The following is a 70,055-nucleotide window of genomic DNA, read 5'->3' as shown; positions in this document are numbered from 1 at the left end:
GAGGGCAGGAAGGGTCAAGTGTCACCCAGATAAAGAAGGAGCCCCAGCCCCAGCAATAGCTCCTCACTTTCCAGCAGGGCATGTCTTGCAGAGACTCTGTCCAGGTTCATCCTGATACTGCCCTGGGGGGCAGAGCTGGGGTTCCAGGCTGCCTGGGGGACACGAGCACCCAATGGGGCAGAGAGTGCCTAGAAAAGCCATGGGACACAATTATTTCCTCTTGGGAGACTCCCCATCTCCTTCCAGCCAGAGCCCACAACAGTTCTTACTCCCTCCATGTGAGTGTGGTTGACGGGGTGGGGTATGTGATTCATGGTGCTTCTGAGGTATCACACTCCTGGGTCTGGTCCCTTCCACCTCAGTCCTACAGATGCCTAGAGGGGACGCTCCAGCTGAAAACAGCCCTGTGGAAGGTCCAAGGAGGAACCTCCTGGTGGTCACTTGTGGGAAGGAGCCAGATGTGGAGTGACAGGGCTGAGAGGGATGAAGGACAGTGCTCTCCACAAGCTGGGTGTTGAAACTGGGAACCTCACAAGCTACCTGAGGCAGCCCCAGGCTCCCAGGTCAGAACATCTCTCACCCACAGGGTTCCCTGGGGTCCTAGTCCTATGAAATGTTCCTCAAAACGTAGCCTTTTGGGGCATGTAAGTTTGGGAAATGCTGTGTCAACGAAGTCCCCTGGAGACCCCTGCGCTCTTCATCATATGGAACACGAGCAAGCAGTAGGAAGCCTGACCCTGCTCGTGATCTGGGTTTTCCACGGGTCTTGGCTTAATGAAGGCACGAGAGGCGGGTTGCAAGGGACCTAATTTGGAAGACAGACCACAGGAAGAGATGGAGCAGGATCAGAAACCTGTACTCTTTAGGATGAAGAGTTGAAACGGTTTTTATTCTTTTATATATCGACTTTTTAAATTTCCTGGGATATTTGATGCATTTTTTTGGAGATGTGGTCCTAAATAGGTTGTGCTCTGGGGTGGGGCTGTGTCCACACTGAGGCCAGATCTCCCAGGTGGGGACAGCGTGGGGGGATCCCTCCTGAGAGCTGCAGTATCAGAGGGAGCCTCCCTGTTTGGTGAGGAGCCCCTTCCCACTGACGGGCTATCGGGTTGTAAGCTTGGTGAGAGCAGGGCCCTTGAGCCTCTTGGTTCTCTACAGACAGCGCCTGACACACAGGTGCTTCTCAGGGACTGTCGGTTGGAAGACGGCCTTAGAACGGAGAGCACAGGCCAAGTGGTCTACAAGCTGGGTCTGACTGCAGAGGAGCTTTGCTTGGCCTGCACAGAGATCTAATCTTTTAAACTTAGTTGCCTAGATTTGCAGCTTTCCTTGAGCCCTAATATGCACTGCGGTCCCTTCATGCATTTGCATTCACAGCTGGCCTGGGCCCTGCAGGTGTGATCCCTACTCCTAGGAGGGGTTCCTTTATGCCCTGCCAATCTCTTTGATTGCTATCCCAGTGGCAATCTGTGTGGGTCTGCAAAGATCGTGTCCTGGCCAGGCCCTTTTTTTTTTCATTCACTTGCTGACCTTCCCTTGCACAGCACACTCGCTAAAGGTTCTCAGGGCCAGGCACAATTCCAAGGAATTAGCAGCGACTTCGCCCTGCTTTCCTTTGTTGCAGGAAAGAGGGTCAGAATGCAACAGAGTAATGCAGTCATAGAGCCAACTTTCAATACATTCTGATTTCAAAAAAGGAACCTGCTTTAAACTGCTAGTGTAATTTACTTATATCTCAAAACTGATTATAACCAACCTGTTCTTGGTTCTCAGCTGAGAACAGAGGCCCCAGAAGACAGAACCGTGCCCCCTCTGCTAAGCCTTGTGCTTGGGCTCTGAGCTTCTACCCCTTCTCTGCTGGACCCCAGGGAGCACATGAGGGGTGAAGGCCCTTCCTGCCCCCTCACTAGAGTGTCCTATATAGCCTTCCCCCAACGCATGGGATTCTCCATTTTGACGGATTTTTAAAAAAGTGCTTCTTGTTCCTTCCTTTTCTCTACCATTCATCCCACACATCTCCCATCTCCCTCTCTGCGCTCTTGGCACGTGAGGAGCCACATGCTAATACTCGGGGTTTTCAGCCCCTTCCATGGAAGCTTCTAGGTCTGAGACCTGTCTCACTGCAGTTGGGCCTCAGGAGCCTGAATACAGAGGGAGGGCCCACAACAATGTCTTCCTTCCAGGCCAGCCCACTGAGGGTCCCACAGCACCCTACCCCTACCCAAATGCCGAGGAGGTCCGCCCTTACCTGGACTGTGCCCAGAGACAGAGGCTCTGGGGCAGAACCAGCCTCCTTTCGCATGAGGCCTCTGGGGAGCTCAGGCCGGCCCTGGAGCAGAACCAGCCAGCTGGGCATGGCCGGCAGTCCTCCCGAGACGTGGCCCCAGGGGTGGGCAGGAGGGAGCCTGCAGGGATACACTCTGTAGCTACCTTCAGGGGGCTCCGCTCCCAGAGGGAGGCCCAAGGTAGTGCCTCTCAGCTTGCAGAGCCGTGGTCCTGCTCTGCCTGCTGCGCCTCACGGACCAGTGGCTGAAGGCCTGCCTCACTCCTATTGTCTGGGCCCTGGCACAGCTGAGATTCATCTCATCGCCCCATCTTAGCTGCAAGGCCTCACTCACTTCCTTCTGTGCCTCTGCCATACACCCCTCTGGCTTCAAGCCTCCTGCAGAGAGCCTGGGCCCAAGCTCTCTGTCACCTCATTCATCATTCCACCCCCAAGCCCCAGGCTATGTGGGTGCAGGATGGACATTGCTCTTTAAGTACAGTTTGGGGGTTTCTTCTGTGCCCTTCCCAAGATGTCTCCCCAAGGCTGGACCTCCACTCCTTTCTCTTCTCAAGGGCCCAGAGCACACCCTTGCCCTGCTGGTGCCCTGCCCCCACATCGGTAACTCGCCTGGGGGGCATGGAGTGGGCCTGGGGCTGCCCTTGGGACAAAAATGGCCTGGAGGACAGAGGTCTCCTGTGATCCCATCAGTGGGGTTTGGGACAGCTGCTGCTTGAGTGCAGTGGAAACCTGCCCTGCAAGGCCCAGACACGGCCACCAGCCCAGGCAGGAGGCAGTAGTAGGAGCCTGTAGGAGAGAGGGAAAGACAGGATCCCCAGTCATGGAGAGGGGAGAGATTGGGGCACCCCCCACCCCAGCCAGCAGATGTGCATTGCGGTCTACCGCCAAAGCATCCCCATCCCAGCCAGGCCTGAGTCCTCCCTCCTTGGTCACGGAGGGTGTGGCCTACTAGGGCTCGGGTGGGGGTATGTCCCTGTCCCCTTACCTGGCTCACAGAGCATGCAGTCTGACTGCTGGACACCCCCTCTCTGTGGCTTGTAGGTGCCTCTGGGGCAGGGGAACTGAGAAGCAAAGGATGTGGAAGCAGGGCAGTAATGGCATGCAGGACACTCGTTCCCTACCACAGAGGCGGTGTTTGCCAGGCAGAAGAAACTACAGAAAAGACAAGCGGGGAGGAGTTAGCTCACAGGGCTCTGTGGCCCCAGCAGCATGGAGTGGGGCCGATATGGCTGCCTGGGTCTACCCTTCATCGCTGGCCTCAGGAGTTATTGGCCCACTGGGGACATAGCTCTGCTACAGCTCAAGGTCCCGGGGCAGGCACGGGGCGGGGGTGGGGTGGGGGGTGGGGACACTTAAATGGCTTAAATTAGAGCCCAAGAGACCCAGGTTTGAAATTAGGAATGACTCAGCGATACCCAATAGAGAGATCAAGAGACATAAGAAAGGTGGCTAGAAGGTGTGGCAGTTCTTCAGTGACTGTTTTTTAAAGTGAAAGGGGTCTTAGCGAGCATCTGGTCCAGCCACTTCCCATAGCAGGAATGCACACCCTGCCCAGCTGGACACGTGAGCCCCCAGGATGGCCTCTCAGCACTCACCCCTCAGGACAAGACTCACAGTGGCCCTGGGCAGCCAGGCTGTTGTAGGTGCCTGCTGGGCATGGCCTGGGGGTAACAGTGCCTGGGGGGCAAAAGGGCCCTGGAAGGGAAACAGATCCGACAGGTCAGGTCCACAGGAAACCCCACTCCCTGGCTCTCAGGGTGTTCCCATCCTAAACCCAGTTCCTATATGGCCCAGGGGACCCTTGGCCCCTGTCTGAGTGGCGGCCTTGGAGCTTGCTCCCTTCCCACCTCCCCGGGCTCCTCCTCAGACCAGCCCCCAGAAGTACCTGCAGGGCAAGGGCCACTGGCCCCATCTCCCAGGGAGCCGTTGGGAACGAGGGCCCCATGGCGGCAGAAGAAGCCTGTGCGGCAGGGCCCAGAAGGGCTGGTGAGACCCGCGGAGCCACAGTACTGGCCAGGCGGGCCCAGGGAGCAGGCAGCCTGCAGGAGATGCCAACCCCCAGCTCTGTCCAGGGCAGGGAAGCAGGGACCACACCAGGAGGCCCGAAGGGGGCCTCCGGTCCGAGAACATCTTGTCCTGGCTCCCCTTCCTCCGTCGACCACACCCCTGATGGGCACTGGCTGCCCTCGGCTTGCCCATTCTCCAGGTGGGGCACAAAGGCTTAAGGCCCCAAACTACTCTATCTGAGGGTTGTTCTGCTTGCTTCCTTTGTTTCTCTTTCCCTCCATGTCCTTTTGTAGTTTGACTAATCACACCAGGGGAAGCCTCTCCTTCTTGATCGACCTCCAGGGGAGCCCTTTCTGCTCATCTGAGTGTGGAGGACCGAGCACTCCAGAGCACTGGGGTTTCGGGGGCTTTTGACAAGCCAGGTATATTCCTCTAACCACAGGAGGGCCTCTGAAGAGTGAACCGCAAACCATGATTTGGAGGCGCTTGTGACTAGAACCAGATATTAAAGTTGCTTTTGGAAACTGGCCATTTAAATAGAATTTTGTGCATCCTCTGGTGGCCCTTTATAAGTTATGTATTGCTCTATGTTATAAAGTAATGTCTCCTGTCACTCCTCTGCTCCAACCCTACTTGGGCCTGTCTCACTCAGGCGGCAGTCCTCAAGGTGAGCATAAGGTGCTGCGTAGCTGCAGCCGCCCTCCAGCCCGCCCTCCCCGGGCACCCTCCCTGTGCTCCCTGCAGCCCCCACCATGCACCTGCCGCACGGTGGGGGCGGGTTGCTGCTCCCTCGGAGTTTCCAAAGTCATACGTGCAGCCAACAGGGACGTGCTGGGAGCCGGCCGTGTGCCAGGCACCATTCCGACTCAGAGGAGTGAGCGAAAGACAGAACTCCCTGGCTTGGTGGTGCTTATATTTTAGTGGGGAATACAGAAAATAAATAAGGCCAGCAAGTAAAATACTATGGTAGACTATGATATGCGCTACGGAGAGCCAGGGAAGACCTCCCTGGGAAAATGACTACAGTCCCCAAGGTAGGAGGAGCTAGCCAGGTGGCCCTGTTCTCCAATCCCCATTTGACCTCAAGGGCAGTATGCTTGCCTAGATCCAAACGGGGCCCTTCCCACACCCAGCCTCCTCCCGGGCTGGGGTCTCCCTACCTCTGAGCTGAGCTTGATGCGTGCGCTGAAGGTGCCAGGTGGGCAGGGTTGGGGCACGGCTGAACCCCTGGGGCAGTAGTGTCCCTGAGGACACGGGCCAGCCTCCTCTGGAACCAAGAAACAAGTTAGCCTGGCCCCTGGGAAGCGTGGGGCGAGGAGCGGGGGTGTCGTGAAGAACTCCCTCTGCGTCCCCGGTACAGGCTCTGGGCCCTGAGATGGCACTGCGGGTCTCTCCTGCGGGTCACACCCTCCGCACCTGGTTACTCCACCATAGCCCTGGGGTGCTGTTACAGAAGGGAAGAGACCGGGCAAGCTGTTCCTGACATGGGGTGGTGGCGTCTGGAAGGCGCTCTTGAAGGAGGCAGGGCACCTGAGGGAGGCAGGGCCTCTCTGGAAGGCTCAAGGCCCGGGGTCTAGGGGGTGGACAGACAGCGTTTCAGACTGAGGCAGGCTTTCCATCACCATCCCAGCTCTTGCTGTAGACGCCTTTGCAGACCTTCCCATGCTGGTTGGTATTTTTACGTTTTTCCTAGTTTCTGGAGATGCCTAGCTGGGTCTTCTCTCCTCTCTCTCCCTCGACCCCCATGGGCCCTGTTCCAAGAGGCCTGCCACCAGGGCTGCTTGGTGACTGAGGATGGGAAGCAGCCAGTTCTGGGTTGTTGCTGCACAGGCAGGCAGGTCAGGAACTGGAGGGATGAGCTGTGCATCAGACAGTGTCCTCACCAGTGTCCAGGCCTCCCTGAGGATGCTATGACCCTCAGGGCCCAAGGACAGCTGCAGAATGGCAGAAAGCTGGACTGGGGTCAGTGGGCCCGGGCGCTCAAATTGGCTGCTGACTGTGTGCCTTAGGCAAAGCACACTGTCTTTCTGAGCCTCGGTTTCCCTTCTGACAGAGACAGGGATTGTACTGGATCATGGGATTTTGCCCCATGGTCCCTGAATTCCAAAGAGGACTTGAGCCCCAGAAGATTAAAACCACTGGAACGATCCCTCAGCTATACAATGAGAACTACTTGGGAGGGTTCACATATTGACCATACCTGGGCTGGGCCCCACCCTCAGTACTCTGATCTGATGGCCTGGCCCTCCCACCACCCCCATATCAGTTTGTGCCAAGTGACTCAAATGCATGGCTCAGCTGAAGAGTACTTTTCAATGACCCTTAAGGTGAGTTTCCTCAGGTCTGCCTTGTGGGCCCTCAGCCTGGCTTGTGTGGGATATAGGAGTTCTTGGGGTGTCCCGCCCAGAAGGGATAGTAGGTAGTGGAGACAAATGCCAGAGCACTGTTCATGCTGGGCACCAGTGTCTTGCTCTCCCATGAATGAGAGCCCAGGAACACAGGTGGCCCAGGTCAGGTACCCCAGTTCTCTTGGACAGAATAGACTCATCAGTCTCTCTGGTTGACAGAGTGGATGGAAGGCTCTGAATCTGTCCCCTACCTCCCAGTTGGGGGGCTTAGGAAACAGAGCAGGGGATCAGTGTCCAGCAGGGAGGGCCTCGTACCTTCAGTACCGGCCTCTGGGTTGGGCCGGGTGGACCCTCTGGAGCAGAAGAGTCCTTCCCAGCACTGTCCACCGGCCTCTGTAGCATTGGCCCTGGGGCAGAACCTGCCCCTATCACAGGCTTGACATCCTGGCAGGCTACTCAGTCCCAGCACGGGGCCATAGGTGCCTGGGGGGCAGGGCTGCCAGTCAAGCCCTGTCCCTTCAGGGCAGTAGAAACCTGTGAAGGGATCAGGGCTGAGATTAGAACCGGAGGAAGCAGGGGATGGGGAGGAAGGTGGCAGAGGGCAGGCTCTGGGCGCTGGGCTAGAGTCCAGCATGGAGGCCTGGCATCGCTGCCGTGGGGCTCCTGCCCAGGAAATAGAAATGCCCTGCAAATCCGGAATTACCGCCTTATTATCCGAATACCTAGCCCAGGCCTTTGAGGGAAGTGGGGGCAGATAACAGGCATGTTAACTGCTCTGCCCACCCCTCCCTTTTGCTTTGGACGCTTTGCTTAGTCAGCCAGGCCACTGGCAGGACACTGACCTCTTGGACACAGCTGCGGCCTCAGCCCTGGAACACAGTAGTGGCCACCGGGACAGACGTAACATCTTGTTGTGTGGGTGCCGGAGGTGTAAGAGCCAGGAGGGCAGGGAGTGGGGTCAGCCATTTCCAGAGGACAGAAGTGCCCAGGGGGACGGACAGGAGCTCCCAGAGAGCCCCTCCATGGCGGTGCTACGTAGGGACAGTTCCTCGAGTGCAGGAAACACTGGAAAAAGGTGGGGGAAGTCGCTGAGGAGCACACAGCCATGGAGTGTGGGTGGACTTTAAGCATGGGCCTGGCACCCTTCCTAGCCGGTTCCTTCTTGAATCCTGGCATGACTTAACCTCTGCCTGTCTGCCAAGTGGCCCAAGGCCCCACAGGCCAGTGGGGGTGGCACCTTGCTGACTATAGGGATTTCTTCCCCTTGTTCTCTGGCTGGGTCTGGATCCTGGAGTGGAACCAAATCCTCACTCTGCGGACCCTGTTCCCTCAACTCCATGTGGGTGTGTTTGCCCACCCTGGGTAGCAGGGTGCTGGCCAGACTGGCAGGTGGCCGCCAGAGCAGAGTCTCCCTCCAGAGCAATCTTGACATCCTTCTGGGGTTCTGTTCCCTTCCTCAGACCAGGTACCGGGTGGGCATTGGGTGGGGACAGGAGCTCCTGCAGAAGTCAGAGCAACAGAAGGAAGAGGCCCCGGGGGGAGACATTGGACTGAATTAGGCTCCTATCCCTTGGAACTTCCCTCTGGGCAGACCAGTATGGAAATGCCTCCCCCTCTCTGCTTCCAGAGGACAGGGACCAGTTCAGCTTTGGAGTCCTTGAGTCCACATCACTGAATGAAAGGAAGACACTTGCCATTCTGCAAGAGTACCCAGGTGGAGGAATGACCCGGCCCTGAAAGCATCCTCAGGGTAAAGGAGGAAGGTCAGTCGCTCAAGCGAGGTTTCCTGAGGCCTAGGTGGGGGGAGGGTTCCAGGGAGGGGAAGGGTGAAGACTGTTGAGCAGAGTGGGGAGGGCATGTGGGGGAGAAGAGTCCTGTGCTCGGCCCTGCACAGCTTAGCACCGCCCTCCATTTTGGGCTATGGCTCATGTGTTGGGAGAAGGGCTTAAAACCAGTAGAGACCCGCCCTCAACAGTGGAGGGCTGGAAGGGACTTGACCTCCCTGTGCCCTGTCAAGGTAGGAGTGGCCCCAGAGGCAGTGAGGTACCCTCGAGGCAGTAGTGCCCAGCGGGGCAGAGGAGGCCCCAGGCCCCGTCGGTGGGGTCCTGGCTGGTGGCTCCTCCCTTGCACCAGTGCCCTGCCGCACAGTCTCCTAGAGGAAAGGACACCTTGTCGGCCCTTCCCACTGCACCCCTTGCTGGAGAACCCAGCACAAGGCCCAGGGCTGCTCATGCTGCCCCATGCCCTCCCCCACTAGGGCCACAGACTGCAGGAGTTCCTGACACAAAACCAGCCCGAGCGGCCCGGGCCCTGGGATGAGCAGGATCCCGAATCTCCTCCAGGTGTAGTCGGTACCAAGTTTCCAGGTCAAAGTGGCTGTGGGGTCTGAGCCAGGCTGAGATTTGCCCTCAGAGCCTGCCAACTGCCAGGCCTGGATTTTCCTTAGGGGTCAAAACATTTCCAGCCATTTCACAGGGAAGCCAGCCAACACCCAAGAAAGTGCCACCCTCCTTCTTCCCCCTGCCCAAATCAGCTAACGGGGCGGGCTAGGGGCAGAGATGCTAAAGACCCTCTACAAGAACCCCTGCACACGGTGCTGGTGGGGCCTCCGTGCTGACTTTGGGCAGCTGGGGTGTGGTTCTACTTTGAGACGAGCATACCGTGATGAAGGGACTCCCGATTCGTGGTGATAGCCGATCACCTGGAAAGCTTTTTAAAACTAGACACCGAGGCCCAACCCTACACCTCTTGACTTTCTGGGGTGGGGTGGGGTGGGGTGGGGTGGGAGAGGCAGGGGAACCTTTGCCCAACAAACCCTGCTGCTCTGCCCCCATGTTTACCAGAGATCCAGGTCCATGTAGTTTCTCCCCAACACATCTCCTCCTCAGCCTGCTCTGGGACCCACCAATCAGGCCCACCCCCTGCCTGAGTCCCTTCCTGTCCTCCAGGACGTACCTGTTGGTGCCGTGAGCCCTGCCAGTGCACAGAACCTCCCAGCGGGACACAGCTGACATTCTGTGATGCTCCTCAGTCCCCTCCGAGGGCCGTAAGTACCCACTGGGCACCTGTGGAGTGTGGCCACGGCTGTGCCCAGGGGGCAGTAATAGCCTTGAGGACAAGGATACAGGCTGAAGTCCTGGATGGGCCCAGCGCTAGAGTCGCAGTAATAACCTGGCCAGGAGTGAGGGACACTCAGGAGGACGATCCCCTCCCTGAAGGCATTGAGTCCTAGCAGGTCTCCTGCCACGGGGGCCCTCAAGGACCATGCCGTGGAGCCCGGGACCCAGACAGCTGCCCTTGTGGAGCTCCCCCTCCTGGCCTTGTCCCCTTTGCCTGCACCTGAAGATCTTGCTGCCTCTCACCTGCTGGCCACTGCCCGCTGGGGGCCTGGAGACCAGCCTCCTTGCAGTAGAAGCTTCGTGGGCAGACCTGGCACGCCGAGGGCGTGGTCTCCTCCGGGAGGTGGGAGAAGGTGCCAGCAGGACATGGTGTTGGCCTGGGTGATGCTGCAGCTGAGGACACGGGGAGGCAGCATGGCCTGGCTGAGGGGAGGCCAGAGGTCCAGGGGGGCGGGTCCTCAAGGGCGGCAAGCATGGGCCCAGCCCCAGAGATGGGGCAGAGCCCATCATGGATGGTGTGGACTGTAAGATCCACCTCTGCCAACATCCCTGAAGCCCGGCTCCCTCGCCCCTCCGCAACACACAGAGACCCCCAGCCCTTCACCTGTAGCCTGAAGAGCATCATCAGGGCTCCTACCATGACAGCTATTGAGACTCCTGGTGTGACAAGGTCACTGCCATCAGTTCTCAGCTGCCCATACCACACAACTCAAACCACGGCAAACACCCCAAGTGTATTTTAACCATGCCCCTCCGCGACACTCCTTGGCCTTGGGCTGAACCGTCTATGGCACCCCTTTTCCCTCTGGCCTCTTCCCAAGTGCCCCAGGGTCCAGACGATAACTGAGGAATAGGATCTGTTAGCAGCCCCCTGGACGGGAGGGCGCATCAGGCTGAGAGTGGGGCCCCTGGAGACACTCACGGCAGAGGGTTCCTGGAGGGCAGGGGGCCCCTGTCAGCCCGTCCTCTGGAGCTGGGGACACTGCTCCTTCAGCACAGAAGTAGCCAGCCTGGCAGGGCCCACTGGGAGTGGACAGTCCTGGAAGTGAGAGGGGGGTGCCAGGCTGGGGCTGAGTGGACTCGTTATGCAGACAGACGGGGGGTCCTCCTGCAGGGTCAGGCCCCAGAGGACTGAGAGTCACACCAATGGCTGAGCCTATGTGGGGTGCTCCATCTCTTTCTCTCCTCTGCCCAACCTTGTGATGCAGGTACAACTCTCATCTCACGCAAGGCCCGAGGCATTACCAGTCATAGCGGAGCTGAGATCTGAGCATAGGCTGGGGTCTTGGCCTCACTGTGCTCTACCATCTGAGGGTGGTTGGGAGCTGGGGCAGGAAGAGTCTAGTTCACCTCTGTGTCCCCAGTGACTGATAGCATTTGGTCATAGTAGGTGCTCAGGAAGTCACTCTGACATGGGGAACGGTGAGAGGGCTTGAGCGAGGGGCCACCAAGCCCCTCCCTCTGCAGAGAGGCCCGCCCTCCCGATGCTATTGTGTGATGACCCACCTGTGCGCCCTCAACCAGGACGGCAGCAAGTTTATGGTAGCCCAGACTAGCCTGTAAGCATGCCAAAGCACACCATCCCACGAGGCAGGTGCAGACAGGGGGAAATAGTGGTTCATGCCTGCACTCACATGGCCGGTGAGAAGGCTGGGGTTCCCACCAGTTCTCTCGCCTTCTGCCTGCCTGGGTCACAGCACAGAGGCCAGAGAGGGCTCCTGGGTCCTTACCAGAGGTGGCACAGAAAGAACCTGGTGGGCAGGGTATGGGCTCTGGGCTGCCCTCGGGGCAGAAGGATCCAGCTGGGCACTTCCCCCCTGTGGCCGTGGCTGGGCACAGGCAATTGGTGCTGGTACAGTTGTCTGGGTCAAAGGGGCGGGCGGTCCAGGCTGCCGACACGCAGAACCAGCCTGGGGTGGAGACCAGCACAGAAAGGTAGGCAGTGGGGCAGGAGGGTTGGTAGTGACTGGGCAGTCGTGGTGGGGGGGGGGGGATGGGGGGATGGATTCAAAGGCCGAGTTCACCCAGACTGTAGGCCTACCCCTCCCAGTAGCTGTTCCAGGAGACAGTCCGGGTCACCCCAGGTCCAGGGACAGAAGTAGGAAGCACAGGGATAGGTGGGAGCCTCTTAGGGTGCTTTGGGAAACACACCTGCATCACAGGGCCCAGAGGCCTGGGTCAGATTCTCCTGCCCACAGTAGTGGCCCGGGGGACAAGGCAGGCAGCTGTCCAGGCTCTGGGCCAGTGGGTCTGGGTTGTAGTAGCCCCGAGGGCAGGGGACCTGGGTGGCGTCTTTGGTGCCTAAAAAGCAAAGTTCAGAGGAGGGAGTCCAGCTGGGCCCAAGGCTGGGGAGGGAGGCCCTGCTACTTGCTACCCCTGGAGGTCTTTGGCAGGGCCTGTTGTGGCAACTTCTGGCCTGAGCCACAGGAGCCCCTCCCTCACCAGTTGCTTACATTGGGCTTCCCAGGCTGTGTGTTCCCAGGCCCAGGGTCCACAAAGCCATAGAATATGCAGGACTCATCTTCCTGATGGTCAACTCTATTGAAAAGCATGTGGCCCAAACTTTGTAACGTTGGTAAAGTAATTTTAAATCTGTATTTTTTAGCCAACGGATTATGTTATGGAACAGAAAGTAAAACTCTCATAATTTTAAAGGTTAAGCTAAAGACATGAAATTGGCCCCTCAAGGTCAGCTGCTTTGGGCTCAGCCTCTGTGAAGGGTCCAGTCCTTCGCTGGCCTTTGGGACAGGTGGTAGGAATGTCTCAGAAGCAGAGAACATCTGCGTGATCCTTAGTTGCTGCTGCAGCGAGACCCCCGTCCCAGCCACCTGTACCAGCCCCCTGCTACTCAGCCTTGCCTCTGGCAGCTGGTGGCCCAGGCACTCACCTCTGGGGCAGGAGAAGCCGGCGGGGCAGGGGCGCTCGCTGTAGGTGCTGATGTTCTCAGGGCAGGAGTAGCCGGCGGGGCAGGGGAAGCAGGAGGCTTGGCCAGTCAGGTTGTTGTAGGAGCCAGCAGGGCAAGGCTGGGGGTGGCTGGTTCCACTGGGGCAGAAGTGGCCCCGGGGACAGGGCCCCCCGTGCTCTGAATGGCCTGCGGAAAGGAAGGAAGCTGGGTGAAGCGTGCAGGCCCACTCACCACTGAGCATACTGGAGCCTGGGGCGACTGGTGCAGTGCCAGCCACTGGGACTAAATGTGGACTTGGGTTTGGGGCAGAGGCTCGAGGGTTTTGGAAAGAAAGAATGCCGATAATAACATTTGTATAGCACCTTCCAAATCAAAGAGCATGTGCTTAATACATGTGTTATATTGTTTGAGCCTCAGAAAATCCCTCTTTCGTAGGTGGGCAGGACTACCAGGGATGGCGTCCTGGGATGGTGATTGATGTGTGTGACCAGCGTCTCTCTGTGCTTTGCCCAGACTCAAAGGCCACTTTTTGGCATTCCCCCTTGTGTCCTTTTGAGGATACACAATGTGATTGTTTATTTTTTAAAATGGATTTAGAAAGCATTGCTTTCATGTGTAGTTGTAATAAACCAGGATGGCGGGTTCTCTTTTTGGTGAATTATCCTGGCTGAGCAGCCCCCTGTGCCTCCTATAACCCCCACCAAGTCCCTGCTTTCTTACTGCCCACCCAACTCCCCAGATCCTAACCTTCCATCTGGGAGCTGGATTTTTGCCTCAAATGTTTTTTGGACAGATGCAAGTGCTTGAGAAGAGGGATTTTAAGGGCGCTGGCCCAGGTTCAGTGGCCTTCACCAAAGCTGCAGCTCAGTGCTGCCCTCCCTCCCCCTTCAGATGTTCCCAAGGAATAAAGAGCATCCTCTGAGAACATGGGTGGAGAGAGTCTTCCCTGTGAGCTCGCCTTGCTCCCCACCTCCGCACAAGGTGCTGTCTCCAGCCCCCATGAGGGATGAGGTTCACACTCAGCTCACCGCTCGATGCCCCACAGGGCACCCTTCTGGAACCTGCTGGCTGGTCTCTGGAAGCCCCCAGGTTCCCCTGCTCACATCCCTGAAAATCTATGACGTTTCCATCTTTGGGTCGGTGGGGCTCTGATTTAGGAGGTTGGGTTGGACTGAGATGGGCTTGGAGACACAGATGTGACGAGAGCCCAATGACCACAGTCCAGAGGCAGTGAGCCAACTGTGGGATATGCTGCTGCAGGCACAAGGACAGGAGGCCAACAGGTCCAGGAATAGTGGTCAGACCTCAAAACACTCTGGCTGAGGATCATTTCCAGGCCCCGCTTGCTCCATACCCTTCCCCTCTGCCCTCAAACTGCCCCATGACCAGTCACCTCCCATAATCAGAGGGCCCATCTACCTCTGGGCGTCGGGCCAGTGCAGGGCCCACACCTGTCCTGAGAGAACCTGTACCTGCTGGGGTGGGGGAGGAGACTCCTTCCAGACAGAAGTAGCCAGGGGAACAGGGTCCAGAGGGAGCAGTGAGGCCAGATGCACCACAGAAATGGCCAGAGGGGCAGGACAGGCACTCTGAGGCCATGGAGAGAAACATCCTAGGGAGACAGAGAGAACCCTAGGCATCAGTGGGACCAGGAGGCTTTAAGGGTGGTGCAGTCACATCCTGCCAAGGGCCATGCATTTCTGGGGCTGCCTTTTCATCTCCTCTTTTAGGTTCCCTGGGATTCTTCCTGCTTGCAAGCATCCACGGCATCATTCTGACAGATGCCTGAAGGAGAGTGTGACAGGTCTCTCTCTTTCTCCCCCTGCCACTCCCCAACATAAGCACCTGGGTATAGTTGTCCTTTTCCATCCCTTTTTTTTTTTTTTTTTTAAGATTTTATTTATTTGAGAGAGAGAGAGCAAGCCAGATAGAGAGAGCACAAGCCGGGGGAGGGGCAGAGGGAGAGAGAGAAGGAGACTCCCTGCTGAGAAGGGAGCTCAAGGGGCTCCATCCAGGGATCCCAGGATCATTACCAGAGCTGAAGGCAGATGCTTAACCGACTGAGCCACCCAGGCACCCCTGTCCTTTTCCATCTTAATCCCAATTCAAACTCAGGCTGTGCAGGGCCACAGACCCTTTGGTCTGGCAGCAATAAGCAAAACATCCAACAGCCCTTCAGCCACTGGTTCCACAGCTGTCCCCTTGCTCTGGGTACCTTCTCTTGGGGGCTGGGAGGTTCCGAAAGGTGGGAGGTGGGACTCTACTCTCAAATGAGACTCAAGCAGATGCACAGGATTCTTAATGGCTTTTCTTTCTTGGGCATGAATGTTCTCAAGCTCCCAGCAGCCCATGTCACCTGCTCTCGTTTGGGCCAGCAACCTCTCTCTCCCTCCTCTGCTGGTCCCAGGCCAGGGGGACGTCCTGCTCTGTAAGGCCTTCTGTACCTCTGCGGTGGACGGGTGCTGCTAGGGAGATGGTCGGTGTAGAAGGAAGACCAGGAGGAAGACAGGTCTGGGCTCACCCCCATGGGCCTGGACGCAGTGGTACTCACCGATCTGAGAAGGTGCCCACAGAGCAGGGCAGGGCAGGGGCACCCCTGTGCCCACTGGACAGAAGTGGCCTGGAGGGCAGGGACCCCCTGCCATGGCATGGATGCATCTCTCCAGGTGGGTGACTTCAGCTCCTGCCCAAAGCAGCCGCTCCCCAGCCCAAAGCCAATTGCTCAGCAATCCCCACCTTGCCCACCCTTTGAAGAGGACATTTCCTGAAATAAAGCAGCAGAGATGAAAAGATGGAGTGACATCACCCTCGATTGCCCAGGCAGCTCACGTCCAGGGTTCTGCCCAGTCCTGGCTCCCTGCCGGGACCGTGGGTGGAGTCCCAGGTGGGGGGTTGGAGTCCTGAGATGTGACCCCTTCCAAATTAATCAGAAGTTATCTAGGCAGACCCCAAAGTTGGGGAGAAAGTACAGGGGTGCCAGCATTTGGCCTATCCTGGAAAAAGATGGGCACAGGACAGATGGGAAAACTGGGGGCTTCATACCCAGCTTGAGAAGGAGAGCCTGGGCCATTGAACGCAGGCCTCTGTGACATTTGTTTGGGAAACCTGTTCCCATCTTGGCCAAGTTTGTCATTTCTATTTGCAGCATTATGTCCCCTTACGGTTAGCTCATGGAGCCCATCAAATGCTGATGATAAACTCTAAGAAGAAGAGGCCCCTGTATAGTTAGGAGAAGAGAAAAGAAATTCGTTTTTGATGCCATTTGTGTAACTGCCCACAAGCTGGCGGATTTGCCTGTGGAAGCATGTGTGCGCGCGTATGTATGTGTGTGCGCGCGTATGTACGCGTGTGCTCGTATGTATGTACGCGTGCGCGCGCGTGTGTACATGTGTGCACGCGTAGGAAACGTGGAGTGCCGCACAGAGGCGTGTCCTACTTCCGAAACAGGGAGCCTCCGGTGGGGCGGAAGGCAGAGGAACAGAGTTTTAAATATCTGTGTTCTTACAGCTGTGTGAGCGTGGTCTCCACAACCCTGAGGACACTGATGTAGCAAGGGGAGGATGAACAGTGGAGGCACTTTGATGGGCCTTCTTGGGACAAGGGAGGCCTGGGGCTGGGGGATGGCCCTGTCAGCCTCTGGACCCCGTGATCTCATCCCCGGTGCACCCCTGGGCCCACAGGTGAGGTCGAGGTGCCACCCAGCAGGGACTACTGGGCTGGTGCTCGCCCACAGCACAGTCCTGGAGTGATGCCCTGGCCGTAGAGACCCCGCATGGGTAACACCGAGGTCACGATGGCAGGGCCTTGGGAGACACCAGCCCTCAGCAGGCCTTGGTTGGGTACCTCCACCAGCCAGGCCCAATCTCGTCATTGGAAGAAGGACATGGAGGGCAGTCCTGTTCCCTGAGGCTCCTCCAGCCCAAAGGTTCCACGACTTGTGATCTTATGGTTGTCCTTACTTAGCTCCCCATGTAACTTAGCCCCCAGAAGGTCTCCTTATGCTGCCCTAGGGAGTCAAGCACGACCACTATCGGACCTCCAATACTCCCACCCTTTGAAGAGGGGTGCCAAATGGAGTCCCTGCTCAGCCTGCCCTGTAGGAAGCCCAGTCCCATCCTGTCATTTCTATGCCAATGACATGAGTGTTACCGAGTGTACGTCCTCGCCTGCCCAGGTCCATGCCAAGCCCCTTGTCTCCTCCACAGAATCTGCTCTTCTGTGTTATGGCCACTTCTTAGCCTCAGTCAAGGTAAGCATTTATTTACTGTCCTTCCCATGCTCTGTCTTATTTACTTTTTACCTCAATATTACAAATTCCTATACTCCGTATTCCTATTGGGCACATGAAGAAACTGAGTTAAGTGATTTCCCACAGCAGGGAGGGTGCCGCTTGGTTTCTGCCCAGCCCATAGGCCCTGTCCTTGACCACTGTTCACAGGGCCTGCTGTATTGTAGGCCACCAGGAAGAGGTTTCCAGTGACCTGTTGCTCCTCGGGCCCCCAAACACAGCTTTTACCTGTCTCCCCAGGAGAGACCCCAACTGCCCCCTTCTGTCTCCTCACCTGCCAAACATGGCCAGCAGCCCTGGGCTGGCTTTGACCCTGCCATGGACTGGGCATGTCCTGGGGGCAGGGCAAGGGGAAGTGGCCAATGCCCTGGGAGCAGTAATGACCGGGGGAGCAGGTCCTCTCCTGGTGGCTCTCTTGGCCGAGAAAGTAAAGCAGTTGTGTCATCTTGTGGTCCTGCCCACCCTGTGCTGTGGTCTGCTGTCTGAGCCAGCCCAAGTACCTGATCCATTGCTGTGCTGCCCATCTGGCTGGGCTGTGGTCCCCAGTGAGCCTTCTGGGCAGATGCGGCCCACAGGGCCAAGGTCTCCCCATGGGCCACTGAGAGGTCTCGGGGTCCACGCCCCTCCTGGGCAATAATATCCTGGAAGCAGAAAAAGCATGCAGCCTGGTCTGTTTTTTGGTGCTGGAGCCCAGCTTCTTGCCCTCCCATCCATGACGGTCCTGCCGCACTAATAACGGCTTTGAAGGGAACAGGCTCTGTGGATGTCCCTGATGAGCTATTCATTTAGGTCCCTTTGAATGCACATCTTCAAATCCGTGTCCACCATTTAGTCAAAGGGAGGCTGACGGAGGTGGCAAGATGGCAGAGCCGAGTGCTTGCATCTCATCTATCTGGGCCTAAACTTTACTCCCCAGTGAGCCCATGGATATTCTGTTGTACATGGAACCCCCAACCCGGAGGCCCTTGGGGCGAGGTCAAAGTTTTGTCTCAATCACAGATGAGCTGATGGGCCTTCCTAAAGACTGTCTCCGGGCCTTCCCTGGCTAAGCAAACGGGAGTCTCTTCCTCAGCCTCTGGACTACTGCTGCCCTCCCCTGGACAATACCCTTTTTTCCTTCTCCTTCCCTCTCATGTAAGCCTTAGGGGCTGGAACAATCCAAAAGACTTGTGCATTCCCACGCATTTAGAAGCTCCCCACCCCCCCCGCCCCAGTAGCTTCCAGCCTGCCTCCCTCCTATTTTGGCCAAGCCCAGCCTCACTGACCTGGGCACACTTCCCCTAGGCTCTCTCTAACATGTCTCTGCCTCAGGAGCTGAGGGTCCCAGGGCCAGAGCCCAGGTGGCAGGCCTGACCACCCTCCGCTTGGTGCTCTTCCTGCCAGGCCATCAGGGGAGATGTGGGCACCCTCACCTGGTGCACATGGGCCCCTGGGGGCAGCCTGGCCCGCTGCAGCACAGAAAAGCCCAGGCGGGCAGGGCAGACACCAGCTCATGTCCCGTGCCCCTCTCTCTGCATTCCAGGTGCCAACTGGGCAGGGTCTCTGCCTGGCGTCCTTGGTGCCAGCAGGGCAGAGATGGCCAGCAGGGCAGAGGTTGCCAAAGGGGAGTCCCTCCTGGAGGAACAGGGTCCTGTTGAGGCTTAAAAGTTGAGAACGAGGGGGTTCTCTCCACCGGGCTCCCTCCTAGTCATTTTGAACCCCTCTCTGAGGAAGCCGGCCACTCTGGCTCATCTATGCACAGCTACCTGAACTTACAGCTCCCTCCGGGAAGTGCTTTCAGAGAAATGAAACGAATTTTAATGTTCAATAGCCTAAATAATCCCGCTTCTCTGCCTATTTGCTCAAAGTGCTGCTACATAGCTTTACTTGTCTGTCTTCTCTCACTCTCCTCTCTCAGTCGTCTGTATATCAACAGTATACTATCCTTGTCATTATTAATAGTTACCTAGTATCCCACTGGGCTGATATGTCACGTCTGTGCCTAGATCTTTCCTTTGGGCTGTATTGTGTTTTCTTTTTGCTATTAAAATGTGTGGTGTTTTACACACGTTTAGCATCTTTAAATACATGACATTTTTTCCTTTCATGTTCTTTGCCATGTGGAAGCTATTGGATCAAAGGTTATGAACCGCCTTGAGGCTCTTGTTACTTATTGCATGATTGTTGTCCAGCAGCCCGGGCCCAGGTGCAGCCCCCTGGGAATGGACTCTATCCCTTAGCAGGGCCTTCTTAGGGCTTTGCAGTTGTGTTTCCTTCTGATGACGAAGAGGTGCATATTGTATAGAAATGGCTTTGCTTCATGTGTCTTAATTATCAGTCCTGCTCTGTGCCTTTTCCTAGCTGATGACTTATTTGTATCTGGTGCCTTTTTAGGAGGAAGCCGGAAACTGACATAAATACTTGGGCCCTTTCTCATCTTTATCGGCCAGATTTAATGGTTGTGGTTTCTCCCAGCTCTGTTTCTAGAGTGGTTTCCTCCCATCTTCCTGGGGGTATTCTGTCACCCCACTAGGCAGTGGGTCCAGAGGTAGATGCTGGTGTCCTCCGAACCTGGCCCAGGCCTCTGAGCTTAGGCCAGTCTTGCCTCTGTGAGGCGCAGGAGGGTCTGCACTCACCGGAGAGGAGGTGTTGGAACCAGGACCACAGTGATGTCCAGGACTGCACAGCCCCTGGGGCTTGGCCAGGCCTGTTCTGCGACAGAAGGTCCCAGGGAGGCATGGCTGGCAATGTGGCAGACGGGATACCCCCGGGGCCTCTCAGAAAGTGCCCTGGGCAGAGAGGAGGATGCTACTGAGGTCCTGGAGGCCAGAATGGGGCTCCTGGGCCAGACAGGCTAGCCGCTCTGCCAGGGAGGGAGCAGAGCAGGGCCCCCTCCACCCTCACCCTGGACAGACAGGGCTGGGAAGGAGGAGATGGCCTGCTTAAAGGACCAAGCCTCCGAGACACTCATAAGAATGAGTGGGAATTACTTTTTGATAGACCAAAATGTTTGATGGCAAGACACCCACCCAGCGAAGAATGTTGTAAATTCACAGCAGATTTCGATAGCAGGCAGGAAGAGAAAATAGAGGACACCAGGTCATCTGAAGAGGGGTGTGTATCTTGGGGAGAAGAAGCCATGGCTGCAGTAGCGGGTGGGGTAATTGGAGGGTGGAGGCTGGAGAAAGAAGGCTGGCTCCACCCAGCCCCACCCCTGCTGGGAGCTCCACCTGAGCCTCAGTCTCCCAGCTCCCCAGCCCCTCCCTCCTTCTCCCTGTGTCTGCCCCCCACCCCCACCCCCCACCCCCCACCAAGCCTGGATTGCTTTGTCCCTTGTGACCTCTGGTCTAGCACCACTGTCAGAAACCAGCTTCAAGAAAGGGAGTGGTCCAGTGCTCCTCATCCGAGTGGGGCAGGAAGCAGAGGGCTGGCATGGGGCCATGTCCCAGTGAAGGAGTGTCCTCCATCCCAACCGCCAGTACAGGGCTGATGGCTCCAGAGCCTTTGCAGGCAAAAGTGAAGGGATGCCAGGAGGGCTGAGGGGAGCTTCTCGCCATGGGACAGGGGACGGACAGCAGGCCCCGGGCTGGGCAGTAGAGCCCAGGAGGACATGCTATGGGGCCAGCCAGCTTTGTCTCGTTGCAGAGCTTTCCTTCTGGGCATTCCTGGCACCAGAGATGGCCTGGACCCTGGAAGGGGGATTGGCAATAAGGTTGGTTTCTTTCCACCCCTCTAACATTTGGGCCAGGCCTGGCAACAGAGCAGGGACTCAGAAGACATGTTGAATTGAGTTGGGAAGGCTGCTGCCTAGGACCCCAGGCTCTGCGTGTGCGCCTCCTGTCCTGGGGAGGTCAGGGCATGGGAGGGGTTCAGAGCAGGGCAGATGCCAGGACAGCTGAGGTGCTCTCTGAGCAACTGCCTTGGTCCACAGGTTGTCAAGGCCTGGAGGAAGGGGGCCTGGGCCGGAGGCTGCACTGGCCATTTTCCCTAGCCACCTTCCCACCTCCCTGACTTTAGGATCCTCCCACTTCTGGGCCCTCGAAGGGATGGAGTCAGTTCTGGGAACACTTACAGAGAACTGCCAGTACCACATGGCAGTGGAGTGGCAGTGCCTGGCTCAGGGCAGTGGTGACCTCCGGAGCATAGCACACAGGCCACGGCCAGCCTCGCACCTGGCCTCTGGCGGGAGGTTCCCCCGGAGGAGAAGCAGAGAGTGGGGAGTGGGGGTGCCCACAGCCTTCCTGGGGTCACCATTGGTGGAGGGCAGGAGGCCTCCGCTGCCCCCAGGCTTACCCTCAGGATTTAAGGGCCAAGTCCCTTCCTGGCTGTAAGCCCCTGGATCATGCCAAAGATGGGGTGGGTGTGGCCCTCAGTGTGGCCTAGGCGGGGCAGTGCATCGAGAGAGATTTTAAAACCAGGCCTATGGGCTAATTGTGCTTCTATTAAAAGTTTGCAAATGACACATCTGATAAAGGGATAGTATCCAAAATATATAAGGGACTTATAAAACTCAACACCCCAAAATCCACACAATCCAATTAAAAAATGGGCAGAAGACAGGAATAGACATTTTTCTAAAGAAGACGTACAGATGCCAACAGACACATGAAAAGATGCTCAACATCACTGATCATCAGGGAAATACAAATCAAAACTACAATGAGATACCACCTCACACCTGTCAGAATGGCTAAAGTCCACACAAGAAACAGCAGGTGTTGGCGAGGATGTGGAGAGAAAGGAACCCTCTTACACTGTTGGTGGGAATGCAAGCTGGTGCAGCCACTCTGGAAAACAGCATGGAGGTTCCTCAAAAAGTTAAAAATAAAGCTACCCTACGACCCAGCAATTGCACTACTAGCTATTTAACCTAAAGGATACAAACTCAGTGGTCCAAAGGGATACATGCACCCCGATGTTATAAACATTATCTATGATAGCCAAATTATAAAGTGTCCATTGATTGATAAAGAAGATGTGATATATATATATATGGAATATCTCTATCTCTATCTCTATATATGTATGGAATATATATATCCCATATATTATGGTGGAATATTAATATTACTCAGCCATAAAAAAATGAAATCTGCCATTTGCAATGACATGAATAGAGCTAGAGAGTATTATGTTAAACAAAATAAGTCAGTCAGAGAAAGACAAATACCATATGATATCACTCACATGTGGAATTTAAGAAACAAAACAGATGAGCAAAGGAGAAAACAGAAGAGAGAGATGCAAACCAAGAAAGAGACTCTTAACTGTAGAGAAGACAATGATGGGTACCAGAGGGGAGGTGGGTGAGGGGATGGATTAAACAGGTGACAGGGATTAAGTAGGGCACTTGTGATGAGCATAGGGTGTTGTATGGAAGTGTTGAATCACAATATTGTACACCTGAAACTAATATTACACAATATGTTAACTGGATTTAATTAAAAACGTAAACAAACACAAACAAAAAAAAATTGTCTGTTCCTCTACTTTGCTTATGTTTTTCTGTTGGTGTGGTCTGTTGTCTGTCTCTCTCTCTCTCTCTCTCTCTCTCTCTCTCTCTCTTTCTCTGTCTTATTTTAACGGATTTGTAATGGCCCTTATACAAAAAGGTAATAAGTAGATGGATGTTGGGCCTAACATCCATATTGAAAATATCTCCCGGCTTTGTTGTTTACCTTTTAACTTTATCCACGATGCTGATGAAGAACAGAAGCTTTAAATAACTGCCTTCAGATCCTGTGGTCTTTTCCTCAATTATTTCTGCCTTTCATGTCATGCTTAGCTTTTCCATTCTCTCAGATTTTATAAACATCCACTTATATTTTGTTTCTTAATTTTACAATTTTGTTTTTTACACTGAAATCTGTATTTGATCTGAAATTTATTTTGATTACTGTTGTTTTCACTTTCTACACAAAGAACATGTGTTACTTTTTTTAAAGAAGAAAAACTCTTTGACGTTTTACTTTTTGACCAGAGAAATTAAGGAAGGGCACATCTTCATAAAGCAGTCAAATCAACAGAGAACCCCAGAGCTTGGGCCAAATGACACCTGCTAAGACTTCAGCTGGAACTAGCTTCCAGGATGTTTGGCCTTTGGGGTGCACTGTTCTGAAGCAGCTTCTCTACTGGGGTGTGGGTCCTTCCTCACCGACTCCAGCCCAGAGTGAATTGTCTCCCTCTCAGTATCTAGGCCATGGGGAGTGGGAGTGGGTCCCATTCCAAGTCTCTGCCCTGCATCCCTGAGGCCTGGCCCTTGCCTATTCTGTGCCTATGTCCTGTCTCAACAAAGCTGCCAAGTCCAGAGGCAGGCTGGGCCTTCATCTCTCTTAATAAATCCCTGGGTGCCTGGGAGAGCGCTGGGCTCCGGCCTGTACTTAATAAACAGGTGGTAACTTCAAGAACAGCCATAGCCCTCAGCCTCCCTTACCGTGGGCAGAGCATGGGCTTGGGGGTGCCACTGGGGCAGAAGGCCCCTGGGGGACAGAGCAGACAGTCTTCCACTTGGCCATTGCCTGCTTGAGAGCTGTAGGTGCCCGCTGGGCAAGGGAACTGAGTGCCCCACATTGTACCTGTTTCAGAGAGAAGGAGGGGGGTCTCAGGAGGAAAGAGGGAGGTCAGAACTGTCTTATCAAGGCACAGAAGCTTCTCACCCTACTCCCTGGGGATAGTTCTCCAACAGAGGCCGCGGGGGAAGGGGTAGCGAGCAGGAAGTGCCACTCACCCAGGATCAGCCTTGTCTGGGCTGAGATACCCTGTGAATCCTCAGTCAGGATGCTCAGCAGCTGACCAGTCCTGGCCCTCCTCTCAGGAGGGGTCTCCTGAAACCTAACCTCAGTCTGGGGAGTGTGCAGGCCGGCTCATGGCTTTCTCTCCTGGCACTCACCTGTGACCTTGCCAGGGCAGACCCCGGCCCCACGCACCTCGTGGGCAGTAATGCCCAGCTTTGCATGTCCCTGAGGGCAGCTGGGCCCCGCCGCTGCGGAACCAGCCCCTGCGGCAGGGCGCACACTCCTCCACCGCTGTCAGTCCGGTCTGGCTACTCCAGGTGCCTGGGGGACACTGGAGCTGGGTCGGCTGTTTGGTGCCCCGAGGACAATAATGGCCAGGTGGGCAGGGGATGGGGGGGCCAGTTTGGACTCCCAGTTCCTGCCAACACAGTCCTGAACTAGACCTGGAGGGGCAGCTGCCCCTCCAGCTACATCCCTCTGGCCAGTGCCGGGGACGTGGGCTAGGGCCTGGCACTGGAGAAAGGGGCATCTAGGTTAGCAGGGGCCCAGAGGCTCCTTGAGGCAGCAGGGTGCGAACTCAGAGGGATCTTCGTGGTCCCGTCCCTGGGCACCCTAAGGTGAGGTGAGCCGTGATCTTTGTGGGCAAATGAGTGGCCGAGGGTCAGGGTCTATTTTCCTGGCCTTCCTGCCTTGGACTGGAGATGGTTCTTCACCCAAAGGCAGGGTCCAAGAGGCAGCAAGGTTGCCTTTCCCCCCTTTCACTCACCCCTAGGACAAGCTAGTCCCGAAGGGCAGACCTCACACTGTGACAGGTCGGAGAGGTTGTTGCGGCTGCTGAACGTCCCAGGTGGGCAGGCATGGGTGGGAGCATGGGGGCTGGAGGAGCCCACAGGGCACACATACCTATGACAACCAAGGGATACCCACTAGACAGAGCCCAAGAGCCCAGATAGTCACAGGGAAATCCTACTGTGCCTGCTGGACTGTGGCTTTGGCACGTCATCTCCCCGTGCTCCCTTCTCCCCCTGGAAAAGCCAGGACTTCCCCAGCTGCTTCCTGCTCATGCTCAGGCCCCAGAACTCCTGGGGAGGGTCCTGGAGCCCTAGGCTGGTGTGACACTGAGCCCTGATCTGGAGGCAGGGGCCCTCCCAGGATACGGTGGGGGATGGAGGGGGATGGATGCTTGCAGAAGCCTCACCTGAACCTGAGGGTCTGCCTCTCAAATGGTGGTAGGACCCTGAGGCCATGGGCAGTCACCTCTATCATTGAGAAATCAAAGGTCCTTGCCCTGGCGTGCACTTCGCATCTGGCTGAGTCAGTCCAGCCTGGGTACAGGCCCTGCCTGCTGGGCACGGAATGCAGTCTGTGGCTTCATCCTGGCCTGGACTCGGGCTAAACGTGCCTGGCTGGCACGGGATGGGGTGGGTGCCTCCGGTGGGACAGAAGTATCCTGCTGGGCACTGCAGACACTGGCTGAGAACTGGGGACAGAACAGCCCTCGTCACTCTAGTTCCCTCCGAAGGACCTGGGCTGCTGGCGTCAAAAGAAAAGCGATGAACGCTTGCCAGCCCCTGGTGGGCCTGATCCTCCTGTGGGCCTGGGAGTGCAGGGAGCGGGGCTGCCATCCCCATTTACCGAGTGCAGAGTGGGGGCTCCTTCCCCCTTGCTGTAGGCACTCGGGGCCCCGCTCTCAGTGCTGCCGGTTTCAGGGCGACCCGCTGCCTCAGCCGCACAGCCCATGGACGGCTGCGATGGGGAGTCTCCCAACTTCTCAAGCTCCCGTCTTCCTTTCTATAAAATGGGATCATAACAACGCAGATTCCCAGGCTCGCTGTGACAACACTGTACAATGTGACAGAGCCCTGCGCAGCACTGGGCACTCAGCAGGTCTTAGCGCGTCCTACTTTCCATGTCACAGCATCAGTTTCAACAGCCCTGGGAGACATGAAAGTTTCAGGCTGCTCTGGCTCACAGCAGACCTATGTTCACCATTCTTGGAGGCTGGCACTTCCCTGCCACGTCTGTTGCTCTGCCCCAGCGTGGGACAGCCGCTGCCCTCACTCCGCCCTCAAGTGGGCACCGGGGCTCCTGCTCTGGGAGTCAGCGTCTGACCACGGGCGGTGCTGCTGAAACTTCTGCCCCTCGCTCTCCAACTCCTGGGACTGGTGGAGGAAATGGGTCCTTCCTCCCCAACTGTCTCCCCCGAGTGCCCAGCTTGGCCCCGTCCTCCGGGGCTGGCCTCCAGCGGGAGCTGGCCTTGGCCTTGGCCTGCAGAGGAAGCATCGGCACCGAGTAGGGAACAGGCTTTCTCCATGGCTCTGAGGAATAGCAGGAGTTGGCGGCTTCAGAACATCACGGAAAAGTAGCTGGGAGACTCGGCCACAGAGAGCTGTTTCCTTGAACCATTTACCAGGGACTCAGCCCTGTCTCTGGCTAACAGCCTCAGAACTGGGCAAAATGGAGGCTGTGATGAGTTTGTCCCTGGTGCCTCTCTCTCTTCCTCTCAAAACTTGTCCAGCATCCATCCGTGTGGGCTTCAGGGCATTTTGGGGTGGTACAGAGTAATGAGACAAACGTGAGTTTGCACTGTGACCTCACGCTCTGGGACCCAAGCCACTTAGCTGACCTCTGAAGCTCAGAGGGGATTATAAGCCCCAGGTCCTGGGGTGTTCAGTGGTGTTACGTGAGCTACCACATGTGGGAACACTTAAAAGAATAAGCAGTGCGGAGCTTGCCGGCGAAAACATTTTGGGCTAGGGGATAGGGAAGGGGGCAGTGAGACCTACTGTGTGCAGGGAGAAGCGGCCTAGGGCCCACCCTGTGGCGGGTCTCTGGGGCATGCAGAGACCCCAACACCACACACCACTATTACCAAGGGCAGGTGCCTGCCCAGAGCCTAGCAGCTGGCTCAGTGGGGGCCCCCTACCCCATAGAGCGCCATGCCAAGGACTGAAGTTCAGGAGCTCCAACCCCTGCCCAGGCTCTTAGGGGAGGGCAACAGCCTTGTGTTGTCTTGACACCTGGTTTCTGATCCTGGCTTCACCACCAGTTAGATATGTGATCTTGGTGAGTCAGTGAGCTTCCCGAGTCTCCAGTTCTTTACATCTCCAGGACAGTCACAAGCTCTCCTCCACCACTACTGGGCTGTCACGAACACCTAGATGACAGTGCTTTGTGATCTGTGGTGATGCATCTGCTAGTGCTGGGGCAGGAGACGGGGAACATTCCCTCGGGACGCTGGGTGGTCTGACTGAACAAAGACCCCTTCTCGGCCCCCAGACTTGTTCTTCCAAAGTGGAAGGGGAAGTTGTTGATAGCGGTGACCATGAAGGCAGAAGCAACTCTTTCCTGAGGGCTCAGTATGTGCTAGGCTCAGTGCAGGGTTCTTTACATAGACATCTCTCATATCCACAAAAGCCTTATGAGACAAATATTACTACCTTTCGTTTAAAGCTGAGGCTCAGAGAGCTCAAGGAAGCTGTGGATATGACACAGCCCATCAGTGGCAGATCTGACCCCCCCCCCACAACCCCCGCATGGTAGTCTCTGTGCTCTTGACCACTCCTCCCTTGCGCCTGTCAGCACTCCCATTCTTCCTTTGTTTTTCTCCATGTCCTCAGTGCTGGTGGTTCACAGCCACATTACCCCTCTGTCTTTACACTTTATGTTGAACAGTCTGGGCTGCCTTTGAACTTCCTGTACAGGCCCTGATTTTCCCAGCTGAGCACAGACACCCAGACCTGGGGGCCTGATGGGGCCTCTGGGTGTGGCTTTCCTGGTGTTCACCCCCATCAGGGCCTGGACACGCTACTGGCTGTAGTCTGCATCATGAAGTCAGTGTCTGTTAGCCTTTGGACGAGCACCTAATTAGCACAGTCAGCAAATCACTCTTCCCATTGTGCAAACAACAGACAGAATTCAGAACTGACCTGCTGAGCAGAAGCTGGTGTTGGGCTGGGGTGTCTCCCTCTTGGTTTTGAAGCTCCCAGCCAGGCGTGGAATGGCGACAGCACCATCTAGGCAGAAGTGGCCAGTGAGGGGAGGCCTCAGGGGTAGGGCGAGCTGAGAGAGGGCTGGCCTCTGAGGGGGTCTGTAGCCCAGAGCCCTGGGGTAGCATCACTGCCAGGGAAAAGATCAGAGCAGCAAAGTCTCTGCTCTCTGCTTTTCCAAAAAGCTGCTTCCTTTGCTTGAAGGGTTCTCCCTGCCCTCCCTGACTGCCTGACTGCACCTCTGCTCCTTCTGGGCCCGACTCCCATGTTTACTTCCCCAAGGAGGCTCCTGGGTCCCTTGCCAAGCAGTCTGCCTATGGTGCTTCTCTCTGAGCTTCCACAGCCCTGTCCTGACTTTGATTCAGTACTCTCCCCATTACAGTTTAGGGGGTTCCCGTGTCCGTCTCTCTCCTAACAGTGAGCTCTGGGGGCCTGGGCACTGGCCAAGTGTGGGAGGCAGAACATGGGTATGTAGAGGGCTGGCAGGACCTCCATGTTGGCCTTGCTCCTCTTCCCACTGCCACGCCTTTGGCTTTCTTGTCACTGCAATGCAAACTTTGGTCCCCCTCCAAGGCAGTCGCCAAGGTCCTTGCCTGCCTCCGGTCCTGCCATGTACTTCCTCAGGGTGCTTCACTGCCCAAAACCTGTCCAACATCTATCCATGTGGACTTCAGGGCATTTTGGGGTGGTACAGAGTAATGAGATAAATCTGAGTTTGCACTGTGACCGCACACTATGTGACCCAAGCCACTTAGTTGACCTCTGAAGCTCAGGGGGGATTAAGGCTGAAGGGCAAAGCCCTCTTTGCTCCCTGGGAACAGCTCTGTTGCCTAAGTCTCCCGTGCATACTATGGGCTTCCCCACAGCTCTGGCCCTGCCCCACGATATACATCAAAGAGCGGGTGGAGAGGAGAGGCTGGGTGACCTCAAGGTGGGGGCAATATCCTTGCAGAAGGGAAGGGATGGAGATAAGAAACCACTCTTGCTCATGCAGGTGTCAGCACCCATAGTGTCAGCTCAGCTTCTGCACCCCCCTCTGGTGTGGGGGCTCTCCCTCCATTCCTCTTCCCCTGCTGCCCTTTGGCCAGTGCCCTGGCAAAGCAGACACACTTCATTTTCAACTCGAACAAAACTAAGAAGGGAAATTTTACTGCTGACAACCAGACCTTACATAGTCTTAAAGTTAATGAAAATAAAACTGACGAATTCTTTGAGATGCTCCCTTCCTGATCTTCAGAAGCCCACCTGACTTGTGGCCCCGTGCATGCTGCTCACGGGAGCAGGGGGGACCTTTGAGCCACCTCCTGGTTTCCTCTGTTCTGGCGACCCCACCCTGGGGAGGCCTGGTTGTTAGGGCCTTGGCCCTCTCTTGTGTCCCTTATTTCACATTACCTTCTCTTCTTCAGGATGCCTGGATCTCTCATGTTCTTTGTCCCTCCCAACCACCCTTGCACAGTGATGCATCATCTGTGCACACCTGAGTGGGACAGGATTCCCTGAGCATCCTCCCTGGAGAGGGTGCTCACTTCAAACCTGAGGGTCTTTGTGGACAGAAGACAGAAGGATGGCAGGACTCATAGCAGTGGGGAGGGGAGGTAGCTGGGCAAGAGGACCTCTCTATTTTTTTTCCACCTGACATTTATGGGTTCTGGAATGAAGTAGGGCTCTTCCCAGGCCCCTCCCCAGCCTGTTTCTGACTGTCTTTCCTGCTCCAACTTCTAAGAACACAGGCAATGATGGGGCTTGTGGAACACTCAGAAGCTGGGGAGGAAGGAAGAACAAGGGACTGCATGTTCATGTGCCCAGCCAGAGAAGGTTCCTTACCGATGGGCAGCAGAGCATGCTGGGAAGTGACAGAGCTCTTGTCTCTGAGATTGGCACCTAATGGCCTGTTATTAACTCTTTAGCCACAGAGTTCCCAGCTGTCATGTGAGGAACAACTTGGTTCTGACTATAGCAGGTCCCATTTGAACTTTCTACATATGACTTTACTTAGTAGGTATACTTAGTCACTATTATTATCAACTGCATTTTAGAAATAAGGAAAGAGAGGATTAAAGAAAATTTAAATAAATGTCCCAGACGCACACAGATGACCATAAAAAAGTCTCAATAGCTTTCAAAAGATTGAACTATCAGAGAGCATATTTTCTGACCACAATGGAGTTAAAACAGAAATCAGTAAGACATTTAGAAAAGCCCCAAATATTTGGAAATTAGACAACACACTTATAAACAATCCACTGTTCAAAAAATATCAGAAGGAAATTAGAAAACTTTTTAACTTTAATGATAATAAAAACCCCACATCATAAAATTTGTGAGAAATAGCTAAAGCAATGCAGAGATGCAAATTTTTAGGTTTACATGCCCATATATTAAATGCTTATATTAGAAAACAAGAAAGGTATAAAATCAATGATCGGTTCTCATCTTAGGAAACAAGTAAAAGGAAGGATATGATAATAGCACTAATCAATGAAATAGAAAAATAAAGAAAATCAATAAAAACAAAAGCTAGCTATTTGGAAAGATAAATAAAATTGATAAAGCTCTAACTAGAGCAATCGAGAAAAAAAGAAAGGACACAAAGTATCAATATCAGAAATGAAACAGAATCACTACAGATGATATGCTAAAAGGATAGTAAGGGGATAGCATGAACAACTCTAGGACAATAAATTTTACAACTTAAAGAGACAAATTCCTTGGAAGACTTAAATTACCAAACGGACACAAGAAGAAACAGAAATTCTGAATAGCCTTAAATTTTTGAATTTGTAATTAAAGGCCTTCTTACCAAGAAAACTCTAGGCCTGTGGCTTTACTGAGTTCTGTACAACACTTACAAAAGAACTCATACCAAATCTACATAAACTCCTTCATAAAATAGAGGCATGGGGACTAACTTTGCAATTAATTTTATGAGATCAATATTACTTTGATATCAAAACCAGACAAAAAATCAGAAAACCATAACCTAGTATCTTTCATGAACATAGATGCAAAAATCATTACAAAATTACTAGCAAATCAAATCAATGATATGCAGAAAGGATAAAATATCACAACCATGTGGAGTTTATCTCAGGAATACAAGGTTGGTTTAATATCCAAAAAACAAGGATATTCATCATCTTATCAGAACTAAGGAGAAAACCATATGCTCATCTCAATCCATGCAGAAAAAGACAGGACAAAATTATATACCCATCCATGATAACAACTTTCAGCAAGCTAGAAATAGAAAAGCATTTCCTCAACCTAATTAAAAGCATTTATAAAAAATTAGAGAAAAAAATTAGAGCTAATATCATATGTAATAGTAAAAGTCTGAACACTTTCCCCTAAGATTTAGGAACAAAACAAGGATGTCCAATTCTATCGAAAACTGGTACTAGAATCCATAGACAGCCTAACAAGGCAAGAAAAAGTAACAAAAAGCCATATGGATGGAAAAAAATAGAAGTTAAAAAGTCTTTCTTCACAGATAACATATTGCATGAAGAGAAAATACTATGAAATCTGCACACAAAAGTTACTATAACAAATAAATGAAACAGGCAAGATTGAGGGATGCAAGGTCAATATAAAAAAGTCAATACCAGCCAGGGTCATAGACATATTGGTCTACTCATGTTCATAGCATTATTCACAGCAGATAAAATGTGGAAGCAACTCAAGTGTCAATCAACAGATGAATGAAAAATCAAAATGTGGTCTATATGCACAGTGGACTATTATTCAGCCTTTAAAAAGAAGGAAATTCTGACATATGGCATACCATGGATGAACCCTGAGAATATTATGTTAAGTGAAATAAGCCAGTCACAAAAAACCCAAATACTGTACGATTCCACTTACATGAGATACTTAAGAGTAGTCAAAATCATAGAGACAGAAAGTAGAATGGTGGTTGCCAAGGGCTAGGGATATAGGGGAATGGGGATTATTGTTTAATGAGTATAGAGCTTCAGTTTTACAAAATGAAAAGAGCTATGCAGATGGACGGTGGTGATAGTTGGACAACATTATGAATGTATTTAATACCACTAAGCTGTACACTTAAAATGGTTAAGATGCTAAATTTTATGTTATGTGTATTTCACCATGATGAGATACCCCCTCACACCTGTCAGAATGGCTAAAATTCACAACTCTGGAAACCACAGGTGTTGGTGAGGATATGGAGAAAGGGGAACCCTCTTGCACTGTCGACGGGAATGCAAATTGGTGCAGCTACTCTGGAAAGCAGTATGGAAGTTCCTCAAAAAGTTAAAAATAGAACTACCCTAGGATCCAGCAATTGCACTACTAGGTATTGAGCCAAAGGATACAAAAATACAGATTCAAAGGGGTACATGCACCCCGATATTTACAGCAGCATTATCAACAATAGCCAAACTATGGCGAGAGCCCAAATGTCCATTGACTGATGAATGGATAAAGAAGATGTCCTACACACACACACACACACAGACAGACACACACACTGGAATATTACTCAGCCATCAAAAAAGAATGAAATCTTGCCATTTGCAATGATGTGGTTGGAGCTAGAGTGTATTATGCTAAGTGAAATGAGTCAGTCAGAGAAGACAAATTCCATATGATCTCACTCATATGTGGAATTTAAGAAAGAAAGCAGATGAACATATGATAAGGGGGGAAAAGGGGAAAGAGGGAGATAAGCCATAACTGACTCTTAATGATAGAGAACACACTGAGGGTTGATGGAAGGATGGAGGGGGACAGGCTAGATGGGTGATGGGTATTAAAGAGGGCACTTGTGATGAGCACTGGGTGTTGTATGTAAGTGATGAATCACTGAATTCTACCCCAGAAACCAATATTGTATTGCATGTTAACTAAGTAAAATTTAAATAAAAAATGAGATGGTGCAGGCTTGTAGACCCCTTGCAGGCCAGGGTCATTTGAGGACTGCACTGAGGTTAAGGTCGGCCAGGCAGGCCTAGGCCAGGAGGAGAAAATGTTCTCTTCCCCTTACCTCCTGTTGCAAGGCCTAAATGCCTGGATCAGCAGGAAGTGGCTCTTGCCTAGCTTAAAGTGTATCTCTCTAAACAGAAGTGTTCTTTCTAAAGACAAAGAACATGTTGTCTCCAAAGGAAGGATGGCTAAGAGAATTCTTTATTCTGCAAGCATAAGCAGGATGTATTTTGTTCTTATTGCATTTCGTGTATATTTCACTTCACAGATGTTGGCTTGATACATTGTTATGTTTATCTGATCTCTGCGAGTATATAGCTATGTGAGAAATAAACGGCAGTATGCAGTTGCAAGTGCTGCCTTTGCTCTGCATCCCCTGTGTCCTGGTGATTTCGTAGACCCTTACCCAGGGACCCCAACGCACTAGACGTTGACAAAAAAAGAAAAATTTAATTTAAAAAATCACAATAAAAAGCAAATTGGAAAAAAAAAAAAAACTAGCTACCAAAACTTGGAAATCGAAATAAAAAATACAATTCCATTTATAATAGCATCCAAAACCATGAAATACTTGGGGTAAGTTTAACAAATTGTGTAGGTCCTGTACACTAAGAACTGTAACACTTTGCCAAGATCATACATAGCAGGAAGAGAGCTGGTACTTGAACCATCCTCTGATGCTTATGCTCCTCACCACTCTGCATACTTCTTTCCTTCTGTGTTGCTTCCATTTCACTCTCCACAAGCCATGTGGGTTGTGTCTGGGGCCCAGGGGCAGGTATCCCCTCAGAGACCCTTGGGCTTCCAGGGGATCAGGCCAATCAGAGCCCTCTCCTAGCCCACCTGGTGTCATCAGGTCCTACTCCATTCTCACCTACGTGTAGGGCAGGGTTGGCAGCTGAGGACTCTGTCTATGAAAAAGTAGCCCAGAAGGCAGAAGACACAGGCAGCGTATTTCACGCTTGGCTCTTGCCCGAGCAGGTAACACTGAGAGACAACAGGGAAACACGAGGTGAGAGGGCAGGTAGGTCCTTAATAACACCTGTACCTGGAGGCTGCTGAGAGTTGGGATCTTGGCTCAGGGGCTTACTTTGCCAAGTGTCTTTACAGATCCCTTCACCTTTCTCCCCCTCCAACTTCCTCTGTAAAGGAAAATCACCACCAACACTGCCTCCATTTCTTATGGTGAGGTGGAATTAATTCCTGTGATCCATAGGGCTTCATGGTTAAGGGGAGGTGCTCACCTACTTCTTGTCTAACTCTTGGTGGATGCCGCAGCGCCCGCACTAACCTTCTTGAGCTGTAGCTGTTGAGAGGGCACAGCTCTGAAGAATGGCAAGCTCTGAGGGGACAGAGGTCTGCCCGACCCTTGTCCTCTACCCAGTGCTGCACACAGTAGGTACCTGGTGACACCTACTAAGTGAATGACTGAGTCACGAGGTGGCTGCTGCGGGCATTTGCACCACAGCGCCATAGTTTCTATCTTAACTGCATGTCACATGGGAACAGTAACTCTGAACCTCCCAGCACTTCACAGGTATCATCTCATTTGATCCCCACAGTAGGAGTGGGTTATCCTTGCTTCTGCATTGAACTGGCTGAGCAAGTTCCCGGGCACTGGGACAGAAGTGAGCAGGGAGTATTGGCTGTCTCCCCAAGGGGAGCATCTCTACCTTACTTTTTACACACTTGCTCCTGATCTTGAGAAGTTTAACCTCTTCTGAGGACTTTTTTCTTTTTAAGATTTTATTTATTTATTTGACAGGGAGAGACAGCGAGAGAGGGAACACAAGCAGGGGGAGTGGGAGAGGGAGAAGCAGGCTTCCCACTGAGCAGGGAGCCCGATGCGGGGCTCGATCCCAGAACCCTGGGATCATGACCTGAGCCGAAGGCAGACGCTTACCGACCGAGGCACCCGGGGGCCCCATCTTCTGGGGACTTCTTGACAATCGCCATGGCCCCTCTCACAGAAACAGTTGAGGTAGGAGCTGCCCTTCCCCCAGGATCACCTGGCAGTCCTCGCTTTCTGGGAATCCTGGAGGCCCGCTGCAGATTCTAGGGGGGCACGGCTGCTGAGCTGTCATGCCGCTGAGGCAGCTGCAAAAGCCAAAGGCAGCTGAGGAACTGAGGAGAGGCCCTGCGGGCCTGGGGGCCAGATCCGTTCGAGGCTGTTACCCTCTGGCCTGAGGAGGAGCTGCAAGCAGCCAGAGCTGCCAATAGTGAGTGTGGCAAGGTCATACCATGAGATGGCCAGCCCCACTTCCCAGGTGAGGATTTGCCAGGTCACAGGACAGGGGAGAAGCAGTGCCTGTCGAGAGCCCAGATCTGGCACCCACACTCCACCTGGGCTGAGACTGAGATCAGAGGTCCAGAGACAGTGTCCTGGGCAGGCTCTGGGGGATCAACCACCAGGCTCTTGGGCTTATGCCCCTGGGAGCTCATCACACTCAGGGCCACCATGGAAGGGACGTGTACAGGATCCCTTTCCTCTAGAGAGCAGGCAGCTCCCACCTCCCCGAAACTTTTGCCCTGCTGCATTGCCCTTCCTGCCCTTTCCCTCCTCTCTTCCTGAGGCACAAGGGTGTCTGCTCCTTACTGAAAGCCCTTGGGGCACTGCAGGCAGCTCCCAGCCATGGAGTGGTGGCCTGGCCGGCAGGCGACAAAACACAAGTAGCACTGGGCCCCATTGTGGAGACAGAGGGCAGCAGTCCCTGTGGAGAGCAAAGGAGAGGATCAGCAGGCTTGGTGTGAGGGCACTGCTCCCCTTTTGTCTCTAGAGAGCCCCTCTGCTCTGGACCTTCTGCTGTGATGATGTTACTTCAGCAAAAGCTTGCAATGACCCATAAACTGTCATAACAAATGGGTCTTCACTGAGGACATGGGGCACAATGACTGGTGCTGAGGATGATGGTTCTTTTAGATACGGCCAGCCTAAGACATGGGAACAGGAAAGCACAGGTGGAACAGGGCCACAGATTGGCTTAGAGCTCCCCCAGCCAAGGCCCCAGAAAGCTGACACTGTGAGGAAGACTCATGGCTTTGTTGTTACCGTTGCCTCCTCGAATGTCAGGTGCTTGGTGTGCCCCGCAACCAGCATCATAGAATAATACAACTGACATTTCATCTGGTCAACCCTCTCATTTTACATGTGGGGAAGTGGGGACTCAGGTCACATGACTGTCCAGAGTGACCCCGAGGCCTTGGTGGAAGGACTGGCATGGGGGGCGGGGTATGGCAGGGCTCCTGTCTGGGCCTCCCTCGCAGTTCATGAGGCCTGATGTGGGGCCCCTCTTTGTGCTCTTATGCCCACCCCCACACCTGAAAACTGCTGCTCTGAAGACCCAAGGAAGAGCTGCCTGAGCTTTGCCTCAAAAGTGCTCAGCAAATTCTTGTGGGCAACCCTAAGAAGCTCCAGGTTCTTGAAGGGAAGCCGCAGGCTTTGTGGTCAGACAGACCTGGCTCAGATCTCAGCTCTTCCACCTACTACCAGTTAGCAACTTCTGTCCACCTCAATTTTATTATATTATACTCGGACATGAAACCTACCTCAGACGATTGTGAACAATAAATGAAAAAGATCATGTATACATTATATATATATATATATATGACATATATATTTGATATATATGACTTATATATTTAATATGTATATATTTATATATGCTATAAGATTATATAAGATGTATGTATTTTTCATTTGATAAAGCCAACTACAAGTACTTGCTTCACACGAGGCCCAGAGAGGCAGACATCTCACAAAGAGAAATTAATACCCATTAGGGCATACAAAACCACTCAGGCTACATGTAATTCCAGGGCTCAAGAGAAGGGGCAGAGTAGAAGGATGAGGGGACCAGAGAGGGAGTGATCCCTGAGAACCTAGGGATGAAAAGGCTGTGTACAGAAGGCAGCCTCACTTAGGTGAGGGAGAGAGTGAAAGCATGGAGATGGAGGGAGGGGACACACACACACACACACACACACAAGTGCAGGTTAGAGAAACCCAGAAGAGGAAGGCCAGTGGTGTGTGCCTTCCACCCTTCCTTTAGGGCACTGACCCAGCAGTGATGAAGGCCATGGGCTGGGTTCATACCTGGACCTGACACTTATCTATAGTGTGCCCTTGACCAAGTGGTTTACTCTCTCTGAACCCCAGTATCCTCATCTGAAAAGCTAGTGTTAGTCGTATAGGTCCCAACACACAGCATGAGCCCAGATGTCATGAGCATTATTTCACCGATCTTGCCATTGACTCACCTGCACTGAGGGCGCCTAACAGAAGGGCCAGGGCCATCCAGAGCCCAGGCTGCAGCATGCTGGAGCAGTGACAGGGAAAGCCTGGGGCCAGAGAGTGTGCCGGATCCCTGGCCTGTCCAGGCTAGAGCATGTGACCTACATTGCTGTAACCTGGCCCTCTGCAGCTGCCTTGGACCAGACCCAGTACACCCCCCACTACAGTCCCCTGGGAAACGTGGCCTTCCTGAGAGCATCGGAGGAAGACAGACAGGATGTTTTCTTTGTTCAGCTCTCCTGTCCTTCCAGATGACAGCTGAGAAGAGCCAGACTGCCAGGCTCTGGTGCCCTTACCAGCTGCGGGATCCTACAAATAACTTAGTCTTCTTCTGTCTCAATTTCTCCTCTTTAAAACTGAGGCAGCCAGAGCACCTACCTCCTGGGATTGTGGGAGAGCTAAAGGAGTTTCAGGCATCCTCAGAGCAGTGCCTGCATACACATGCTCAGCATCATTCCTAATTCATGGTTTAATTTGCTGAGCACGTATTGAGAGCTCACAGTTTGTCTGGCAGCATACAAAGGGCAGAGGAGTGAAAATCCTGGCTCATGTCCTTAGGGTTTAGCTTAAAGGCTATGAGATTAGCCCACAGGGAGCAATTCTAAACCCAATCATCCATAAACCAGTTAGCACTATGTGGCCTAACGTGGGCCAGATTTCATTTGTTTTTCTCAGGAGCTCTGAGAGAGATGGAATCTTTGTGCGTGTGGTGGGAACAGTGACTTGCTTGAGGTGGTCCACTGGGTTAAGTGACAGAAGCTGGTCTGTGTGGGCCAAAGCCCATGCCAAGTCAGCCCTCTGCCCATGGTGAAGTCTGTGGTTCTCATGACCCCAGGGGACCACCTGGACATGGCCTTTATTTACCCAGAGTTGGCCCCTCCAAGGGGCTGGGACACCAGTGACTGGGTGGTGGGGGCTGGAGCTCTGCAGCTTGGGTTTTGCTCTTGGAGGATGCTTCTCAGGTCTAAAGTGTTATGAGGTCAGTGATGTTGGTGGGTGTGATGTGGACTGTAATTAAAGCCATCAGATTTGAGAGGGACTCAGAGCCCTCCATGCCCTGGATATGCCCACCTGTCCCACCTCTGTTGTATGACCCTCCCTCATCCCTGTGCCCAGTCACAAGGCCATCTTTCTGTTCTTAAGGACCATTTCAGATTTCTGTTTAAGTGTTACCTCCTCCCCGTCTATCCAATCACTCTCCTGCCCTGTTTTTTTTTTAAATTTTATTTGTTTGTTTGTTTGTTTATTTATTTATTTATGCACGGAGGCTGATGTGGAGCTTGATCTCATGACCCTGAGATCATGACCTGAGCTGAAATCAAGAGTAAGATGCTTAACCAATTGAGCCACCCAGGAGCCCCTCACACTGCCCTGTTTTAATTCTCTGATTTGCACTTAGTGCCATTGGTATTTATCTTATTTGTTTGTTCACAGATTGTTGGTGTCTCCTCAGCCAACTCTAAGGCCATGAGAGCAGGGACCTGGTTGGTCTCTTCCTCTGTGGTCTTGGTGTCCAGCACAGTGCCTGGCATGTAGTGGGTACTTTGTAAGTCCTTGAGAAGGGGCGAAGGATTGAGAGGTGCCCCTGCTCAGCATCTCTGTTAACTGCAGAAGTGGTTAAGTGGTGGTGATGGGGATCCTAGGGCCCCTTTTCTCTCCAGCTTGCCCCACAGGCAGCCCCTGAGGCTCCCTGTACAAACTGAAGAGCACAAAGAGCACAGTTTAAGAACTACTAATCTGGTTCAACTTCCTCATTTTCTGAAGGGTAAAGGCACAGAGAGGTGAGAAAATGGGCCCAGTGAGATGCAGGCTTAGAAGAAAGCTGAGTCCCCTGACCTTGACCTGAGGCTCTTTCTACTGCCCTCAATCACAAACCCAGATGGGTGCTGCCCACATTCATCTTAAATCAACTATCTGGTCTGGGGCTACCTTTGGGTCAGCTGTACCCATACCTGCCCCAGTCTCCAGTTCCCAGAGAGAAGCCTGATATAAGCCCCAATCCCAGTCTTCTTCAGGAATGTACTCTAAAAGGCATCCTGGGTGAAGAATAAGGCTGCAAGGCCCCCCAGAAGACCCAGTCTCTGCCCAGGTGATCAGTGTGGCCCTGTCTGCTGTATGTGCCAAGTTGACTTTTCTCAAAGGAACCGCAGTGCATCCATTTCCTTCTACTTTGTGAAAAATTCCTGGGAACTTGTGTAATCTTCTTTTATTAAAGAGAAGAATTACCACTTAAAACTCAGTCAGCATAGTGCAAAGAGAAGCCAAGTTACATCTGCCAAGGTGTGAACACCTGGGGGGCATGTGTGTGTGTTTGGGGGGGGGGGGTTCACCAAAGAGCAAAGCTCTAAGAGAACAAAAAACCCAACCAGCTTTCCCATCAAAACCTCAAAGATATGGAGCTTTTCAGGCTCCTCTTCTGAAACTCAGACCTGGCCTATCACTCAGGCCTCTCCCAGATTCCAGAGAAGGGCAGCTGGGGCTGTGGGCAGCCAGCCAACTGTATCTTCAAATTCCCTTTTAATCTCTCTCAGTTGCCAGCTTCATTTAATGAAATCTGGCTCCCATTCCACACATAGGGAGAAAAGTAGAAAACTTCTGGCAGATTTTCTGGGATGGATGACTTTTTGTTATGGTAACTGCTCTGTTGACTCCAGAACTTCTGAACTTGGTGAACCTAGGAAGCAGCAGCCCAGCTTCTTTCTGTGTTCCTGGTAGGTGGGCCCTGATGCCAGAGGGGGACAGTGAAGATAGAAGGACCTTGACTGTTTCAGGTCACAGTGCCATGATGATGATGGTGATAAGTACCTGATAGTAATGGTGATGGAGATAGTGATGATAGTGATGATGATGGTGGTGAGGGTGGGGATGATGATGGTGATGGTGATGATGATGGTGATGATGATGATGATGGTGGTGGTGATGATGATGGTGATGGTGATGATGATGGTGATGATGATGATGATGGTGATGATGATGATGATGGTGATGATGATGGTGGTGGTGGTGATGATGGTGATGGTGATGATGATGGTGGTGGTGGTGGTGGTGGTGGTGATGATGATGATGATGGTGGTGGTGGTGGTGGTGGTGATGTTGGTGATGGTGGTGGTGGTGGTGATGCTGCTGCAGGCCATGGGGACAGGGATCTGGGACTACTCACTGCTCCCGGCCCAACCACAGTCGATGAAGTCTTGCTCTGCGTGGCCCAAGCTGTTCCCTCCACAGGCCCTCACCAGTCACCCCCTGGCCTCCTCACCCCAGCATCTCTCTTGTTCTACTTCCCCCTCTGCCTCTCCCCCCTACTTCTTCTCTTTCCTCTCTCATAAATAAATAAAATCCCCCCGAAAAGTAAAAGATTGAGCATGAGGATGAAGGTGGACATTTTGAGCCTTTTAGACCTGGCTAGGAACACTCTCCTGTATGTATATCTTTGTCACCTTCCCCCTTGTGCTCATGGCTGCAGAGGTACATGACCTCCCAGGGAGGGAGAAGGCCCACGGTGCAGGGACTCTGGGGTCCTGAGTGACCACAGGAAGGCGTTCCATCTCCCATCTGAACAGCCACTCAGCGCTGTCATGTGGGGGAATCCATGGTGACATGCTACCGAACTTGGGGAGATACTTGGTAATTCAGCATAACGAAATATACCTGCTAAATGTTGAAATCACCAAGTTAACCTCAATAGTTATCAGCCTAGTAGCTTTAAAAATGACCAAAGGGGCACCTGGCTTCCTCAGTCAGTGGGACACGTGGCGCTGGATCTCGGGGTGGTGAGTTTGAGCCCCACATCGAACACAGAGTTTACTGAAAACACAAAACAAAAGGAAAAAAGCCCTTCCAAAGGGCCCAAATCAATTAGGCTCCAACAATTGAGCTGGTCGGTGGTGGGATGGATCCTCTGGCCTGTTCATCAGCCGCTGTGCCCTGAGCACTCAGATGAGGCAGGTGCTTCTCAGCCACCCGGGTTCTCCCTCTAGGAGCTCAGGGTCTAGAGAGAAGATGGACAAACATGAATGAAAAACGTGAATGAAAAGAGCAGTTGCTCCATAGGAAGAGAGCAGGGGCGACAGCTGGGTCCCGAGCTCCGGCAGGTGAGGGGTCTGACAAGGCCGTGCTCAGGTGACATTGAGATTTCCTGAGGCAGGCCAAGGAGACACCCCAGCACAAATCCAAGTATATGCAGCCAGCAGAGGGCACCACGCTGCAGAGGAGTGGAGGCCCAAGTTGATGTTGCCAGAGTGGAGGTTAGAAAGGAGGCCAGGGTGGCTGGAGGAAGCTGAGGAGGAGAGCAGAGAGGGAGAGGAGGAGGGGCAGGGCCTGGGGCAGGTGGACAGTCTCAGCGCCCTGCTCCTAGTGCTGGGTCACACCACATCTCCCCACAATCGGTGGCTTCGCCCACAAACACTCACTGGGGCACAGTCTCCGGGGATCAGGACCCCAGCAGTGCTCAGCTGGGGGCTCCTACCAGAGCCTCTCAGGAGGTTGGGGCTGTTGACAACACCAAGGCAGGACCTGCTTCACTTAGAACCCGAGCTCACTTAGGGGTGTTGGCAGGATTCAGTCCATCTCGAAGGCCTGAGTTCTTCTGTCTGTTGTTGGCCCTCGGTGCTAGGCCACGTGCACATGCCTGTGTCATGGTTCCACATAGGGGCTTGTTCCCCAGTGTGGGGATCTGAGAGAACACGGGTCAGGGTCAGCACGGGGCCGGGCACGGAGCTTTTCTAACCGAATCTCGGAAGGGGCTTTGGGTCGTGTTGCCATGTTCTGTGGAATGGAAGTGAATCACTACGTCCAGATCACACTCCAGGGGAGGGGGTTACACAAGGATGTGTACACAGGAGTTGGGGATCGGCGGGAGCCACTGAGGGGAGAAGGGGAAGACCCCTGCCGGGTCAGTGCCTTGCCCAGAATCAAGGACTTGTAGGAAGGCTGGACCAGGCACGAACCCAGATCTTTGAATGTCCTCAAAGTTGGGGCCCTGGATGCACCTCAGCATTCAGTGGGGGCTCTGGAAAAGGTCATGTTGAAGTAAGTGGCTACAGACATGGAGATGGTGTGGGGGTGAGGGTGAGCATTGATATCCTACAGGAGGCATTCCAGCACATTCTTGTCTGAGGAGGAGCCAGGTCACGGCAACCCACGGAGTGGCCCCCCATCCACATCACACCCATTGGAAAGGAGGTAATGGCTCGCAGCACAGGACAGGCAGACTCTAGGGGTAAGGGTGGATTCTGACCTTCAAGGGCCAAGGCTCCACCGCCTTCTTTAGGGTTTGCTCTGGAAATTAGGAAGCCTAAGATCTTGGGAAGCTATTGCCCATCCCTCTGTCGGAGGGGCTGCCCTCTTCTGGGTCTCCAGAGTGTGAGCCCTGGTGTACACACGTGCACAACATGCTGAGCGTCCACCTGCTCACACGCACACACGCGCACACACACACACACACACACACACACACACCAGTAGGGACTGTGGGGTGGAATCTGACCAGTAGCGGACTCAGAGAAGGTGAGAAGAGGAAGAAAATGTGGTTGGAGGTATTTCCTACATGGGACACCACTCCTCCAGTTTCATAGATATCATCCCACATATGCCTGGGACGTCTGGAGGAAGTCCGTGCTGGAATACTGTGCACTGGACAGACCAGGCACAGACCATCCCTGACAAGCACAGTGGCTTAGGCAGGGTCAGACCAGGTAAGAGTGGAGAGTTGTGTCTGACGCCGGGTGTGTTTCCAAGCTGGGGCCCTGGCTGCACCCAGACCTTGCCTGTGGGCTGTGGTGAGGGGTGCACTGTGTCACTGGGCACAGATGTGGCCTTGCATGCAGACCGGGGATGAGCAGCCGGCAGCCCAGAGCACTGTTGGTGGGGGTGTCAATCCAGGAGTGGACCCAGGTAGGGGATCCCAGGCAGTGAAGTCACTTCCTTGACCACAGACCCCAACAGAACTTGGAAGCCCCGTGACCAGGCACCCACATTCTACTGTAGTCCCATATCAGGGTCACTTGACTGGAGACATCCGATCGTGAAAGATGTTCTCTTGTTGCTTGCCTACTTCCTGGGGCTCTGGCTTCCAGAAACCCCAGGGTAAGGGCTTTTTCACCTGCTGCAGACATTGGCTCAAGGCTCGCCCCCGTTGCCTCAGGGCGTTTGGCACGAGGGGCCATAAGGTAATACAGAGAAGGCCGGGCCAGGCCAAGCCACCTCCCTGAGCCACCCCAGGGCAGCCCCATCCCCTCCTCTTGACTTTCTGGGAAGGAGGGATGTGTGGGGAGGTCCTGCCCCTGGGCTGGAGGACGTCACAGGGCAGCGGATGCCCTGGCGGTGCCTTCATGTTCACACCGACGTCATGGTGGATGGGGGTGGGGGGGGCGGGCGATGAGGATCCCTGAGGGCCTCTCACCTGTGCCAGAGTGAATCCAAGGCCCTGAGGCTGTGTCACGTTTCTCTCCGCGGTGGAGGGCTGTGCATCCTGTGGTGTGGTGTGTGTGTGGAGTGGAGTCCCTGGGTCCGAGGCCCAGCAAAGGTAGCCGCACAGGGCTCTGAGGCCTCGTGCCTGGCTGCCTGGCACTGTCTCGACAGAGCTCCCGACAGGAGACGGGGCAGGAGCTGGACGATGAGGGCCTCCGCGCTCCCTCCGTGAAGGACAGGAAGGTGCCCCGCACTGGCAACAGAGTCCAGCGCTGGCTCAGGGTGAGTGCAGGTGCTGGGCTGACCCACCCCCCAGGGCCCCGATGCAGCAAAAGGGCCTCAGGTCCCAGAAGCCAGCCTGCTAATGCCCTGGGCTCCCTCCCACAGTCCTGCTCCATCTGAATCTGCATCCTCATCTCCTCCCCAAACTTGCCCTCAGGGCCCTGCCCCTGCCTGGGCCAGATGCACCATCATTGTCCACGTATTTGTAGGAATATCAGAAAAGAGACTTGAAACCATGTCTCATCCCATTCAGCTAGAATCGTCTTGCACTGTGCTATGCATTTTGCTAACTAGTCCTCCGGGTGTCCCCTTTGGCCTAACAGTCCTTCCCCATCTTCTCCAATCTTGCACATGATCATGGTGAGTTGGGAGAGTTTTCCCCAAAGGGACATGGGGCTCATGGTACTGTGTCTCCTGCTTTGCCCTTTGGTTGTGAAAATCCACATCCCTGGGGCCCCTACAGAGTCAGGGGCAGGGGCCTCATTGTACAACATTCCAGAAGGCCAGTCGGTTACCACAGCCACTGAGGCCTTGACTGATGCAGGGCTTTGATGGGACTCCCCTCTGTGGCCAACTCACAGTGCTGCACTAAACATCCTACATGCCCTACTATCCTGAGCCCTCTCACCTAAGAAAATGTGTCTGTGCTCTCATGTCAAGAATGGGGTATGTTGTCAGAGATCACGGGATCGGTGCCGTTCATGCGGGGAGGTGGTGTCCATACTCAGCTAACAAGCTGACCTGACATAAAACATGTTCCGACATCATCGACTTCAATTCCTTGTATGGATGCCAAGGACCTTTTTTCTTTTTCCTGAAAGACTTACTGATTGGTCGATTGATTGATTGATTTGAGGGAGAGGCAGTGGGAGAGGGGGAGAAGCAGAGGAGAGACAGACTCCTCAAGCAGACTCTGCCCCTAAGTACGGAGCCCTACGAGGAGCTCGATCTCAAGACATTGAGATCGTGACTGAGCCAAAACCAAGAGTCTTAGGATTAACCCAATGAACCACCCAGGCACCTCATTGTTTTTTCTACTATGGGCCCTCTTGTCCCACCTGTTGCCATAAATCATTGAGATCTTGGGGATTTGGTCTGCGCTCCCACCCCCAACCCTCCTGGTGGCTACAGAGCTGAGTGCATGTCTCCTCCGTTTCACCTCAGGGTAAAAACAGCTCAGCCACAGAGAAGAATGAGACCCGCGAGCTCTGGACCAACCAGGCTGACCTGCTGGAGATGCCAATACCACCTGGTGCCCGCCTTCGTAGGCAGAGACCTCAGCCACATCTCCACATTCCTAGGCACGTACACAGCTTTTGCCACCACCCCGAGGTGCTGGACCTCTTCTTTACAACGTGAGCACCCTGCCCCTCCACAGCCCAGTGAGATCTGGCCACCGCCTGGTTGTGAGTCTTGGGAATGTCACCAAACTTCCTCGAGCCTCGCTTTGCTCCTCTGACTGGGGCAGACTTATTATAGGGACTCGGTGGTGTCCTTTAGGGAAAGTACACCTGGGGGCCTGGGCCTGCAGAAAGGCCTGCTAGAGGGGCTGTGGTTGTGCTCATTTATCATTGTCCTGCTCCTCACGAGGAATCCTCTGCCTCATCCCTCACTGTCACTATGGTCTCGAGCTGGGCTGTTTTGCCATTTGAAAGGGAGATTTGAGACTCCCTCTGGGGTCCGTGTCCTGGGTGAAACCAGAGCAGGGATGCCTGGGGCTGAGCAGGGGGCCCAGGCCCACTCAGATATCTGGGATGGGGTGGTTGGGGCCCTTCCATTCATCAAGCATTCAGGAAGCCCCACTCAGTGCAGGCACTTCCCTAGATGCTGACTGACCCCTGCACAGAGCAGACAGCGCCCCAGGGCTCCAGACTAGTCGGGGGTCAGACAGTGACGCTAGACATGATGAGAAGTGGCGTCCACAGGACATTTCATGTGGTGCCCCTCTGGCCTCCTCTAGATATGGGGGCATTCCCTCTACTTCGGATGAGCTCGGCGGAGGCCTGGAGCAGCGGAACATGTGAGTGAGCTTCGGCTACTGCAGGAGGGAATTCCCTCCCCAGGAGGGCAGCGAGGGGACTGTGAGATGGGGGGCTGCTGGGCCCTCATCCCACACATCTGCGGCTCCTGTTTTAGGAATCTGGGAAAAAGGGGAGCTGTGGGTGGGCTGTGGGCACTGTGGGAGAGCAGAGGGGGCTGGAGGACAGCTTCAGCCCCTAAGAGAGTCAATGCCCATCCCTGCCCCCTCCCAGCCCTGTCTCTACCCCACTCCCGGGACCCACAACAAGGAGTGTGGGGCCATGACACTCAGCGATCTGGTGGAACCTGGACACTGGGTGCTCAGCAGGTGCTCAGGAGACCCAGTGAGAGCTCAGGGACAGACGTCCCCCACCCTGTGGGAGATGAGTGTGAGTGGAAAGAGACCCACTCATGGCACCTAGTGAATGAGGCAGCATTAGGCACCGGAGGTAAAGCTGGAGGTATTGGGAGGGTCCTGGGAAGGCCTGGCACGAGACAGAGTCCCTTTGCTCCCTCCTTGGCTGGATATTCACAGAGCAGTGATGTGTGCAGTGAGGGCAATGAACAGGCCCGACACCGCCCCTCCCTGGCCACATGCAGTTGAATCCAAGTGGCAAGTGGGCAAGGACACAGACTGACGAGTGTGCCCGGACTCCCCCAACAAGGACAGAAATGGCCACACCATTGATCAAGGGCTCCCCCTCACAAAGGCTTTTGGCAGCCTGTCCTCTGTGACCAGGCCTGTGTCAGGCAGTCCTTCCAGATCACAGGTGGACAAGGAGTAGGCCCGGTCTCTGACATTCAGGGGTTCCCTGGGACATCTGTGTGGGAGGGTGCTTTGTCCTCTGACTCCCTGCCTACCTGTCTGTCCCCAGGGCCATCTCCTCCATCCTGGGCACATGGCTGGACCAATATCGCCAGGATTTTTTCCAGCCCCCAGACTTTCCCTGCCTGAACGTGCTGCTCAAGTACATGGGCCTCCATATGCCAGGCTCGGACCTGGAACGCCGTGCCCAGCGTCTGCTGTCACAGCTGCAAAGCCTGGAGCCCCCGGAGCCAGAGGCTGGGGGTGAGGAGGGCCGGGGGTGCCTGGCGAGGGCCCGTGGAGGGGACCGGGCGGGCCACGCAGAGCAAGCCTCCATAGAGTGCGGTTGGGCCGGGAGCAGTGCGTAGTCCCAGATCCCTGTCCCCATGGCCTGCCGTCCGGGGAGACCTCCCAGGGATCGGATCCTGGCCTCAGACAGCACTGAGCGGGGGGAAAAGTTTCCTTCACTTAGGAGGGACGTGGGAAGCCCATCAGGCCGACGATACTTTCTCTTCTTGGAGCTACAGCACCGGCCCCGGAGCGAGATCCGGAAGGAGCGCAAGAACTGGGCCCAGCTCCCGCTGTGGCCCCTGCTGTCGCCTCAGAGCCCCCGCGGGCCGAGCCCGTCCCTGCTGCGGGGGCTCAGCCACTAGGGAGAGCAGGGGCGCCCCCTGCCCCGTGGGCGCCGGCACAGGTGCTAGTCAGAGCGCTCGTTCACGCTCCTCCGCTGGAAGAGCCACCCGCACCGATGCCCGACCCGGAGGTCGAGCAGGGTCCAGGCCCTGGTCCTGGGGTCGCCGCCGGGCCCGAGCAGCCCCCTGCCCCAGTGGAGCAACCAGCCCCGGCCCCCGAGCAGCAGCTCGTGCTGGCTACAGCCCCGAAGGACGGCTTCCCCTCCCCTGGCATTGCATTCTTTGTAGTGTTTCTGGTCTGTATGCACCTGTATAATGGCTTCCTGTACTTTGTTCGTTAAATAAAGTAGAATCTGAGTTTACATAACATTTTACTCTGATCCTTTTCTTTTCCTTTTTTTTTTTTAATAGAGATTTTATTTACTGATTTGACAGAGAGAGAGAGCGTGCGACAGCAGGAACACAAGCAGGGGGAGTGGGAGAGGAGAAGCAGGCTTCCCGCTGAGCAGGCAGCCTGCTGTGGGGCTGGATCCCAGGATCCTGGGATCATGACCTGAGCAGAAGGCAGAAGCTTAAGGACTGGAGCCACCCAGGCGCCCCTCTGATCCTTTTCAATTGTATATCCAGGTGCCATGAGGTACACTCAGAGTGTTGCTCAACCATTCACTTCTAGAACATTCCCATCACAGAGACCACTGCTCTTCTCCCTGTCTCTGATGTTTACCTGTTCTGGGATTTTCCTGTGCCTGGAATCCTACAATATGGCCTTTTGTGTCTGGTTACAGAACAGAAGAGTGATTCATAATGTTTTTCACTTTTTTATAAAAATAACATTTTTATTACAAAGGAATGTTCCTGACAATGCAAAGATCCTGGGAAGCCGCAAAATGAAGTCTTTTCATTATGTGGGATAGGTTCCCATTTATAAGGATGCCTCGAAAGGCAGAAACCACAAGAGAAATGTCTGGGTCCTTGAGACACCTTTAAATTCTTTCATTTTCCTGAATAGACCACGTTTATCTTATTGTAATGTGCATATTATAAAAATGTTAAAATCTCACATGAAATCTTCCCATTTACTACTAATATATTTGGTACTAAAGTAAACAGTTCTTTAGGTATTAGCCAGATTATGTTTATTTAGTAAAATAATCATTTGAATATGAAGAAAAGAAGACACATTCCTTCTCCCAAGAAATAATCACCCTTAACACATGAGTCCATCTTCTAGTCCTTTCCCTCTGAGTGCAGTTGAGCCATTTATACGGATTTGCCTCTCAGAATTACACTGAAAAGTACATCCGTGCCATAAATCTCTGTTTCTTTAGGCCCGATTCCTAGAGGAACAGATGGAACCCCCTTGAGCCACATTTCTGGAGTATTGGCCGCAGACTCCTCTATCTATGCTCTCTTTATTAAGGTGGAGCCTTGTTTGGGAAAGGAGGGACCCCGGAGACTCGAGATGAGCCCTGAAATCATGAGGAGGACAAGCCGGCAGTGAGGCCGTCAGGGTCCCCGGCAGTGACCCACAGAGCAGGGAAGAGCCTGCCCACAGCCCCCTCATGGGTCCTCCCCCACAAGCATCCCTGCCCTGAGTCCTGGGACACACCTCCCGCAGGCCCGTCCCGGGACGCGCCCCAGCCGCTCCAGCCCCTCGTGCGCCATAACTCAGCTTCTAACTCGAGCAACCAGGCCGTGCTCCAGGCAGCCGAGGGCTGCATGTCGGGCCCCTCCTGTCTGCTTGCGCCCTGGCCATCCTGGCTGGCACCCATCGTCTCAGGGAGGAACCTCGGATGGCAGCGCGGGTCAGTGAGTTACAGACGTGCGTTCATCCGGATGTAGGGTTAGTGGCGACAGCGAGAACCACTGGCACCTCTGTGAGCACGAGAGACCTTTAGAAAGCACACTGGGTGCCCATGGGAGCTGCAGGATGGACTGAGCCTCAGCGAGAGGCGTTGGCACTGGGCATAGCCCCTCCACAGCCCTCAGGCTCCTCCAGCAGTGACCCCCTGCCCCTGCCTGCCCCAACCGTGGTGTCCCTCAAGTTCAGCTTGTGCGAGAGAGGGGGCTGCACTTCCCGCTCAAGACACCATGTGAGGAGAAGGGGGAGACCCCTGTCCTCCCCCAGCGGCAGGTGAGGGGGAGTCCACTTCACCTGAACCTGTATGGGAGGCCATGGCCAGTCACCCCTGTCCTCTCTGCCCCAAGATGGAGCTCCCTAGGCACAGAAGACAGATCCTCAGAGAGAGAACACTGGGGGCTCTCCCTGCAGGAAGAGAGAGAAACACCATTGGCTGGGGAGCAGGGGAGAGAGGAGAGCTCTGAGCACGAGGGGGAGGGCGGCCACAAGCTGGGGCGCTGCCCTATTGGTCAGGGGCACAGGCTCTGTGTGGGCTTGTACGGGGTGGCCAGGCTTCATCCTCCCGAGGTTTCCATCAAACCAAATTCACCTCCAGAAAATACTTTCAACACCAACCACCAAAAGCCTCTGGGATCCTGGCAGCCAAGGAGGCCCGAGTTGCCATGTACCAATGATTACACGGTGGGGGCAGACGGGGGACAGGCATGATGGAGCTGAGGGCAGCTCCTTTTGTCTGCTATGGAGGGATAGAGCCCCATCTCAAGGCACCCCAACATTTGTTCCCAAGCCAGGTGACAGTTCAGGGAGCTCCAGGCTGCCAGTGTCCACACTGGGGATTGTCCATGCCCAGGACACAAGCTCTGGGTGATGTGCAGTCCCAGGGCTTGCCTGGGTCTGATGGGGGCGCACCAGTGTTGTGGGATCCCAGCTGAGCGACGTGTCACCCATACGGGAGGTGACGAAGGCTTTCTGGAAGGACAATTGAATCAGGGGGAGCCGGGCTTGCCGGGCAGAGGGGACAGACTGAGGCAGAGGCCCAGAGCCCATGGCCCCAGCGGGCTCACAGTGGCCTAACTTAAACAGGTACAGCTAAGGATTACTGAGTGTCTTTTGAGAACATGAATCATGTCAGTCAATCTGCAAAGTGCTGCATTCACCCATGGAGCCCACCAGGTAGTGACGTCCCTTTCCCATTATTGGTGCTCCTCTGAGTGGGGATGAGGCTGGATATGAGGCTGCGGCTGGCATGAGCACCACCTGGGGGTCTCCCTACAAGACTGCAGTAGGTCTTCCTTCTCCTCTCTTGTCTTCTCCAACTACCTGTGTGCCAGGACAGGTACTTCCTTCTAAGACTTTAGCAATTTCACCGACAGGAGCGGGCGAGAGGCAGGGAAGCGAAGTCAGGTCTCCAAAGATTGGCCCAGAAACGCATACACACGGAAGGGCGGCTTCATGGGCTAGGGCAGTTGCTATAGCACGTTCTAGGACAGTGGGAGTGGGGAGGGCGCCGGCTTCAGTGCGGGGCGAGGCCCGCAGAGATGGGGGCAGAGCCTAGAGCTCAGCTGGTCCTTGCTGCTCTCTTTATGGCCTGGGGGACATCTGTTGGAGTTTCTCTACAAGGCTGTTGGAATTCTCAGGCCCAGACTCTCCCCTGTGTGTCCTCCTGCTCACAGGGTCGGGATCCTGGCCATGGACAAGTCCTGCAAGGGCAGCAGCCATGCCATCCTCATTGCTGTTTCTCAGCCCTGGCAAGGTCAGGGGGATACACTCCTGGACTGGGATCTGGTTCGGGTGTGCAAAGGATCCCTTCATAACTGGCTCAGGCCTGTGGGCCCCAGACGAAGCAGGTGCCTGCCCAGCCTCTCAGCAAGGGTGGGCTTCTGAAGACAGTGAAGGGTCTTCCTGTTTTGATGGTGTGTATCCAGGCTCGGCGGGACCCTGCTCTTCACCCCTGTTTGCAAGTGGGCCAACTGTGGGGAACTCTTCTAGGACCTGAATGTCGACCTTCCTCTTTCAGTGTCCCCAGGGCCCCTGCGTATGTGCCCAAGCCAGTGAACCCCTCTGCAAGGAAACTGGGGCATGCTCCTCATCACTGGATCTCTAGAGCTGCACTACCCAGCATGGTAGCCCCCAGCCCAATGGGCCTGCTTCTGTATCAGTGAGCCCTGTTTCAAGTGTGCGTCCACTCTGGGTGCCAGTGGCCAGCATGTTGGACAGTGCAGAGAGAAGAGCTCCCCCCTCTCGGATGCTGTCCTGGGCGGCGGCTTTGAGTCCAGCACAAGGTTCAGAAACGGAGAGTAGCAACCTCCATGTGATTTGCCTCCTCTTTCGGTCTCTTTAATGCTATCTCTTTCGTAGTCAGGAGCTCCTTTTGTAGCTCTTTCCCATTCCCGCTTTCAGGACTCTCACCCTGAAGTACCTGGTCTCATCCAGGCAGCTGCGGTCATTGGGTTCCCAGTGTCCATAAAATCCCTCTGCAGCCCCTCTCACGCGCTTTCCTAGCCCTGCCCTGGGTTCTGAATGCCAAGCTGCGCCCTAATGTGCTGAGCAAGCCTGAATGCCAAGGTAGCAGGGCTGGGAGTCCGGAGAGCTGGGCGCCCCCTGCTGGAGCGGCCGCAGGAGTGCTGGCTCTTCCCTGGGCACTCCCTGCACAGGAACTTTCCTGCCTTGCGTGGCTCTGGACATGCGTTATTCCTTCCAGCTCTGCATTTCGTTCCAGCAGGCGTCTGCTTCCAGAAACTCTCTCGTCATGGACTCCAGAGAAGGGACTGAGTACAAGGTCATGCTAAAGTAGAGAACTGGGCGTGTGGAACAGGTGCACAGATGAAGCTGGGAAGGCAGAGAAGTTCACGTATACTTTGTTGCTTTCCTATGTGTTTATTACCACCGCCTGAGACTTTTTTTTTTTAACTGAAAGGCACAGGCAAGGTTTGGTGGTTGTGCTAGAAGGAAAAAGCCTTATAAAGGCAAAAGGGAAGCCGTCCAGGAAGCTGCCCACTTTTGAGGTGCAGATCTCACGACAGGACTGTCTTGAGTGGAGGGGTTGGGGGAGAGGAAGGGTCACCTTTGCCCTCCTGTTCCGTGAGACCTGAGACAACCGGCTCCTCCCTCGGCCCAGGTCTGTGGGACTCGGACTGTTCCTCCCTGGAGACCTGGACTCTTCCCCTTCCCTTTGCATGATTTCCCTGTGCAGGGCACCTGACCCCGAAAACTGCCCAGCCCGTCACCCAGGTGAAATGGCTCTGTGTGCTGACAGATCACACCCTCCGCACAGAGCAGCAAACAGACCTCAGTACCTTGGGCGTCTGGCCTCTGAGCATTGTAGGGGTCAAGGTCATCTTCCCAGGGCCCCAGACGCGCCCACACAGCCACCCTGCTGAGCCCCTCTTCCATCCATCGCTGTGACCCCTGTGGACTCCTGCTTGTGCTACAGATTCGGTCCCTGCTCATCGCAACCCCCAGCCTGGGCCTCCGAGGAGCTGCGGCCTGCCCACTGCTGGGGGCTTCAATCAGCCCTGAGGCCGACAGCAGCGCCACCTGTCGGCTCCTCCGGGAACACGCGTCCCTCCCAAGTCAGCTAATGGAAGGGGGTAGCTCCTTCCTGAGCTGTGTGGACTTAGAAGGAGCTTTGGTGAATAAGCTTCCCATTTAACGTTGGAAGCTCTAGAGTCTTTAATTCAAAATCAATTAATTGACGTATACTGTGTACATTAAGCAATTTTTACTACCAGTTGTTTTAAAAATATGTTTACCTAAAATAAAGAGCCTCCCAGGCCAAGAAAGCTCTTAAACTATTCTGAGGCAATGACCCCAGTGACGGCCACTAAGGTCATCCTCCCTGTCATAGAGTCTTAGTCATGCAAAGTCTCCGCAGGTGTAGTGTTTGCCATCTGGCCTTACAGTCTTTCCCCGCATTTCTCGTCCTAAGTTCGGTCCTCCCTCTTCAAGGGGTCATGGGAACAATACTGCCCGAGGTCTTGCATGATGACTTGAATGCCAAGACTTTTATTCCGTATAAATCAGGTTTTCTAGCTATAAAATCCGTGGCTCACAGTTTCTTCCCTTCAGTGTCTTTCCATACATTCTTCCATTTTCTTCTGACACAAAATATGGCACTCAGAAATGTGGATGACATTCTAATTTCCTGTCCTTTATAGGTCATTTGCTCCATTTTTTCTAGATGCCCAAGGATTCCCTTTTTCTTTAAAATTTCATTAAATTTTACATTTTAATTTTAACTGGATTTTTCTCTCAATGATTTTACTAGACGATGTCCTGCCGTCTGTCATTCTGACTCAGTGCACAGGGTGCTCTGTGAATACACAGGTTGAAAGCATTACTTTGTTTCCAGGAACATTTCTGACCTATGACTTTTAACACTTTTGTGTCTTTGCCTTGGTTTTCTCGCAGGCACTCCAATTATTCATTTTCTCCCCTTATGCTCACATTTTGACATTCTCTCTCAGATCTTGTCATCTCTTGCTTAGTTTCTTTTTCGCGTTTTCCTCCTCTCGGCTTCCATTCTCACACAGCGCTGTCTGCGGGCTTGCTTTCACTACTTCACATTTCATTTACAAGGTGACCTTTCAATATGCTTCTTCTTCTTCCCTGAGGCCTGTCCTTCCATGCCTGAGCTTTTCTAATTCTAATTTATGGTGTCATTCAATATCCTGTATCGTTTTCTTAATGCTTTTTACTTCGTTTTTGAGCAAAGCCCATCAAAGTAGATGAAGTGTGTCAGGAAACAGTGCTTTCCTTCTGGGCAGTGGCCCTATTCTGCACTCCCTCCCCTTTTCCCCTACAGCCCCACTGTCTGGGATTCAACAGCAGGGCTCTCCTGTCAGGAAACTTGTTTTCTTGGATTTGTGGGAAGCCCTATGACTCAGAGAGACCTTCTAGCCTCACAGAGCTCTCTCTCCTATTGTTGCTGTGAAGTGCTCAAAACCAGGGCAGCTTGCTTCTGGAGTTGTTCTAGCTGTGTCCCCCACCCCTCCTTCGTAGGGCTCTGCTCTCTTGCTGCTTCTGCTGCAACTGTCCTTCTCATCTGGGTTCTGCTCTTTAATGTAGCGAGCAGCCTGCACAACTCAGAAGGGACACTGGCTTCATCTTCCCTAAATCTGTAGCCACGCCTTACATGGTTATCTATGCTCTGATTCATTTAACGTCAAAGCCATTTTCCATTATATGCATGTTTTTACATGATTGCATTTTAGAATTTCTTCTTGGCTTCTTTTTAATTAGTATTTTATTCTTATACTTAATCATTTTTAGTTTTTTATTTTAGTCATGGATTTTCTTTGATTTTTGTATTTATATTTGAGTTTTCTGATTTTAGAGTTGTCAATTTTCACTCCATTTATTTTATTTAAAAAAAAATAGAATAGATTTACTTATTTAGCAAATACAATCTTCTCTGCTAGGTTTTTGGAAAATAAAAGAGAAAAATAGAAGATGAAGGTCACAGCTGAAAGAAACTTACAGTCTTAGGCAAACCTTATATATTACAATGTCAAAAGCATTGGTAAAAAGTCTACAAATGGAGTTCTATGGAGGTGACAGTTCCTGATGAAGCTGATGAAGATTTCATGTAAGGGGCAACACGAGACTCTCCAAAAGAGAAGAAAGGGAAGGATATTTGGCGTATGTGCAATGTCTGAATGTTATCGTTTTATTTATTTTGGAGTTGTCTATTTTCAGAAGTATATGGTTTTATTATGGCAGTTTATTTTAGTGCTTACATGGCTGTGATTTTATTCTAGTTCTCTAGACTCCTAGTCACGTAAGATCAGAATCAAGTACTTCATCAGCAATGGCTTTGGCGAGTATCTGGTACAGGCTCCAGGCTCCCCCGTCGGATCCTGAGTATGTCACAGAGCCTCCAGGTATCATCTTAAACGCTAAATTTTGTGTTATTGAATTGGATGAGTTCTTCAATATTTTGGATATGAACCCTTTTTCAGTTAGGTAGTTTGCAAATATTTTCTCCCACTCAGTATGTTGTCTTTTCAATGTGTTGATGATCGGTGATTTCCTTTGCTGTGCAGAAGCTTTTTAGTTTGGTGTAGTCCCAGCTGTTAGTTTTGCTTTGTAGCCTTTGCTTCTGGTGTTAAATCCGAAAATCAGTATCAAGAATGATATCAAGAAACATTCTTCCAAAAACATTGTGTGTTAAGGTGAACAAATGAATAGATATATTCTGACACCTCTGTGCTCCATACTTTTAATAGATTCTTGGCTGGCTCAGTGGGCACAGCATCTGACTCTTGATCTCAGAATCTTGAGTTCAAGCCCCGTTTTGGTCATGGAGCCCATTAAAAAAAGGGGGGTTGTTAAGAGCATTCTGCCCCATTTTCATGTAGGCATATTATGGGTGTAGCTCTTTTGTTGAAGTCTGCTACCTTTTGACGTCCTTTTTGTGGATGGGGTTGGACAGGCATCCAGTTGCATTCCTTTGCTTGTGGCTGCCCAGTGTTTCCAACACCACTTATTGTGCAGACTGTCGCTCCCCTATTTTATATTCTTGGAGTTTTGTTGTAAATTAATTGACGAATTAATTGTCGATTTCTTTCTGGGCTTTGCAGTCTGTTCCATTGATCTGTGTGTCTGTCTGTATGTCAATACCATACCGTTTTGATTTCTACAACTTTGTAATACACTTAGACATCAGAAAGCATGATGCTTCCAGTTTTGTTCTTTCACAAGATGGCTTTGGCTACTCAGGGCTTTCTGTGGTACTCTTCACTTTGTAGGATTATTTGTTCTATTTCTGGAAATGCCATTACATGTTGGTAGGGTGAGCACTGAATGTTTAGATTGCTTTACATAATGTGGACCTTTTGATTACATATATTCTTGGGATCCATTAGCGTGGGAAGCCTTCTGACTTAATTCTGTCTTCCTCAAATTCTTTCACTAATGATTTATGGTTTTCAGTATACAGGTCTTTCACCTCTTGATGAAAATAATTCCTAAGGATTTTAGTCTTTTTCAGTGATTATTAATTAAAAATGATTTTCTTAATTTCTCTCTATGATAGCTTCTTATTGGTGTGTCGAGATGAAACTCATTTTTATATGTTGAATCTGTGTCCTTCAGCTTTACTGAATTCATCTGTTAGTTCTGTGAGTATTTTTATAGAGTCATTAGGGCTTCAATATATCATATCATGTTCCCCTAATAAGTGAAAAATTAACTGGGAATATAAGTCGATGCCATGTAACTTAGAAGAAAGGATACAGATATGCTCAGTGATAGTTTTCAAATTCTCTAAAATGTTTTGTGATTAATGTAATCAAAGGAATCCATAAATATGGCTTGTTTTCATGTACTGTTTTCTTTAAGCCGGATGTATAGAGCTGTGGCGTGGACCAATTATTCCCAATACTTTCCCAACCTACACCCTGTGCGTTTTGGGAGGCCTCCACGGTTCTCTCTACTTTCTTCTGTTCTGGAACTCAGTGCCTGACTCAGCTGCTCAGAAAATACTTCTCGAAATAGTGCACTTGGGAAGAAGCCTATTTCTTCATAGATCACCTAGAAACGCTGAATTGTACAGAATTGTTTTTGATCTCTCCGGGAATCCTTGAAGATGTCCCAGGTGGAATGTGGCTTGTTTCACAGACAGATCAGGGAGCCCCGCAGCGCTCCTGCAGTGCCTCCTGTGGCCACCAGAGGGGGGTGTGTGCTCTCAACAAGGACCCTGCTCGGAGAGTCCACAGAAGTCCCAAGTGAATCTCCTCTGGGACTTCCTTTACAATCAGGCAATTGCTTCCGGATGATTTATTCTAAAGTCTTTGGGATCTACTGACAACTCAACTTGTTACTGACAAGTAACAACCTAAGGTCCTACAGTGACTAAATCGTGTTCCTTCTTACATGTGCAGATACAGGAAATTATAAATGAATGAATGAAGGTGGACCTTCACCTCACGTGGGACAGAAAATGAACCCCAAATGGATCACAGACCTGAATTTAAGAGCTGAAGCTATAGACCTCTGAGAAGAAAGCATTAGAAGAACTCCCCCTCACCTTAGATTTGGCATCTGTTTCTCATGGATGACCCCAGAATCAACAAGTGGAAGAACAGAGACATGGGTAAGTTGGTCCCCAACAGGACTGTCTGTCCTCTTGGCTCCCCATGTGCTCCAGGCTCCAGGCAGGACCTGTACCAGTCATTTCTTTCTACAACCCATGTAGCAGTAGCCGTTACGTTCTCCGTTTTAGGGATGGGGTCTGTAGCTTCACAGCCCCGCCTGGCGTCACCCAGCTACCAAGAGGCTGAGCAGGGGCTAGAACTGCTGACTCTCTGCCATTGGACTCTGTGCTCCATCGAAACAGCTCCTCCCTGGAACTCAGGTGTGCAAACTCCACATCCAAACCCCGAGGCCTGGGGACCTCACTGAACTCAGGGGGCAGTGGTGCCCGCTCTGACTGGGGCTGGGCCTGGGCCTGTTGTCTGACGACGGCAGGCCTTGGCCCTGAGGCTCTCCCAGTACCAGCCAGCCTTCATCTGGGCAGGAGGAGGTTTCTCCCTGGCACCAAGCACAAAGCTTCATGTAACCTCAGACCTGAGAAGTCCCTTCTGAAGCATCTGGATGCAGCCTTCTTGTCAGGTGGGGCCCCCAGGGGTGGCAGGAACCTGGAGTCAAATCCCGCCTCGGCCTCACTGTGGAACACGGAAGTCGGAAGTTCCTTAAAGCCTGGATTCCCTTATTAGTCAAAAGGGGACAGCATTTCTACCTTCCTCGTGGAATTGTTATTGGGATTGAATGACATGATTCACGTTCTCAAAAGACACTCAGTAATCCTTAGCTGTACCTGTTTAAGTTAGCCCACTGTGAGCCCGCTGGGGCTATGGGCTCTGGGCCTCTGCCTCAGTCTGTCCCCTCTGCCCGGCAAGCCCGGCTCCCCCTGATTCAATTGTCCTTCCAGAAAGCCTTCGTCACCTCCCGTATGGGTGACACGTCGCTCAGCTGGGATCCCACAACACTGGTGCGCCCCCATCAGACCCAGGCAAGCCCTGGGACTGCACATCACCCAGAGCTTGTGTCCTGGGCATGGACAATCCCCAGTGTGGACACTGGCAGCCTGGAGCTCCCTGAACTGTCACCTGGCTTGGGAACAAATGTTGGGGTGCCTTGAGATGGGGCTCTATCCCTCCATAGCAGACAAAAGGAGCTGCCCTCAGCTCCATCATGCCTGTCCCCCGTCTACCCCCACCGTGTAATCATTGGTACATGGCAACTCGGGCCTCCTTGGCTGCCAGGATCCCAGGGGCTTTTGGTGGTTGGTGTTGAAAGTATTTTCTGGAGGTGAATTTGGTTTGATGGAAACCTCGGGAGGATGAAGCCTGGCCACCCCGTACAAGCCCACACAGAGCCTGTGCCCCTGACCAATAGGGCAGCGCCCCAGCCTGTGGCCGCCCTCCCCCTCATGCTCAGAGCTCTCCTCTCTCCCCTGCTCCCCAGCCAATGGTGTTTCTCTCTCTTCCTGCAGGGAGAGCCCCCAGTGTTCTCTCTCTGAGGATCTGTCTTCTGTGCCTGGGGAGCTCCATCTTGGGGCAGAGAGGACAGGGGTGACTGGCCATGGCCTCCCATACAGGTTCAGGTGAAGTGGACTCCCCCTCACCTGCCGCTGGGGGAGGACAGGGGTCTCCCCCTTCTCCTCACATGGTGTCTTGAGCGGGAAGTGCAGCCCCCTCTCTCGCACAAGCTGAACTTGAGGGACACCACGGTTGGGGCAGGCAGGGGCAGGGGGTCACTGCTGGAGGAGCCTGAGGGCTGTGGAGGGGCTATGCCCAGTGCCAACGCCTCTCGCTGAGGCTCAGTCCATCCTGCAGCTCCCATGGGCACCCAGTGTGCTTTCTAAAGGTCTCTCGTGCTCACAGAGGTGCCAGTGGTTCTCGCTGTCGCCACTAACCCTACATCCGGATGAACGCACGTCTGTAACTCACTGACCCGCGCTGCCATCCGAGGTTCCTCCCTGAGACGATGGGTGCCAGCCAGGATGGCCAGGGCGCAAGCAGACAGGAGGGGCCCGACATGCAGCCCTCGGCTGCCTGGAGCACGGCCTGGTTGCTCGAGTTAGAAGCTGAGTTATGGCGCACGAGGGGCTGGAGCGGCTGGGGCGCGTCCCGGGACGGGCCTGCGGGAGGTGTGTCCCAGGACTCAGGGCAGGGATGCTTGTGGGGGAGGACCCATGAGGGGGCTGTGGGCAGGCTCTTCCCTGCTCTGTGGGTCACTGCCGGGGACCCTGACGGCCTCACTGCCGGCTTGTCCTCCTCATGATTTCAGGGCTCATCTCGAGTCTCCGGGGTCCCTCCTTTCCCAAACAAGGCTCCACCTTAATAAAGAGAGCATAGATAGAGGAGTCTGCGGCCAATACTCCAGAAATGTGGCTCAAGGGGGTTCCATCTGTTCCTCTAGGAATCGGGCCTAAAGAAACAGAGATTTATGGCACGGATGTACTTTTCAGTGTAATTCTGAGAGGCAAATCCGTATAAATGGCTCAACTGCACTCAGAGGGAAAGGACTAGAAGATGGACTCATGTGTTAAGGGTGATTATTTCTTGGGAGAAGGAATGTGTCTTCTTTTCTTCATATTCAAATGATTATTTTACTAAATAAACATAATCTGGCTAATACCTAAAGAACTGTTTACTTTAGTACCAAATATATTAGTAGTAAATGGGAAGATTTCATGTGAGATTTTAACATTTTTATAATATGCACATTACAATAAGATAAACGTGGTCTATTCAGGAAAATGAAAGAATTTAAAGGTGTCTCAAGGACCCAGACATTTCTCTTGTGGTTTCTGCCTTTCGAGGCATCCTTATAAATGGGAACCTATCCCACATAATGAAAAGACTTCATTTTGCGGCTTCCCAGGATCTTTGCATTGTCAGGAACATTCCTTTGTAATAAAAATGTTATTTTTATAAAAAAGTGAAAAACATTATGAATCACTCTTCTGTTCTGTAACCAGACACAAAAGGCCATATTGTAGGATTCCAGGCACAGGAAAATCCCAGAACAGGTAAACATCAGAGACAGGGAGAAGAGCAGTGGTCTCTGTGATGGGAATGTTCTAGAAGTGAATGGTTGAGCAACACTCTGAGTGTACCTCATGGCACCTGGATATACAATTGAAAAGGATCAGAGGGGCGCCTGGGTGGCTCCAGTCCTTAAGCTTCTGCCTTCTGCTCAGGTCATGATCCCAGGATCCTGGGATCCAGCCCCACAGCAGGCTGCCTGCTCAGCGGGAAGCCTGCTTCTCCTCTCCCACTCCCCCTGCTTGTGTTCCTGCTGTCGCACGCTCTCTCTCTCTGTCAAATCAGTAAATAAAATCTCTATTAAAAAAAAAAAAGGAAAAGAAAAGGATCAGAGTAAAATGTTATGTAAACTCAGATTCTACTTTATTTAACGAACAAAGTACAGGAAGCCATTATACAGGTGCATACAGACCAGAAACACTACAAAGAATGCAATGCCAGGGGAGGGGAAGCCGTCCTTCGGGGCTGTAGCCAGCACGAGCTGCTGCTCGGGGGCCGGGGCTGGTTGCTCCACTGGGGCAGGGGGCTGCTCGGGCCCGGCGGCGACCCCAGGACCAGGGCCTGGACCCTGCTCGACCTCCGCGTCGGGCATCGGTGCGGGTGGCTCTTCCAGCGGAGGAGCGTGAACGAGCGCTCTGACTAGCACCTGCGCCCCTGCTCTCCCTAGTGGCTGAGCCCCCGCAGCAGGGACGGGCCCGGCCCGCGGGGGCTCTGAGGCGACAGCAGGGGCCACAGCGGGAGCTGGGCCCAGTTCTTGCGCTCCTTCCGGATCTCGCTCCGGGGCCGGTGCTGTAGCTCCAAGAAGAGAAAGTATCGTCGGCCTGATGGGCTTCCCACGTCCCTCCTAAGTGAAGGAAACTTTTCCCCCCGCTCAGTGCTGTCTGAGGCCAGGATCCGATCCCTGGGAGGTCTCCCCGGACGGCAGGCCATGGGGACAGGGATCTGGGACTACGCACTGCTCCCGGCCCAACCGCACTCTATGGAGGCTTGCTCTGCGTGGCCCGCCCGGTCCCCTCCACGGGCCCTCGCCAGGCACCCCCGGCCCTCCTCACCCCCAGCCTCTGGCTCCGGGGGCTCCAGGCTTTGCAGCTGTGACAGCAGACGCTGGGCACGGCGTTCCAGGTCCGAGCCTGGCATATGGAGGCCCATGTACTTGAGCAGCACGTTCAGGCAGGGAAAGTCTGGGGGCTGGAAAAAATCCTGGCGATATTGGTCCAGCCATGTGCCCAGGATGGAGGAGATGGCCCTGGGGACAGACAGGTAGGCAGGGAGTCAGAGGACAAAGCACCCTCCCACACAGATGTCCCAGGGAACCCCTGAATGTCAGAGACCGGGCCTACTCCTTGTCCACCTGTGATCTGGAAGGACTGCCTGACACAGGCCTGGTCACAGAGGACAGGCTGCCAAAAGCCTTTGTGAGGGGGAGCCCTTGATCAATGGTGTGGCCATTTCTGTCCTTGTTGGGGGAGTCCGGGCACACTCGTCAGTCTGTGTCCTTGCCCACTTGCCACTTGGATTCAACTGCATGTGGCCAGGGAGGGGCGGTGTCGGGCCTGTTCATTGCCCTCACTGCACACATCACTGCTCTGTGAATATCCAGCCAAGGAGGGAGCAAAGGGACTCTGTCTCGTGCCAGGCCTTCCCAGGACCCTCCCAATACCTCCAGCTTTACCTCCGGTGCCTAATGCTGCCTCATTCACTAGGTGCCATGAGTGGGTCTCTTTCCACTCACACTCATCTCCCACAGGGTGGGGGACGTCTGTCCCTGAGCTCTCACTGGGTCTCCTGAGCACCTGCTGAGCACCCAGTGTCCAGGTTCCACCAGATCGCTGAGTGTCATGGCCCCACACTCCTTGTTGTGGGTCCCGGGAGTGGGGTAGAGACAGGGCTGGGAGGGGGCAGGGATGGGCATTGACTCTCTTAGGGGCTGAAGCTGTCCTCCAGCCCCCTCTGCTCTCCCACAGTGCCCACAGCCCACCCACAGCTCCCCTTTTTCCCAGATTCCTAAAACAGGAGCCGCAGATGTGTGGGATGAGGGCCCAGCAGCCCCCCATCTCACAGTCCCCTCGCTGCCCTCCTGGGGAGGGAATTCCCTCCTGCAGTAGCCGAAGCTCACTCACATGTTCCGCTGCTCCAGGCCTCCGCCGAGCTCATCCGAAGTAGAGGGAATGCCCCCATATCTAGAGGAGGCCAGAGGGGCACCACATGAAATGTCCTGTGGACGCCACTTCTCATCATGTCTAGCGTCACTGTCTGACCCCCGACTAGTCTGGAGCCCTGGGGCGCTGTCTGCTCTGTGCAGGGGTCAGTCAGCATCTAGGGAAGTGCCTGCACTGAGTGGGGCTTCCTGAATGCTTGATGAATGGAAGGGCCCCAACCACCCCATCCCAGATATCTGAGTGGGCCTGGGCCCCCTGCTCAGCCCCAGGCATCCCTGCTCTGGTTTCACCCAGGACACGGACCCCAGAGGGAGTCTCAAATCTCCCTTTCAAATGGCAAAACAGCCCAGCTCGAGACCATAGTGACAGTGAGGGATGAGGCAGAGGATTCCTCGTGAGGAGCAGGACAATGATAAATGAGCACAACCACAGCCCCTCTAGCAGGCCTTTCTGCAGGCCCAGGCCCCCAGGTGTACTTTCCCTAAAGGACACCACCGAGTCCCTATAATAAGTCTGCCCCAGTCAGAGGAGCAAAGCGAGGCTCGAGGAAGTTTGGTGACATTCCCAAGACTCACAACCAGGCGGTGGCCAGATCTCACTGGGCTGTGGAGGGGCAGGGTGCTCACGTTGTAAAGAAGAGGTCCAGCACCTCGGGGTGGTGGCAAAAGCTGTGTACGTGCCTAGGAATGTGGAGATGTGGCTGAGGTCTCTGCCTACGAAGGCGGGCACCAGGTGGTATTGGCATCTCCAGCAGGTCAGCCTGGTTGGTCCAGAGCTCGCGGGTCTCATTCTTCTCTGTGGCTGAGCTGTTTTTACCCTGAGGTGAAACGGAGGAGACATGCACTCAGCTCTGTAGCCACCAGGAGGGTTGGGGGTGGGAGCGCAGACCAAATCCCCAAGATCTCAATGATTTATGGCAACAGGTGGGACAAGAGGGCCCATAGTAGAAAAAACAATGAGGTGCCTGGGTGGTTCATTGGGTTAATCCTAAGACTCTTGGTTTTGGCTCAGTCACGATCTCAATGTCTTGAGATCGAGCTCCTCGTAGGGCTCCGTACTTAGGGGCAGAGTCTGCTTGAGGAGTCTGTCTCTCCTCTGCTTCTCCCCCTCTCCCACTGCCTCTCCCTCAAATCAATCAATCAATCGACCAATCAGTAAGTCTTTCAGGAAAAAGAAAAAAGGTCCTTGGCATCCATACAAGGAATTGAAGTCGATGATGTCGGAACATGTTTTATGTCAGGTCAGCTTGTTAGCTGAGTATGGACACCACCTCCCCGCATGAACGGCACCGATCCCGTGATCTCTGACAACATACCCCATTCTTGACATGAGAGCACAGACACATTTTCTTAGGTGAGAGGGCTCAGGATAGTAGGGCATGTAGGATGTTTAGTGCAGCACTGTGAGTTGGCCACAGAGGGGAGTCCCATCAAAGCCCTGCATCAGTCAAGGCCTCAGTGGCTGTGGTAACCGACTGGCCTTCTGGAATGTTGTACAATGAGGCCCCTGCCCCTGACTCTGTAGGGGCCCCAGGGATGTGGATTTTCACAACCAAAGGGCAAAGCAGGAGACACAGTACCATGAGCCCCATGTCCCTTTGGGGAAAACTCTCCCAACTCACCATGATCATGTGCAAGATTGGAGAAGATGGGGAAGGACTGTTAGGCCAAAGGGGACACCCGGAGGACTAGTTAGCAAAATGCATAGCACAGTGCAAGACGATTCTAGCTGAATGGGATGAGACATGGTTTCAAGTCTCTTTTCTGATATTCCTACAAATACGTGGACAATGATGGTGCATCTGGCCCAGGCAGGGGCAGGGCCCTGAGGGCAAGTTTGGGGAGGAGATGAGGATGCAGATTCAGATGGAGCAGGACTGTGGGAGGGAGCCCAGGGCATTAGCAGGCTGGCTTCTGGGACCTGAGGCCCTTTTGCTGCATCGGGGCCCTGGGGGGTGGGTCAGCCCAGCACCTGCACTCACCCTGAGCCAGCGCTGGACTCTGTTGCCAGTGCGGGGCACCTTCCTGTCCTTCACGGAGGGAGCGCGGAGGCCCTCATCGTCCAGCTCCTGCCCCGTCTCCTGTCGGGAGCTCTGTCGAGACAGTGCCAGGCAGCCAGGCACGAGGCCTCAGAGCCCTGTGCGGCTACCTTTGCTGGGCCTCGGACCCAGGGACTCCACTCCACACACACACCACACCACAGGATGCACAGCCCTCCACCGCGGAGAGAAACGTGACACAGCCTCAGGGCCTTGGATTCACTCTGGCACAGGTGAGAGGCCCTCAGGGATCCTCATCGCCCGCCCCCCCCACCCCCATCCACCATGACGTCGGTGTGAACATGAAGGCACCGCCAGGGCATCCGCTGCCCTGTGACGTCCTCCAGCCCAGGGGCAGGACCTCCCCACACATCCCTCCTTCCCAGAAAGTCAAGAGGAGGGGATGGGGCTGCCCTGGGGTGGCTCAGGGAGGTGGCTTGGCCTGGCCCGGCCTTCTCTGTATTACCTTATGGCCCCTCGTGCCAAACGCCCTGAGGCAACGGGGGCGAGCCTTGAGCCAATGTCTGCAGCAGGTGAAAAAGCCCTTACCCTGGGGTTTCTGGAAGCCAGAGCCCCAGGAAGTAGGCAAGCAACAAGAGAACATCTTTCACGATCGGATGTCTCCAGTCAAGTGACCCTGATACGGGACTACAGTAGAATGTGGGTGCCTGGTCACGGGGCTTCCAAGTTCTGTTGGGGTCTGTGGTCAAGGAAGTGACTTCACTGCCTGGGATCCCCTACCTGGGTCCACTCCTGGATTGACACCCCCACCAACAGTGCTCTGGGCTGCCGGCTGCTCATCCCCGGTCTGCATGCAAGGCCACATCTGTGCCCAGTGACACAGTGCACCCCTCACCACAGCCCACAGGCAAGGTCTGGGTGCAGCCAGGGCCCCAGCTTGGAAACACACCCGGCGTCAGACACAACTCTCCACTCTTACCTGGTCTGACCCTGCCTAAGCCACTGTGCTTGTCAGGGATGGTCTGTGCCTGGTCTGTCCAGTGCACAGTATTCCAGCACGGACTTCCTCCAGACGTCCCAGGCATATGTGGGATGATATCTATGAAACTGGAGGAGTGGTGTCCCATGTAGGAAATACCTCCAACCACATTTTCTTCCTCTTCTCACCTTCTCTGAGTCCGCTACTGGTCAGATTCCACCCCACAGTCCCTACTGGTGTGTGTGTGTGTGTGTGTGTGTGTGCGCGTGTGTGCGTGTGAGCAGGTGGACGCTCAGCATGTTGTGCACGTGTGTACACCAGGGCTCACACTCTGGAGACCCAGAAGAGGGCAGCCCCTCCGACAGAGGGATGGGCAATAGCTTCCCAAGATCTTAGGCTTCCTAATTTCCAGAGCAAACCCTAAAGAAGGCGGTGGAGCCTTGGCCCTTGAAGGTCAGAATCCACCCTTACCCCTAGAGTCTGCCTGTCCTGTGCTGCGAGCCATTACCTCCTTTCCAATGGGTGTGATGTGGATGGGGGGCCACTCCGTGGGTTGCCGTGACCTGGCTCCTCCTCAGACAAGAATGTGCTGGAATGCCTCCTGTAGGATATCAATGCTCACCCTCACCCCCACACCATCTCCATGTCTGTAGCCACTTACTTCAACATGACCTTTTCCAGAGCCCCCACTGAATGCTGAGGTGCATCCAGGGCCCCAACTTTGAGGACATTCAAAGATCTGGGTTCGTGCCTGGTCCAGCCTTCCTACAAGTCCTTGATTCTGGGCAAGGCACTGACCCGGCAGGGGTCTTCCCCTTCTCCCCTCAGTGGCTCCCGCCGATCCCCAACTCCTGTGTACACATCCTTGTGTAACCCCCTCCCCTGGAGTGTGATCTGGACGTAGTGATTCACTTCCATTCCACAGAACATGGCAACACGACCCAAAGCCCCTTCCGAGATTCGGTTAGAAAAGCTCCGTGCCCGGCCCCGTGCTGACCCTGACCCGTGTTCTCTCAGATCCCCACACTGGGGAACAAGCCCCTATGTGGAACCATGACACAGGCATGTGCACGTGGCCTAGCACCGAGGGCCAACAACAGACAGAAGAACTCAGGCCTTCGAGATGGACTGAATCCTGCCAACACCCCTAAGTGAGCTCGGGTTCTAAGTGAAGCAGGTCCTGCCTTGGTGTTGTCAACAGCCCCAACCTCCTGAGAGGCTCTGGTAGGAGCCCCCAGCTGAGCACTGCTGGGGTCCTGATCCCCGGAGACTGTGCCCCAGTGAGTGTTTGTGGGCGAAGCCACCGATTGTGGGGAGATGTGGTGTGACCCAGCACTAGGAGCAGGGCGCTGAGACTGTCCACCTGCCCCAGGCCCTGCCCCTCCTCCTCTCCCTCTCTGCTCTCCTCCTCAGCTTCCTCCAGCCACCCTGGCCTCCTTTCTAACCTCCACTCTGGCAACATCAACTTGGGCCTCCACTCCTCTGCAGCGTGGTGCCCTCTGCTGGCTGCATATACTTGGATTTGTGCTGGGGTGTCTCCTTGGCCTGCCTCAGGAAATCTCAATGTCACCTGAGCACGGCCTTGTCAGACCCCTCACCTGCCGGAGCTCGGGACCCAGCTGTCGCCCCTGCTCTCTTCCTATGGAGCAACTGCTCTTTTCATTCACGTTTTTCATTCATGTTTGTCCATCTTCTCTCTAGACCCTGAGCTCCTAGAGGGAGAACCCGGGTGGCTGAGAAGCACCTGCCTCATCTGAGTGCTCAGGGCACAGCGGCTGATGAACAGGCCAGAGGATCCATCCCACCACCGACCAGCTCAATTGTTGGAGCCTAATTGATTTGGGCCCTTTGGAAGGGCTTTTTTCCTTTTGTTTTGTGTTTTCAGTAAACTCTGTGTTCGATGTGGGGCTCAAACTCACCACCCCGAGATCCAGCGCCACGTGTCCCACTGACTGAGGAAGCCAGGTGCCCCTTTGGTCATTTTTAAAGCTACTAGGCTGATAACTATTGAGGTTAACTTGGTGATTTCAACATTTAGCAGGTATATTTCGTTATGCTGAATTACCAAGTATCTCCCCAAGTTCGGTAGCATGTCACCATGGATTCCCCCACATGACAGCGCTGAGTGGCTGTTCAGATGGGAGATGGAACGCCTTCCTGTGGTCACTCAGGACCCCAGAGTCCCTGCACCGTGGGCCTTCTCCCTCCCTGGGAGGTCATGTACCTCTGCAGCCATGAGCACAAGGGGGAAGGTGACAAAGATATACATACAGGAGAGTGTTCCTAGCCAGGTCTAAAAGGCTCAAAATGTCCACCTTCATCCTCATGCTCAATCTTTTACTTTTCGGGGGGATTTTATTTATTTATGAGAGAGGAAAGAGAAGAAGTAGGGGGGAGAGGCAGAGGGGGAAGTAGAACAAGAGAGATGCTGGGGTGAGGAGGCCAGGGGGTGACTGGTGAGGGCCTGTGGAGGGAACAGCTTGGGCCACGCAGAGCAAGACTTCATCGACTGTGGTTGGGCCGGGAGCAGTGAGTAGTCCCAGATCCCTGTCCCCATGGCCTGCAGCAGCATCACCACCACCACCACCATCACCAACATCACCACCACCACCACCACCACCATCATCATCATCATCACCACCACCACCACCACCACCACCATCATCATCACCATCACCATCATCACCACCACCACCATCATCATCACCATCATCATCATCATCACCATCATCATCATCATCACCATCATCATCACCATCACCATCATCATCACCACCACCATCATCATCATCATCACCATCATCATCACCATCACCATCATCATCCCCACCCTCACCACCATCATCATCACTATCATCACTATCTCCATCACCATTACTATCAGGTACTTATCACCATCATCATCATGGCACTGTGACCTGAAACAGTCAAGGTCCTTCTATCTTCACTGTCCCCCTCTGGCATCAGGGCCCACCTACCAGGAACACAGAAAGAAGCTGGGCTGCTGCTTCCTAGGTTCACCAAGTTCAGAAGTTCTGGAGTCAACAGAGCAGTTACCATAACAAAAAGTCATCCATCCCAGAAAATCTGCCAGAAGTTTTCTACTTTTCTCCCTATGTGTGGAATGGGAGCCAGATTTCATTAAATGAAGCTGGCAACTGAGAGAGATTAAAAGGGAATTTGAAGATACAGTTGGCTGGCTGCCCACAGCCCCAGCTGCCCTTCTCTGGAATCTGGGAGAGGCCTGAGTGATAGGCCAGGTCTGAGTTTCAGAAGAGGAGCCTGAAAAGCTCCATATCTTTGAGGTTTTGATGGGAAAGCTGGTTGGGTTTTTTGTTCTCTTAGAGCTTTGCTCTTTGGTGAACCCCCCCCCCCCAAACACACACACATGCCCCCCAGGTGTTCACACCTTGGCAGATGTAACTTGGCTTCTCTTTGCACTATGCTGACTGAGTTTTAAGTGGTAATTCTTCTCTTTAATAAAAGAAGATTACACAAGTTCCCAGGAATTTTTCACAAAGTAGAAGGAAATGGATGCACTGCGGTTCCTTTGAGAAAAGTCAACTTGGCACATACAGCAGACAGGGCCACACTGATCACCTGGGCAGAGACTGGGTCTTCTGGGGGGCCTTGCAGCCTTATTCTTCACCCAGGATGCCTTTTAGAGTACATTCCTGAAGAAGACTGGGATTGGGGCTTATATCAGGCTTCTCTCTGGGAACTGGAGACTGGGGCAGGTATGGGTACAGCTGACCCAAAGGTAGCCCCAGACCAGATAGTTGATTTAAGATGAATGTGGGCAGCACCCATCTGGGTTTGTGATTGAGGGCAGTAGAAAGAGCCTCAGGTCAAGGTCAGGGGACTCAGCTTTCTTCTAAGCCTGCATCTCACTGGGCCCATTTTCTCACCTCTCTGTGCCTTTACCCTTCAGAAAATGAGGAAGTTGAACCAGATTAGTAGTTCTTAAACTGTGCTCTTTGTGCTCTTCAGTTTGTACAGGGAGCCTCAGGGGCTGCCTGTGGGGCAAGCTGGAGAGAAAAGGGGCCCTAGGATCCCCATCACCACCACTTAACCACTTCTGCAGTTAACAGAGATGCTGAGCAGGGGCACCTCTCAATCCTTCGCCCCTTCTCAAGGACTTACAAAGTACCCACTACATGCCAGGCACTGTGCTGGACACCAAGACCACAGAGGAAGAGACCAACCAGGTCCCTGCTCTCATGGCCTTAGAGTTGGCTGAGGAGACACCAACAATCTGTGAACAAACAAATAAGATAAATACCAATGGCACTAAGTGCAAATCAGAGAATTAAAACAGGGCAGTGTGAGGGGCTCCTGGGTGGCTCAATTGGTTAAGCATCTTACTCTTGATTTCAGCTCAGGTCATGATCTCAGGGTCATGAGATCAAGCTCCACATCAGCCTCCGTGCATAAATAAATAAATAAACAAACAAACAAACAAATAAAATTTAAAAAAAAAACAGGGCAGGAGAGTGATTGGATAGACGGGGAGGAGGTAACACTTAAACAGAAATCTGAAATGGTCCTTAAGAACAGAAAGATGGCCTTGTGACTGGGCACAGGGATGAGGGAGGGTCATACAACAGAGGTGGGACAGGTGGGCATATCCAGGGCATGGAGGGCTCTGAGTCCCTCTCAAATCTGATGGCTTTAATTACAGTCCACATCACACCCACCAACATCACTGACCTCATAACACTTTAGACCTGAGAAGCATCCTCCAAGAGCAAAACCCAAGCTGCAGAGCTCCAGCCCCCACCACCCAGTCACTGGTGTCCCAGCCCCTTGGAGGGGCCAACTCTGGGTAAATAAAGGCCATATCCAGGTGGTCCCCTGGGGTCATGAGAACCACAGACTTCACCATGGGCAGAGGGCTGACTTGGCATGGGCTTTGGCCCACACAGACCAGCTTCTGTCACTTAACCCAGTGGACCACCTCAAG

At 53.5% G+C, this 70,055-nt stretch overlaps 2 protein-coding genes across 2 annotated transcripts; one reads left to right on the top strand and one right to left on the bottom strand.

Moving 5' to 3' along the window:
• The first annotated feature begins 39,948 nt into the window (after positions 1-39,948).
• Positions 39,949-46,893, top strand: LOC135363792 (ral guanine nucleotide dissociation stimulator-like). The gene is made up of 5 exons (XM_064585810.1): positions 39,949-40,062; positions 43,474-43,584; positions 44,749-44,939; positions 45,545-45,604; positions 46,479-46,893. Exons 1-5 carry the CDS (start codon positions 39,949-39,951, stop codon positions 46,774-46,776), a joined length of 774 nt encoding a protein of 257 aa, XP_064441880.1. The 3' UTR covers positions 46,777-46,893.
• A 13,893-nt stretch (positions 46,894-60,786) lies between these two features.
• Positions 60,787-67,727, bottom strand: LOC135363791 (ral guanine nucleotide dissociation stimulator-like). Its single transcript, XM_064585809.1, has 5 exons — positions 67,614-67,727; positions 64,096-64,206; positions 62,741-62,931; positions 62,076-62,135; positions 60,787-61,201 (listed from the first exon to the last, which is right to left on the bottom strand). Exons 1-5 carry the CDS (start codon positions 67,725-67,727, stop codon positions 60,904-60,906), a joined length of 774 nt encoding a protein of 257 aa, XP_064441879.1. The 3' UTR covers positions 60,787-60,903.
• Between the last annotated feature and the right edge of the window lie 2,328 nt (positions 67,728-70,055).

The sequence above is a fragment of the Mirounga angustirostris genome, unplaced genomic scaffold, assembly GCF_029215605.1.
Source record: "Mirounga angustirostris isolate CCGP_5_RB_7025 unplaced genomic scaffold, mMirAng1.0.hap1 SCAF_3, whole genome shotgun sequence".
In the NCBI taxonomy this organism is placed as follows: domain Eukaryota; kingdom Metazoa; phylum Chordata; class Mammalia; order Carnivora; family Phocidae; genus Mirounga; species Mirounga angustirostris.
The sequence above is the reverse complement of the archived record's forward strand: the minus strand, read 5'-3'. Positions and strand labels throughout refer to the sequence as shown.

Coding starts and splice junctions, on each gene's coding strand:
- LOC135363791 (XM_064585809.1), bottom strand. CDS start 67,727: ATGATGATGATGATGGTGGTGGTGGTGGTGGTGGTGATGTTGGTGATG. Junction 64,207..67,613: donor GGGACTACTCACTGCTCCCG/GCCCAACCACAG, acceptor CTGTCTCGACAG/AGCTCCCGACAGGAGACGGG. Junction 61,202..62,075: donor GGCCTGGAGCAGCGGAACAT/GTGAGTGAGCTT, acceptor GTCTGTCCCCAG/GGCCATCTCCTCCATCCTGG.
- LOC135363792 (XM_064585810.1), top strand. CDS start 39,949: ATGATGATGATGATGGTGGTGGTGGTGGTGGTGGTGATGTTGGTGATG. Junction 40,063..43,473: donor GGGACTACTCACTGCTCCCG/GCCCAACCACAG, acceptor CTGTCTCGACAG/AGCTCCCGACAGGAGACGGG. Junction 45,605..46,478: donor GGCCTGGAGCAGCGGAACAT/GTGAGTGAGCTT, acceptor GTCTGTCCCCAG/GGCCATCTCCTCCATCCTGG.